Raw genomic sequence first — 72089 nt, 5'->3', positions numbered from 1 at the left:
TGTCAAGAATTTGCCTACCAGGGATGAAAGTAGATTGATTTTTGCAAATGCAGCAGTGCAAGACACCTTTGAGCCTATTAGCTAAGATTTTAGCAATGATGTTGTACATGGTATTACAGAGACTTATGGGTCTAAACTGCTTCAGGCATGTAGGATTTAACACTTTGGGGATAAGAGTGATTAGAGTAAGATTAACACTTTTTAACAGGTGACCAATGTGAAAAAATGTTTGGATAGCATTTACCACTTCTTTTTTTATGGTAGTCCAGAATTTTAGCAAGAATAAAGGTGACATACCATCAGCCCCAGGAGCTTTGTCTGGGTTTATAGAGAAAATTACAGATTTAATTTCTTCTTCCAAGACTAGTTTTAATAGATTTTCATTCAGATCATCAGTGACAGAGTGGGGTATACCATCCAGTACCTCAGTTAAGTCCCCTACTTCATTACATTTCAGGAGGTTCCTATAGTAATCAGCAATTTCATTGCTCAACTCCTTCTCACTCTCAGTCCAAGTACCATCGTCTCGCTGAAGTTTGTTCAGTCTATTTCTCCTTCTCCTACCTTGTACAGAGGCATGGAAATATTTTGTATTTTTTGTCTCCCTCCTTAAGCCATTGTATCCTTGATTTCTGATGCCAGTGTAGTTCTTCCTCTTTGTATGCATCCTTTAACTAAATTTTTAGGGATGCTATGCGTCCCTTTCTGGTGCCCCCATGTGATTGCCGCAGTTCACTCAATTGATTTTTAATGTGCTCAATCTTCTGCCTTGAGTTTTTTTGGAATTGGTTCTTCCATTTTAGGAGAGCTATACGGCAATTCTTAATCTTTCTATGCACTTGAAACATCCTAGATCCATTCGTTTCTTGCTGCCAAGCAACCCTGATCACCTCCCCGATGTCATCTCTTTTTAGCCACCTCTTGTCAAAATAAAATCTCTTATTCCTCCTACTAGAGTTCCTCGTTGTGTCAATCATCAGAATGATGTGGTCAGAAGCATAAGAATCTATGTGCCTGCAACTTACATTCTCATAAACCTGTGCCCAAGAAAAGCTACAAAGTCCCCTATCTAGTCTTTGCTTGACCTCACCCGCATCCTCCCAATTGTTACACCAAGTCCAAGGATGTCCAGTGAAGCCAATATCCATCAATTGATTCCCATTGATGAATTGTTTAAAATCCTGAAAACTTCTTTCCTCTCTACATGTACCTCTCCATTTTTCTTCATTGGATACAATATCATTAAAGTCTCCAGCTACCACCATCTTTCCCTCCACAGACTTTTCCTTTTTTCTATGACCTTCCACTGTTGTTTCCTAACCTGATGGTCACAACTCGCATAAATTCCTACAAACTACCAATCAAAATTAGCGTCCATATCCTCCACATGCGCCTCTATGGTGAAGGCAGTCATCAGTTGCTGCACAATTTTCATTTCTTCCTTCCATAGAAGAGCCAAACCTCCTGCCTTGTTCATGGCTTCAACAACCACCATCTCATCAAATCTTAAAATGTTCTTCACTTTTTCCATGTATGTTGTCCTATTTTTGGTCTCACTTAAAAACACCATGCTTGGAGAGAAGAGGTTATTTACCTCTCTAAGCTGGGGAATTGTAAGGAATTGTCAAGGGGCTCCCCACCCTTGACAATTCCACACCTGAACCCTCATTTGCACTCTGGGGTCCAATTAGGCATGGACCCTTCTCCCTCAGAGCCATTCTTCTCAGAACCTCCAGCAACTTCAATCTTATACTTTTTCAAGTCATGCACATTAGCCCCAGCGTTCTCCGTAACCTCATCCATTTCATTACTTTTTCTTTTCCCTTGGTTTTTCAGATCCCCCAAGTTGATGCATATTTCCTTAAGAGCCTGTCTTCTTTTACTTGGTGACCTCAAAGGCCTTTGAATCGTTTTGTTCTGTTTTTTCACTACCTCTTGCTTCCTACCTGTACTATTCTCATCAACCTGCATTAGTATAGCCTCCGTGTTTCCCTCCTCAGGACCTGGCTGCAAGACCTGCTGGCCTCCCTTCTCCCCCTGAATATGTTCAAGCTCGTTACCCATAATCATCATATTTCCTCTATCCTGTTCCTTTCCAGCATTCGCATCGGCATGTATATCTGCTTCCCTTCCAGAGGATGGTTTTGAAGCTCCAGATTCCACAATACCCACCAAGTTTGGAGAGAGTACTATATTTGTAGATGGTTTAGGCAAAGCCTCTGTCGGAGTGGTGGTTTGGTCCACCTGTTGTGTTACTACTATTGGTGTCTCATCCAACCCTCTGGAAACATCACTGCCCGCAGTCTCCCCCTCTCCTTCTCTACCCAATCCCCATTCTGGTAACTCCAGTGACGTCTTTGGGGGTTAAAAATTAGTCCTGTTTGTTTTTTCTGGGGAGACATCTTCCCATTTGCATTCCCTGCCCTCATCCAATTTCCATATTGGTTATCCTTTTTCCCTTCAATCCCACTCAAAGACGTTCCACATGATCTCTCGTTGTGTCCTATTCTTCCATAGCTATAGCAAAAATCCGGACATCTCTCATACTTAAAGTGAACCCATTTCACTCCTCCTGCCACCTTAATTGTTGTTCCTCACAGAAGAGGTTGTTCAATATCCACCAGAATAGCTATCTTCAGGTGCCTTCCTTCTTTTCCTCCTATTTGTGGTATAATGACATCCCTCACCTGATTAAAAACGGATCTTATCTTTTTGCCAACATCCTTTGAAATCCAGTGAACTGGGAGGTTCTAGACTTGCACCCAGAGTGGAGCAAGTTTAAAGGCTTTTTCATCATCCTCTATTCCTCCATACCACCTGTTGACCACCATTAATTGATTATCCAAAATCCAAGGACCTCCCTTAGCTATTCTATCCCTATCACTTTTCTTAGGCAGAATGAATTGGAATAGATTCGGCCCGAGCTCCGCCACAGTCAAATCCTTTAGGTACCCCTAAGCTGCGGAAACAAAATTCTTAACTCCCGTATAGTTAGCTACCTTCTCACCCACAATCTTCCCTATCAAGCGGCTTTGGCATTCCTTTAAACCGAGGATAACTCCTCTCTCCCCACATCTGTTATCTGCAACTCCTTGCTCGATAATGTGAAGCTTTGCAAAATCTCAGCAATATCCTCAGCCATGGAACTTAACCCGATGTAATGCAGGTATACCTCTCACCCCCACACCAAAGATCTCAAAGAAAACCGAAAAAACCACAAAGAAAAACCAAAAAAATATGTTTTTCTCTAGGTAAATGGCAAACTGGTAGGCAACAAAAAAAAAAGAAAAAAGAAAAAAAACAGAGCACAATGCACCTACTTCTAATGCACCTATACTACCAGACAAGGTAAGATGAGAAAATGGCAGTTAGCTTACTTGTCTGCTGTGGTAGCCACACCGATTGTACTGCTTTTTCATGCTTTGATCTGGTTCCATGAAAGATATTTCCCGGATCAAGATCTAAAGTGTTGTTTCCTCAGAACTAGTTCACCTCCTCTAATCATAAGAACTCCTTCGGTAAACGGTGACTCTTCAGCTCCTACTTACTAATAATAGAATCCGGCAATGTTTCTCATTCAATGCTAGTTTTACTGCTTGAAGATTGGCTAAAAGTTAAAAAGGTTGCACCTTTTTGGGCATTTAAGAGCTATCACAAAGGGAAGAGATGCTCTCTTTTTAGAGAGAGAAATGGCCCCTACAAGAGAGAGGATTGATAGAAACAATTTATTGTTACCAGTTCTGGAAGCATAGAGTTGCTCAAGTTTATTCCACAGTGTTTTGGCATTTGTCTCATTGGCAATATGATTGAGAACATTATCTTCCACCCATTGGCTGATTTAACCACAAACCTATTGATGCTCAAAATCCCATTCTTCATCAAATTTGGATTCCGGCTTTTCCGTAGCAAACACAGGTAGGTGCATACTTTTCACAAATAAAAGATCTTTCATTTTACCTTTCCATTTGTGATATTTCAACCCATTCAACGATATCATCTTGATTGTATTAACCTCCATAAGACTAACAAATTAGAGCAAGCTCTGATACCACTATGTTGGGAGGTACCGGGTTTCTAATGACCACAACATGCAGTGAAAACCTCCCCAATTTGTTAGAATAGATTAGGAGCATTAAGCAAGACAAAGATCAGCAACTAACAGAAGATAAATTAAAAGACAAACACAAAAAAAAAAATAACCACACGAAAACACAAGAATTTTTATGTGGAAAATCTCTCCAATATGAAGAGGAAAAACCACGAGCTTCTTGAGCCCACCACAAATTACTCCATTATCACCAATTAAAAGTAGAGTACAACTCTCAACAAGTACACAATTGAGATATGGCCTTAAACAATCAACAAAGTCACCAAATTCCAAATAAAGAGCAAAAGCTACGAAAAACTTCACCAGAAACAGCAGCAGTCCGAAATTTATAACTAAATATTGAACCGTTCAAATCCAATCTTCACTAGATGTCCTCTACTGATGAGCAACCCTAGGGGAAGACCCTCCTAGAACCTCCCAACCTTGTAATTATCAGAGTTGGATCTTTTCTCCCAACAGAAATTGAACTCGATTGTTCTCATGAACTCAAGACCTCTGACACACAAACGTAATCAGCAACCTTAAGCAAATAACGATGGATGAAGCGACACCACGATTAGGGAACAAGCTAATCGATAAAGTCTAATTTGAATCCTAAGCTATGAACTCAAGAATTCAAGAGTAAGTTCGATTAAGAACTTGAAGGAAAATTCTTCATGATTTCTGGTTGTGATAATCTGTCCTTTCGCTCATACAATAGGTGCCTTTTATAGGCTAAAACTAGGGTAAATCCGGCCCACATAAACCTGGAATAGGAATTCAGTCCGCATAAAGAGCCAGCTCTTTAAGGCTTCCCGATAAGGCCCAAAAAGTAATAAAATACTCAACGACTAACAACTACTAAACTAGGCAGTCTTAAGACAACTACTAACTAAGCTAACAAGCATGAGATCATTCTTTCACTTCAAACGTACAAGTGAACAAGGTAACTTCATGGTCCATCAAATTTTCAAACTTAGCTTGCTCCTTGATTGTATGGTGAATGATCAAGGCTTGTAAAGCTTCCTTCACCCTCTTGGATCTTGATCTTCTCATCCGGCCGCCAATGTGGACCAAAAGATCCTTGACCTAAGGTTGAAGTTATTGCACACCCGCATCCGCATCAGTCTCTCTTTCCTCGAAAAGATTAGTCCTCGAATCTTGAAAGTCTCCTCTTGAAAGTGAGTTGTCCACAAATCGACGGTGCGCTTAAAGGACAGTAATGTTGGAAATAGATGAGTGACTATGAGCCATGTTGCATGTCGTTTGGTTAGCTTCGGGAAGCTCTCAAACAAGGACATGCACCAAGGTAGGAAAGAGCTTGTGTAAGGCGTGTGAAAATCCTAAATGGCAATCCAAAACTCTCTAATTAGCCTTTGGTCATGGATCTTCACATTGACATCTTGATTGGGCAAAGGTGTAAAATCTAGCACTAGTTGACATTGATTTGAATCATCTTGTATGGATAAAATGGGAGCAACTTGTTGCATGGATGAGGCATTAAACAACTTGTGGAGGACAGCTTTGGCATCTTGCGTGACACACATTTTCTCATCTTCCAACATATAAGGTAGCAAACAATTGAATTCCACTTCATGAGGGTTACTTAAACTAGCACAAGTTAAAGTTGACAAATTGAGCACTTGGCCACCAGCTTTTGGCTGTGTGAAGAAGCATGAAAGATCACTACCTTTAGTTGGAATAAGCACGAAATCAGGTTGTAAATCTTTAATCAAAACTGGAAAATTTTGGACAGCTTTACAACCTACAAAAACAAAATAACCTTCAACTTGAAACAAATATGAAATTGGGTAAAGAAGTAATGGTACATCATCAACTAAATGGTAAGAAGGTATGGAACAAGTTTTAAGAGTGAAAACTCCCTTTGCCACTTCAGTATTCCTTCCAGCAATTGAATCAACTTGAGAAGGCATTGCTAGCCTTTTACACTTTCCTTCAAAATCTGCATAAGAAATACAAGTGTTGGGATGGAAATTATACTCAAAAGAAGGTAAAGATGATGAATGAACCATAGGTAGCAAATGAGAGTCAAAATTTGGAATTCTCCCTTCATGGTGGGTTTGACTTGATTCCCCTTTGGTATGGACAGATTTGAATTGAAATTGTTCCATGAGATGATTCCAAATAGAATCGATTCCTAAAAAACAAACTCCATGGAAGCTAGTGAATTGTACAAGTGACTTTGGAATGGAGCATGGCATGACTAACTTCACTTGACTTTGCTTAATCTGCACAAATGAAGAAACACTAAATAAAGCAAAGGTAAGTTCGTTAGAAAAATAATAAACCTGCACATTTTTGCTCAAAATCGGCTTACTTTCTCTTTTCTCTTCCTTTTTACCACTCATCTCATCAGATTTTTCCATCTCTTTATCTAACTTAACGCCCTCGATTGTTTTCTCATTATCAACCTCCTCAACAAATGGTTCAATAGGATGAGAAACTCCTTTGTTGGGAATAGGGTCAGCTACCTCCTTCTTAGAAAACTCGCTTTGATAGCATCCATTTGACTCCATTTGTTTTTGGTGTAGAAGACGTTGATATGTCTCCCAAAATGACTCCGCATGAGGTGGTTCAACTCTAAGTTTAGTCTTAGAAAATGTTGAATGAACCTTCTTATCACCTCTTGCATAAACCGGCTTTAAAGAGAGAGATTGCATGGAACCCCTCCTTTTGAGAGATTCATTCTCTCACTTGGGTATATGTTTGTGTTCCCTTGCTTTTCTTTGGCTTTTCTGTGACCGAAATGAGGTGTTGGAATGATATCCCTCATCATCCGCATCATGATCAGCATTCTGAACACTTGAAACCCTATTGTGTGTATCTCCGGTACCTCGCATCTCAATGGCAGCCAACCTGTCGGATAATTGTGAAATCACAAATTCATGTCTCTCCACTTGTTTTCGAAGAGCTTGGAGTACCAATTTGAGTGACACGTCGGTCTCAGACTGCTCGGGTATGTTCTTCTCTTGAGACATATTGTCAAACCTGCAAAACAAGTGTATCCTAGTCTACCTTGCAAAGCACTCGTGTATCACTCATGGAAAAAAATACACTCACTCTCATTTTTCCTTCTCGTAGTTCTTAAAACAACTCAACTCTCAAAAATTCCAAAATTAATTACCCTATAAGCAAGTAACAAGACACAAAGCAGAATTTTGCAAATCTTAGAAAAACTCTACCCGAAGCTGAAACTTTTTTTTTTGAGCTGTTGTTTTGCTGAGTTTCCGGTCAGTACTTTGGAGGGTAAATGGTGCTTTTGGGGTGCTCAAATAATGTAAGAACCAGTCCTCAAATTTCAGTCAAATCGGCTCGCAAAAACTAGCTCAACCGATTTTAGAAATTCAAGAATTCAAAGGCGATTTGGCTAAGGTGTTTGTGGCAGTTTAGGTTTGGTTTTGGAAACTGATTTGGGTGTGTTTAGGGCTGGTTAGGTCGTTTGGGGTCGTTGAAATTCAATTAAGATTGGGAACTCAAGAATTGGAAACCAATCAAGATTTGGCGACTCAAGTTTTGGGAAACCAATCAAGATTTGGAAACTAATCAAGAATTGGAAACCAATCAAGAATTGGAAACCAATCAAGAATTGGAAACTCAAGATTTGGGATACTTGATTTCCTTTGTGTGAGAGCCGATTCCTTCTCTTCTTCATTTTTTTTTTCGTTCTCTTTTTTTTTTTTTTGCTTCAGTTCTTCAAGGAACACAAATTCAGGTCACACCAACAAGTTCAATAAAACGGATGAAAGGTTATGCAAATTCCAAGAAGACCCTAGTTCTTGATTTATTGTTCAAGAACATTCAAAACAAGACTTCGTGGTCCAAGAACTTCAAGAATTTGTTCAAGAAGCTCAAGAACTTTTCCAAATTACGTTGTGGTGTTTAGGGTTTCCAAGAACAACAGCCAATACTCAAGAAATAGGCAAAACAAAATTTCAGCAATACTCAAAAGAAAATTCCAGCAATACTCTAGCAACTTGGACACTAAAACAATATAAGGTAAGTGACTTTTTTTTTTTTTTTTGTCTTCAAACCCTAACAACCCAAACACAAGTATAACAAACCCAAGAACTTGGACAAAAAACACAAAAGACAACACCCAAATAGATTTTTTTTTTTTTGGCTCGGGTGAACAGTAACATGAACAGTACGCTACAGTACGATGAATAGTATTTCGATACAAGTAACGATGAACAGTAATCGCTACAGTATTTTTATTTTTTTTGACTGAAGACACAAACTAACAAGATATGAACAACTTCAATTAAAAGAGAATTAACCTGATGCTCTGATTACCAACTGATGAGCAACCCTAGGGGAAGACCCTCCTAGAACCTCCCAACCTTGTAATTATCAGAGTTGGATCTTTTCTCCCAACAGAAATTGAACTCAATTGTTCTCATGAACTCAAGACCTCTGACACACAAACGTAATCAGCAACCTTAAGCAAATAAGGATGGATGAAGCGACACCACGATTAGGGAACAAGCTAATCGATAAAGTCTGATTTGAATCCTAAGCTATGAACTCAAGAATTCAAGAGTAAGTTCGATTAAGAACTTGAAGAAAAATTCCTCACGATTTCTGGTTGTAATAATCTGTCCTTTCGCTCATACAATAGGTGCCTTTTATAGGCTAAAACTAGGGCAAATCCGACCCACATAAACCTGGAATAGGAATTCGGTCCGCATAAAGAGCCAACTCTTTAAGGCTTCCCGATAAGGCCCAATAAGTAATAAAATACTCAACGACTAACAACTACTAAACTAGGCAGTCTTAAGACAACTACTAACTAAGCTAACAAGCATGAGATCATTCTTTCACTTCAAACGTACAAGTGAACAAGGTAACTTCATGGTCCATCAAATCTTCAAATTTAGCTTGCTCCTTGATTGTATGGTGAATGATCAAGGCTCGTAAAGCTTCCTTCACCCTCTTGGATCTTGATCTTCTCATCCGGCCGCCAATGTGGACCAAAAGATCCTTGACCTAAGGTTGAAGTTATTGCACACCCGCATCCGCATCATCTACCTTCAATTAAAATTTCAGGCCGATCAGACGTCATTTGCTATGTCAATCGGGTGATTTACCGCAACTGCTCAAACCAGAAACTTGCTGAAATTTTTCTCCAGAATTTTTCTGCATTTTCCCCACTTTTCTCCTTCTAGAATAAACCTAATTTGACCTATAAATAGGTAGGGCAACTCCTTAATGGGCCTTCATAGGCCTAGATATTTACCCATTAATTTTTGGACTTTTCCACATAAGTTGGGAGCCCAAAAACCCAACAATAGGTTCACTAAATATAGCCATTTTGCTTTGTCTTGCCATTTCTTTGCCACTATAGTACCTAAGATTTTCCTAGACTAAGTGGTCATGCTTCATGGGTTGCCCACTGCCTATTGTGTCTGATAGACTTAAAATCTTCACTAGTCTTTTCTGTCAAGAGTTATTTGCTGTTATAAGAGCTGATTAGCAACTTAGCATTACCTATCATCCCCCAAACAAATGGCGAAACTGAGAAATTGAACCAAGTTTTGGAACTGTACTTGAAGTGCATGGTGCATGAGAGGCCTAAGAGATGGTGTCTTTAGCTGGGTGGTAGTATAACACTTCATACCACAGTGCTATCAAAATGAGTCCATGTGAAGCCCTATATGGGATTAAACCATCACAATTGGCTTTAGGACATTATTTGCAGACTAATGTCACAGCTGTGGAAACTTATGCGCAGGAAAGGAAGATCATGGATAAGTTGCTTAAATAATCAATAACTCAAGCTCAAGCACAGATGAAGCATTATGCTGATAAGAGAAGTCAGTAAGAGTTGAATGGAGGTGATTGGGATTACCTTCGTTTGTAGCCATGTAGGCAATCTTCTTTGGGTCCCTAGAGGAACTTAAAATAGTCTGTAAGGTACTATGGACCATTCCAGGTAGTGCAAAAGGTTGGGAAGACGGCGTACTATTTGCAATTTTTGACAAAGTCCAAGATACACCCTTTTCCATGTGTCCCTGCTAAAGAAGAAGATAGAAAAACATGTTGTGCCTATTACATGGTTACCAAAATTAGGAGATGAAGAGCATGGTTCAAAGTCGCGGTCGCGGTTACGGTCGTGGCCCGGACCGTTCCTCATCGATCTCGGCATATCGGTCGCGGTCTCGACGAGACACAAATTTTTGAAATATTAATAATCTAAAAATAAACAAAAATAATTAAAAATAATTAGTAAAAAAAATAAAAATTCGAGTTGACTCAGGATGACTCAGAGTGATTCGGTGTGACTCTACCATTTCAACCCTTCACAGTGACGTCTCGACGAGTCAAGTATCTCGGAATCGTATCGTCCCGGTATCGTATCGGGAGGATCCAAGACGGTGACAACTCGGCTGAGTTGTCTCGGACTCGGCCGAGTCTTTGAACCATGAAAAGGAAGTTTAGAGAGAATCCGAGAAGGTGATGGAGACAAGAATGGTTAAAAGGGGGAATGCAGGAATAGTTCAATGGTTGCTTAAATGGAGAGGTTTGGAGAAAGAAAGTGCAATTTGGGAGGATACATATAGAATCATTAACAAATTTCCAGATTTCAAGCCTTGTGGACAAGGTTTCACTTGAAGAGGGGGCAATGTCATGAAAGCAGACTTAGCAGAAATTTCTGTAGAAATTAAGTGCGACTTGAATGGTTATTAATTTGTCAGAATTAGTGGGATGACGCTGTTCCAAGCTATGCAAGTCAAGCCTTCATTTTCGTTTGTCAAGAACACGTGTTATATTTTCACTAGATCATTTGGCCAATTAGTTATTCCATTTTCTTATAAGTAGGCTAGTTCACATTTTCTTCATCATCAGAGAAGACATTTTTGCTTGCTGTAAATTGTGCCTAGATTGCTGGGAATTTTCTCCTTTGTAATTACCTTCTTTTCTTTCATCTTCAGTCTATAACTATCAACTCTATTCTCAGCTACTGAATATACTTGGGATTCCATTGAATTTGGGCTCTTATTTGTTTAATTCATTTGTTGCTTTAAATTTAATTGTTGGATTATAGCTACTCTTGTTACATTTTCACTCCTCCTTTAGGGCTCTCTGCTAGGAGATTGTTATGTTGTGCTCTATTTTTCCATTTTCCCCTTCTGTAAATATGTGAATATATGCAGATTTGCATAAGATCAAACTAGAAATCGCAAACATAGCTATCTTGTGATTAATCTTTATGTGAACATATTTTCATTTATATGTCCTTACCTTGATCTACTTCTAGGATAGCTTTATGATCATATTTTCTATTATTATTATGTATATATGCATTTTCATGTTTTTCCCTTAATAATAAAAAATAAAAGGATGCTTAATATATGTTTTCTTAAATCTTTAGTTTTGATCCATAATAGAAACAACTCAAGAAAAAATTTCCATGTACATTGAGTTTAGTTTTTCATTACTCTGGATTACTAAACTAATACATGTTTTGTGACGCCCCCACTTCTCCCTAAGGCGAACAAAAGAGTATCTGCGGGACGCCTGCCCAACTCTCGCCAAGACTCAAGACCAATCTTGTTCAAGCTTAATACAATATTATCTATCGTAACAAGGGCAAGTAAGAAAGATAAGTCGCTTCCATAAGTAACATTAAAATTTACGCCACAAGTTCCACAATATAACAATCATCCAATTCTTACATTTGATCCCAAAAGATATCTCAATCCCCAAAGTACAAAATAGCCAAGCAGTCTAGTAAATTACATTTGGACCCTAATACAAAAGTACTTCAAAAGGGGTTCCATCAAGCTCCACATCCTCCATCCCTGTTAAGGAAAACAAATCTACGGGGTGAGCAAAACGCTCGTGAGGCCAAGAACACATATGCAAGCACATAGTCCAAGCAACAAGCCCAAATAACAAGTCAAATGATACAGTGCGAGCAATTAACAATTCAAGTGAGATGTAAAACGAAAATAATTCAAGGATATGGTAGCTCTCAGGAGCTAAGTTCCACTTGCTTGCCAATCTCATAAGTATATCTTCTCGTAATGACTCTCCGTCATCCGGGTCGATATTTCCAATCCGTAGATCTTCACTTACTTCTCATGTCCGTCCACCGTACAACCCTCACCGGGCCTGAACGACATTTATAAGGCGATACTCCACGAGTATGCCAAGCAAGATCTCTCGATAGATCAAGCTTATCATGTAATTCTCATGGCTCACCGAGGTTCCCGACCAAACCCATGCCGACTCGAGTTCCAAGGTCAGCCTATGAGTTTGAGCGTCCCCCATGTACATTTGAGTGTCGAGAAGGTTCACTCCAACGACGTATGCAGTCATAGCATACTATTTCATATCATTCAAGCATTTGATACATTCAAGCATTTGAACTTTCGAGCATTTGACTTATTAAAACATTTCAAACATGAGTAATTCATTTCAAATGAGAACGAGTGCGATAAAGTACACACTCGACTCCATTTTCAAAATCTCAAGTCATCGATAGTAAACAAGCATGTATAAAGTTCACAGGAGTTCAAGTAGTCACACACTTGACACTCACCAAGTAAACAAGAAGAATGTCACTCGAGGTTCAAGCGTTCACCATGGGATCCTCTTGAAGGTCCTCGCGCGAGGCTGAGTAATTAAAAGTGATCATTACTTATAAACCCCAGTTACTATGGGAGATCGCACACTTGAATGATTCTAGAAAGTATCTCAAAAATGCCTAAATTTCCCTTGAAAATTCGAGGTTCAACGAGGGCTTTAAGACTCAAGTATAATCCAATTTTTTTATCCTTAAAATCATTGGACGAAAACTAGTAGGTATGAAATGATGTGAATAAATTTTCAAGCGAACGATCGAAGTCGAAATAAACAGTGCCACGTTACAATCCGGTCAGAAACTGGCCGGATTCAAGGCAGTGAGGATCCAAATTTTTTTTTCAAAATTCAACACCAATCCGGTCAACTATCTGGCCAAGAACTGGCCAGATTCACAGCCGGATTCTGGTGAACAGTTTTCCCGCGCGGATTCATTTCAAAATGCCCAAAATTCATGAATTTTAGGGTATTTTTTGAAAAATCATAACTCGCTCTTTGAAAGTCCAAAATTGGAAAACTTGGTACCGTTTGCAAATACCTTCCGAGTACTAAATGTTCCTAGAAGACACTTTTCCATGATTCCAAACAGAAGGTATTCAAAATTTAGCTCAAAATTACTGTTTTGGGCACTTGAGACAGATTTAAGTTGGATTTTGGCCAACTTTGAAAATTCGGCAAAATTCACTTGATTTGAACTAACCTCTGAAATTTGGAACTCCATTAGAGTTGTAATCCAAGTTTAATACAAAATAAACGGAACAAGAATCAGAGTGTTGAGCACCAAGATATGATAGCTCAAAGTTGGTGAAAATCGAAACTGTTAAGCAAAATTTCCAGATTTAAACTTCAAACTTTGGGACTTTGGTTAGGTGTCGAAACGGACTCGAAACGGCACTAAATTTGGTATGAATACACTAACATATAAGGGCCATTCCTATGCCAAATTTAGATTTAGTAGGCAAATAATCATGGGAAGTCAGCTAACAAAATCAATGAAGTTGTAAGAAGTTCCAAGGCAAATCTGCCTTGGACTTCCGTTTTTCCGTTTTCAAGCATTTGGCCAAGGAAATTTTCTCAAACATGGTTCATTGGTATATAAAATGTCTAATAAACATCCAAGATGTGTTTGGTAGGTGATTAACACCAATAATTTCAAAACAACAAGTCCCACAATGATCTAAGCATTTACTAGCCAAAAGAGGGATTTAGTTCACCGAGTCAGTTTCAAACTTTGGCCACAACTCACTCAATTCAACTTGGAATTGAGCGTGGTTGATGGCGTTGGAAATCAATTTCATTAATATACAATTTCTAAGAAGAAATCATTTTCGAAATCCATCCACAACTAGCTCACATTTGAGCATCAAGTTGTAGTTCCTGTTCTGTCTTCCAGTGAACAACGAAACAGGACAGCGATTTTCAAACGAATGGTGTGGCTCACTCAAGTGGAACCAGATCATGTATTTTATATCAATGGAAATATGGGAATGTCTAGTTTCCAGTGCCACAAACGGCACTCGATTTCAACATCGGAGCAAGGAGTTATGGCCGAAACAAGATGACTGCCTGGGCAGTTACGGGAACCATTTTCCAGTTTTCTAAGCTTTCGAAATCAACACATTTGGGTGACCAAATCATGTTATTTTTCAATGAAACTTTTCACACACTCAATATAACATGTATACATCATAAACAAGCCATTGGAACCTCAAAATTTTGCATCAAAGTGCATGAACATAGCAGGGGCAAAATGATCACTTTTGGTCATTGCACCATCCTTAAGTTTCTATCAACAACCCAACATTATTTCACTAATTTAAGCACCAAACTAAAATTAATAACATCATCATTCATCAAATCAGTCCATCCATCAAATGTGGGAGTTCATAGAGCCTACACAACCATTTTTCCAACATAAACAAGCTACCCACATGCGTACAAGAGCTTAGATGTGCACTAGAACTTCCATAAATTAAGTTTTCAAGGTTTGATCACCACTTACTTGTTTTGATGTTCAAGACAGAAATTTTCGGTCCTCCTTAGCCCAAGAAAACCGTGGAAAGCAGCCCCCTTTTGTAGCTTAAGATGATCACTAAGTGTTTAGTGAAGTGTAGTTAAATTTGGAGGTGAAATGGTGAAGGATTGGAGCAAGATTTGGTGAAGAAAAATGAAAGACTTTGGTTGTTCTTCAAGCTCAAGATGGCCGGCTGTCTTGGTGAGGAGAGAGAAAGCAAAAATCTGGTGGAGTTAGCTTCTAAAGGAAGCTTGATAGTTGGGTGTTTTGTGCTCGATTCCTCTCGAATTTGTTTCACTAGTGCACTAAACCTCTAATGCACTTGTATTCATACTATTATTATTCACCCTTAATGGTCTAAAGTCCCTCAATTTAATCGCGCGTGTAAAAACGCGTACTTCCGATTTTTACGTGATAAAGCGAAATCTCCAAGAAATTCTTATAACGATAGCTTCACTACTTAATACTTGAATATTTAAGTATAAAATTACCTATTTTAAGACTAATGTACAAGTCTCCAATTTTTCAAGTTTATTGTATTCTTGAATCGATTTTTATTTCCAAACGCGCATTCACTATTCTCACTTAACGAGTTTTCAAAAATTAAATTTTGAAACGAGTCACTTTAAAATTATAGTTGAGTTATAGACCCATGTAATTAGGTCTAAAGAGTTTAGAAAATAATATTCGGAGTAAATGGCCAAGTAAATAATTAAATAAGCTAGAAATAGGAATTTTAAATAAGTAAATTTTTGCGAGTTCTCACATCCTCTCCTCCTTAAGAAAATTTTGTCCTCGAAATTTACCTTGATTGGTGAACAGGTCTAGATACTTTTCTCGAATTGTTTCTTCGACCTCCTAGGTGGCTTCCTCTTTTCCATGATTCCTCCAGAGAACTTTTACCAACGGTATCTGCTTATTTCTCAATTCCTTTACCTTCCTATCCAAAAGTTTTACCGATTTTTCCTCGTAGGTCAAGGTCTCGTCAATTTCAACACTTTTCGGCTACAAAACGTGAGAAGGGTCTGGATGGTACTTCTTAAGCATAGACACGTGGAACACATTATGAATCCGAGACAGACTTGGTGGTAACTCCAACTTATATGCTACTTTTCCCACACGTTGGATAACCTTAAAAGGCCCTACAAACCTTGGTTGTAGTTTCTTCCCCTTTCCAAACATTAAACTTGCTTTCAAATGAGTAATCTTGAGAAATACGAGATCTCCAACTGCAAACTCTAGATCCTTTCTCCGATTATCTGCATAGCTCTTTTGACGACTCTGTGCAGTTTGAATCCTCTGGCGTACCAACTTTACTTTCTCATTAGCTTCCTCAATCCAAGGCACTGTAGTCGGGTCTAAGATCTTTCGCTCACCTACTTTATCCCAACAAATCGGAGACCTACACTTTCGACCGTAAAGCGCTTCATACGGGGCCATTTGAATAGAAGAGTGGAAACTATTATTATAGGCAAATTCCACCAACGTCAAAAACTTATTCCAACTTTCCCCAAAATCCAAAACACAAGTCCTCAACATATCCTCAAGGGTTTGAATTGTCCTTTCAGACTGTCCATCGGTCTGAGGATGGTATGTAGTACTGAAGTTCAACTTAGTCCCCAACACTTCCTGCATCTTCTGCCAAAATCTCGAAACAAATCTTGGATCCCTATCGGATACTATACTTACAGGTATCCCATGTAACCTGATAATCTCATCCAGGTACAGCTTGGTTAATTTCTCCAATGGGTATTTCATACTGATCGGTAGAAAATGAGCCGATTTGGTCAGTCTATCCACTATCACCCAAATGGCATCGTGGTCTCTTTGTGTCTTTGGTAATCCTGATACAAAATCCATAGTGATATTCTCCCATTTCCACTCAGGTATCTCCAAAGGTTGCAAAAATCCTGATGGTCTCTGATGTTCAGCTTTAACTTGTTGACAAACCAAACAGGTCTGGACAAATTGGGCAATTTTCTTCTTCATACTCTCCCACCAATATAGACTCTTCAAGTGTTGGTACATTTTATTCCCTCCAGGGTGTACCGTAAACTTTGATCGGTGTGCCTCTTGTAAAATCTCCTTCTTAAACTCCTTATCTTTTGGCACAACTATCCGATTCCGAAACTTCAAAATACCATTCGTCCCGAGGCTAAAATTCGTCTTTTCTCCCTTTTTAACTTTTTCCGACCATCTTTGCACTTCAGGGTCCTTTTCCTGAGATTTCTTGATACGTTTCAACAAAGTGGAATTTACTTCAATATTTTCAAGAATTATTTTCTCGGCTCCAATCGAGAATTCCAATGACTAACTTCTTCTAACAGGTGTAATTCCTTAATCATCAATCCGGTCACTTGTACTTGACGACTCAAAACATCGGCCACTACATTGGCTTTCCCTGGATGGCACTTTATTGTGCAATCATAATCTTCCAAAAATTTCATCCATCTACGTTGCCTCAAATTTAGTTCTTTTTGAGAAAATAAATATTTAAGACTTTTGTGGTAAGTAAAAACCTCAAATATCACTCCATACAGGTAATGTCTCCATTTCTTCAAAGCAAATACCGCAGCCGCTAATTCTAAGTCATGAGTCTGGTAATTTTACTCATGCGGTTTCAATTTCCTAGATGTATATGCTATCACTTTGTCATTTTGTATCAAAACACATCCTAATCCTTCCTTAGAAGCATCCGTGTGTACCACAAAACTATCCTTCCCATTTGGTAGAGCTAACACAGGTGCTTTTGTCAAACGTCTTTTCAATTCCTGGAAACTCTCCTCACATTTGGAACTCCAAATAAATTTCTCACTTTTCTTGGTCAACTCAGTCATAGGTCCAGTAATCCTAGAAAAATCCTGAATAAACCTCCGGTAATACCCTGCTAGTCCAATGAAACTTCGAACCTCAGTAGGATTTTCCGGTCGTTTCCACTTTGCGACAGCTTCAACTTTAGTCGGATCCACCTTAATCCCATCTTTAGAAATTATGTGCCCCAAGAATGTCACTTCTTTCAACCAAAATTCACACTTGCTAAACTTAGCATACAATTTATGTTCCCTCATGGTTTGCAAAACAATCCTCAAGTGCTTTTCGTGATCTTTCACATTCTTAGAGTACACCAATATATCATCAATAAAGAGCACTACAAATTGATCTAGATAAGGGTTAAAATCCTATGCATTAAATCCATGAAAGCAGCAGGTGCATTAGTCAATTCAAACGGTATTATTGCAAACTCAAAGTGCCCGTACCTCGAGTTAAAAGCAGTTTTGGGTATATCTTTTTCCAAAATCCTCAATTGATAATAACCCTGCCTCAAATCCAACTTGAAAAATACTACCGCCCCTTGCAATTGATCAAACAATTCATCAATATGGGGCAACGGGTATTTATTCTTGATAGTAACATCATTTAAGCCTCAGTAATCTATACATAGTCTCAAATCCCATCCTTTTTTTTAACGAACAAAATCGGGGCTCCCCATGAAGAATCACTTTCCTTTATAAAGTCCCATTCCAACAAGTCCTGTAGTTGTAATTTCAATTCTTTCAACTCGGCTGGAGCCATCCGATAAAGCGTCCTAGAGATAGGTGCTACTCCCGGAACCACATCAATCTTAAAGGCTATATCCCTTTCCAGGGGTAAAAACTTTAACTCTTCAGGAAAAACATCCAGATAATCTTTTACTACAGGCATGTCCTCCAATCTCACCTTATCACTAGGGGTGTTAATTAGAAAAGCCAAGTAGCCCTGAGCTCTCTTACTTAGCATTTTCCTAGTTCGGATTCCTGAGATAAGTGCAGATGAGGCTAACCTACCCTTTCAAAGTTGCCTCTCCCGGAATGCATAACTCTACTATCTTTGTCTTACAATTCAATTGGGCATTGTAGCGGGTTAACCAGTCTATCTTTAGAATCACATCATATCCCTTAATCGCTAAACCTATCAAGTCAGCCAGTAATTTCCGCTCTCCAACCCAGATCTCACAATTTCTATACACCAGGTTAGCTTAGACTTTGATCCCCAGTAGGCGTTTTAACCTCCAAGTTATAAGGTAACTTAGTTGGCTTAAAATCTATTCCACTCATGAAATTAGGGTTCACAAAAAAATGAGTCGCACTCGGATCAATTAAAATCCTAACTAAACGGTGGAAGACAGGAATCGTACCTTCGACCACCTCTGTAGCATCCGGTATCTGTTGGTGGTCCAGTGCATAAACCCTAGTTGGTACGTTAGGTCGGCTTCCTCCCGCATTGGTCTGCTTAGAGGTTGACTTCTCAGGCCTTTGAGTGTTACCTCCCATCTTCATTTTGTCTGAACAGTTTGCGAGTTGGTGATCCGTACTACCACACGCCAAACACCTCCTAGATTTCCTCCAACAATCATTCTCGGAGTGGTTGGATTTTCCGCAATAATCACAAGTGACTTGAGGGGTCACTGCCGAACCACTAAAAGGTACTCCCTTAGCTCGAACCGGTCCACTATGACCTCTTCTGGATAAAGCTCCCCCAGCAGTTCCAGCAGTCCTTATTCCTCCCATACCTCTTCCAATTTTTGAAGGCTGTGAACTCTTACTAGTCTGTCCAGAGGTACGACTAGAAAAGTTCCTCTTCCTATTCTGAAAGTCCTTAACTTGCATTCTCGCATTTTCAACCCTTTGTGCTTTTTCCAGGGACTCAGTAAAAGTAGAGATTTGAGTTGCAGCCAATCCTTCCTAAATTTCCACATTAAGTCCCTGTCTGAATCGTCTGATTCTCCTTCGTTCATTAATTACCAGTTCAGGGGCATACTTAGAAAGTTTAGTGAATTTCCCCTCGTACTCAGCTACACTAAGGGTTTCTTGTTTCAATTTGATAAACTCATCCTCCCTCTTTTCTTGAATCAAGGACAGAAGAAATTTTTCATTAAACGCCCTCGTGAAATTCTCCCAAGTCCAAGGGGTCTGAGCTCTCTCCCATTTTCCTCTTATCATGTCCCACCAAGTACGAGCCAGTCCCTCAAATTGGAAAGCAGCAAAATTCACTCGCCTATCCTCAGTATAGTCTAGAGTGGCGAATATGTTAGTCATCCTCTCCAGCCAGTTCTCCGCTACTTCAAGGTCGGATTCACCAAGGAACTTAGGCGGGTTAAACTTCAAGAACCTCTCTAAGGCTCTATCATCGCCCCTATCCTGTCCCCCAGTTTGATTAAGCGGTCCAGGACCTGGCCTACCAGCTAAGCGTTCTAGGATGTCAGTCATCCTATTAATGGCAGTAGCCACTTGATTTTTCTCTACATTTTTCTGTCCCTGGGTCGGTCCAGTTGCCGATCCTTGGTCATCACCATGAGGTTGGGTCTGTCTAGTCCCTCGTCCACGGTTTCGACCACCTCTTAGTCCTTCCATTATCCTAGGCGCACCTAGTGCAAGAAATGAATCAATTATGCGAAAAAATATTTAAAACAAGAACCAATCACGAAAACATTGAAATTAACAATAATTTACATTCATTAACATGTCAAGTTCATACAATTAGCAAGTCATAGGAAAAATCACAAAATATAGCACACATGTGCCATGATAGTACTTTTAGTCACAGAAGACTAAAGTAAAACAAGTGCCTCAAAAGTAGGCCACACAGTCATGCAAAATACAATGGCCTCAGCACTCGCATCACTCCCCAACTAATCCTAACTGTACTAGTCAAAAGGTCAAAAGGTCAAGTAGTCAATCACTAGGGCCTAGTCCACAGTAGGACTACCGGGCGGAATCTCCTCCTCAGGATCCTCCTCCGGATCCTCCTCCTCCTCAGAGCTCTGGACTATATCTATTGCCTCATCCACTAGCCTAGTAGCATCAGTCAAGATCCTGGGAGCCCGATCAAGGACCTCCCCCCTCAAGCTAGTAGGTCGAGCCCTAGTACTCTGGAGCTCCTCACGAACAACGACAGATGTAGCCACCTCGCCCTCAATAACCTCCTCGAGCTCAGCGACCCTCTCACCCTGAGTACCTACCATCTGTCTAAACTCATCCACCTCGGCCTGCAAGTCTAAGTTGGCATTAACCAACTGACGACGCTCGTCGTCCAAAGCTAGCACTAGGTAGTTCGGGTAGGCAAATGTCGCCCTACACGAACACCGAGAATACCTATCATAGGGTGAGTAGCGCACTCGAGCTCCTCCACTAAGAGTTCGGTAGTAAATAGGCCTAAGACACTCTACGTGACCATTAGTATGGCCATTCCTATTAGCTGTCGGGGCTCCATTTTCATTTTCCATCCCTGCAAAATAATCACACTTTTCGGGTTAGAAATTTAATCACTAACTCGCTCGGATGTCGCTTATGCATGCCTAACCTAATCACTAGTTTGCCCCAAGTACCACTTAAGGTATAACTTAGTTATCCGGTCTCAGGTCTTAAGGGTAGAGTATCTAGTATGTCTCCCATATAGATCTCTAACCTAGTGCTCTGATACCAACTGTGACGCCTCCACTTCTCCCTAAGGCGAACCAAAAGACATCCGCGAGACGCCTGCCCAACTCTCGCCAGGACTCAAGACCAATCTTGTTCAAGCTTAATACAATATTATCTATCGCAACAAGGCAAGTAAGAAAGATAAGTAGCTTCCATAAGTAACATTAAAATTTGCGCCACAAGTTCCACAATATAACAATCATCCAATTCTTACATTTGATCCCAAAAGATATCTCAATCCCCAAAGTACAAAATAGCCAAGCAGTCTAGTCAATTACATTTGGACCCTAATACAAAAGTACTTCAAAGGGGGTTCCATCAAGTTCCACATCCTCCATCCCTGTTAAGGAAAACAAATCTACGGGGTGAGCAAAACGCTCGTGAGACCAAGAACACGCATGCAAGCACATAGTCCAAGTAACAAGCCTAAATAACAAGTCAAATGATACAGTGCGAGTAATTAACAATTCAAGTGAGATGTAAAACAGAAACAATTCAAGGATATAGTAGCTCTCAGGAGCTAAGTTCCACTTGCTTGCTAATCTCATGAGTATATCTTCCCGCAATGACTCTCCATCATCCGGGTCGATATTTCCAATTCGTAGATCTCCACTTACTTCTCATGTCCGTCCACCGTGCAACCCTCACCGGGGCCGAACGACATTTATAAGGCGATACTCCACGAGTATGCCAAGCAAGATCTCTCGATAGATCAAGCTTATCATGTAATTCTCATGGCTCACCGAGGTTCCCGACCAAACCCATGCCGGCTCGAGTTCCAAGGTCGGCCTATGAGTTTGGGCGTCCTCCAAGTACATTTGAGTGTCGAGGAGGTTCACTCCAACGACGTATGCAGTCATAGCACACTATTTCATATAATTCAAGCATTTGATACATTCAAGCATTTGACTTATTAAAACATTTCAAGCATGAGTGATTCATTTCAAATGAGAATGAGTGCGATAAAGTACACACTCAACTCCATTTTCAAAATCTCAAGTCATCGATAGTAAACAAGCATGTATAAAGTTCACAGGAGTTCAAGTAGTCACACACTTGACACTCATCAAGTAAACAAGAGGAATGTCACTTGAGGTTCAATCGTTCACCGTGGGATCCTCTTGAAGGTCCTCGCACGAGCCCGAATAATTAATAGTGAATCATTACTTATAAACCCCAGTTACTATGGGAGGTCGCACACTCGAATGATTCTAGAAAGTATCTCAAAAATGCCTAAATTTCCCTTGAAAATTCGAGGTTCAACGAGGGCTTTAAGACTCAAGTATAATCCAATTTTTTCATCCTTAAAATCATTGGATGAAAACTAGTAGGTATGAAATCAGGTGAATAAATTTTCAAACGAACGATCGAAGTCGAAATGAACAGTGCCACGTCACAATCCGGCCAGAAACTGGCCGGATTCAAAGCAGTGAGGATCCAATTTTTTTTTTTCAAAATTCAACACCAATCTGGCCAACTATCCGGCCAAGAACTGGCCGGATTCACGGCCGGATTCTGGTGAACAATTTTCCCGCACGGATTCATTTCAAAATGGCCAAAATTCATGAATTTTAGGGTATTTTTTGAAAAATCATAACTCGCTCTCTGAAAGTCCAAAATTGGAAAACTTGATACTATTTGAAACTACTTTTCGAGTACTAAAAGTTCCTAAAAGACACTTTTCAATGATTCCATACAGAAGGTATTCAAAATTTAGCTAAAAGTTACTGTTTTCGGCACTTGAGACAGATTTAAGTTGGATTTTGGCCAAATTTAAAAATTTGGCAAAATTCACTTGATTTGAACTAACCTCTAAAATTTGGAACTCCATTATAGTTGCAATCCAAGTTTAAGACAAAACAAACGGAACAAGAATCGGAGTGTTGAGCACCAAGATATGATAGCTCAAAGTTGGTGAAAACTGAAACTGTTGAGCAAAATTTCCAGATTTAAACTTCAAACTTTGGGACTTTGGTTAGGTGTCGAAACGGACTCGGAACGGCACCGAATTTGGTATGAATACACTACCATATAAGGGTCATTCCTCTGCCAAATTTTATAGGTAAATAATCACGGGAATTCAGCTAAGAAAATCAATGAAGTTGTAAGAAGTTCCAAGGCAAATCTGCCTTGGACTTCCGTTTTTCCGTTTTCAAGCATTTGGCCAAGGATATTTTCTCAAACATGGTTCATTGGTATAGACAATGTCTAATAAACATCCAAGCTGTGTTTGGTAGGTGATTAACACCAAGAATTTCAAAACAACAAGTCCCACAATGATCTAAGCATTTACTAGCCAAAAGAGGGTTTTAGTTCACCAAGTTACTTTCAAACTTTGGCCTCAACTCACTCAATTCAACTTGGAATTGAGCGTGGTTGGTGGCGTTGGAAATCTATTTCATTAATCTACAATTTCTCAGAAGAAACCATTTTCAAAATCCATCCACAACTAACTCACATTTGAGCATCAAGTTGTAGTTCCTGTTCTGTCTTCCAGTGAACAATGAAACAGGACAGTGATTTTCAAACGAATGGTGTGGCTCACTCAAGTGGAACTAGATCGTGCATTTTATATCAATGGAAATATGGGAATGTCTAGTTTCCAGTGCCACAAACGGCACTCGATTTCAACATCGGAGCAAGGAGTTATGGCCGAAACAAGATGACTGCCTGGGCAGTTACAGGAACCATTTTCCAGTTTTCTAAGCTTTCGAAATCAACACATTTGGGTGACCAAATCATGTTATTTTTCAATGAAACTTTTCACACACTAATATAACATGTATACATCATAAACAAGCCATTGGAACCTCAAAATTGTGCATCAAAGTGCATGAACATAGCAGGGGCAAAATGATCACTTTTGGTCATTGCACCATCCTTAAGTTTCTATCAACAACCCAACATTATTTCACTAATTTAAGCACCAAACTAACATTAATAACATCATCATTCACCAAATCAGTCCATCCATCAAATGTGGGAGTTCATAGAGCCCACACAACCATTTTTCCAACATAAACAAGCTACCCACATGCGTGCAAGAGCTTAGATGTGCACTAGAACTTCCATAAATTAAGTTTCCAAGGTTTGATCACCACTTAGTTGTTTTGATGTTCAAGACAGAAATTTTCGGTCCTCCTTAACCCAAGAAAACCGTGGAAAGCAGCCCCCTTTTGTAGCTTAAGATGATCACTAAGTGTTTAGTGAAGTGTAGTTAAATTTGGAGGTGAAATGTTGAAGGATTGGAGCAAGATTTGGTGAAGAAAAATGAAAGACTTTGGTTGTTCTTCAAGCTCAAGATGGCCGGCTGTCTTGGTGAGGAGAGAGAGAGCAAAAATCTGGTGGAGTTAGCTTCTAAAGGAAGCTTGATGGTTGGGTGTTTTGTGCACAAAAGTCAACCACAAATAGTGCGCGTACGCGCGCGTTTTGTGCTTGATTCCTCTCGAGTTTGTTTCACTAGTGCACTAAACCTCTAATGCACTTCTATTCATACCATTATTATTCACTCTTAATGGTCTAAAGTCCCTCAATTTAATCGCGTGCGTAAAAACGCTTACTTCCGATTTTTGCGCGATAAAGCGAAATCTCCATGAAATTCTTATAACGATAGCTTCACTATTTAATACTTGAATACTTAAGTATAAAATTACCTATTTTAAGACTAATGTACAAGTCTCCAATTTTTCAAACTTATTGTATTCTCGCATCGATTTTTATTTCCAAACGCGCATTCACTATTCTCACTTAACGAGCTTCCAAAAATTAAATTTTGAAACGAGTCACTTTAAAAATATAGTTGAGTTATAGACCCATGTAATTAGGTCTAAAGAGCTTAGAAAATAATATTCAAAATAAAAGGCCAAGTAAATAATTAAATAAGCTAGAAATAGGAAATTTAAATAAGTAAATTTTTGCGAGTCCTCACATGTTTAGTATATTACATGTGATCATGAGAATTTTAAGCTTTTAAACTTTTTAGGTTTATGTTTTCCTACTTTTCCTCAACTTTATCCTAGCTGCTTTGTTGTACTCCTAGGTCTAATCTATCTATTTGATTCGTGTTTGCTACTCTTATTAGTGACACAAGGATATATATACATTTCTCTTTATTCATTACTTTTTTTAGACAACTGACTATTTAACCTTGCCTTTAGAGTTCATTTGCATGTGGACATCCTTCTTTTTGTTATTTGTTAAGATTGCTTATATATTATTTATTAATGAGACAGTTAATTATTTGACCTTTTGCTCAGAATTCTTGTGCATGCGAAATTGTTGCTTTTCCATTATTTGTCAAGTTTGCTTATATATTAGCGATATCTGCCAAATTTGTCTATTCTGGATTTTTAGTATGAAGAAAAAAAGAAAACAAATGCTGCACTTGATTTGATGGATGATTTTTTCCATATATCTTCCAATGACAAAGTCTTTTCTAGACAAAAAAAAATATGCTCTTATACATCAAGAGGATGTATAATGAATGGTGAGAATTTTCATTGTCTCTAGAAAATTATGCTGAGGCAATATATGTTGAGACAGCGATCGAAATTCGTGTTCTGTCGAACGATAGTGGTCTCAATAGCACTTTTGATGAACATGCAAATCATGAAATACTCTTTAGAGGAAAAAAAGATGCCATTATACATCAGCCAACTCTATACAATTTAGACCAAAATGCTTGATTTTTCAACAACATTGTCCTATTATAATGAATGTCGACAAAACAAAAAGGCTAACTGAAATGAGTGTTCTATCGAGTGATACTCATCTTAGTGGCCTTCATATTAATAGACTAGAATAATAATTTTAGTTTCAGCAGTAATTGCATTTCTGCAAGTATGCTTAACGCATCTGTTCCCCATGTGTATCCATTTGTTAATGCCTCTTTTCCTCAGCTGCTTGATAAAGATTTTATTCGTATGTCACATCCAGATCATGATCAGCATATGCTTATAATAGGAAAAGATCCTTTGATGTTCATAATATCAGGGTATCTGACTATAATCTTACTTCATATTAGACTGTGAAGCCTCTCGCATTTTGTAATAAAAATTCAAGTCCTTCTTATTATGATTGTGCAAATTAGGTAGAGAAGAAAAAATATAGGAGACAGGTTTATTTCAAATGCAAATCTAAGAAATTGCATAAGCAATCAAAATGTTTGGAAAAAAAATAGACCAATTGGTGACTTAAGATGCATAAAAAATTCCATAGCTAATATTCATTCTTCTGAAGGGAGTGGAATATAGTCACTTACTCATTCATGCAGTATATTATAAACGCAAAAAAAAAATGTTATTTCATCTATTCATGGATTTTAAAAAACCTTATCTTATACATGTGTGTGTGCATATATATATCTATATAAATATGCATGTTTGTGTGCGAGCGGGAGTGGAGTATAGTCACTTACTCATTCATGCAGTATATTATAAACGCAAAAAAAAAAAAGTTATTTCATCTATTCATTGATTTTTAAAAAACCTTATCTTATACATGTGTGTGTATACATACATATATATATACATATATATATATATATGCATGTTTGTGTGCACGCGCATGCGCACACACACACATACATATTCTATATGTAGATATATATATATGTATCTATGTATGTATGTATATGTGACGACCCCACCTCCCCCTAGGGAGTACCCCAGGGCAGACCGCCTGTCCAACACTCGCCAGGACTCACTCACTCATTTCGATGAAAATAAGTTACAACTTCAAGAGTAAATGAAATAACAGTTCCCAAACTTGGAACGTACAATTACATTCATTCCCATCTCAAACATTCATATGATTCCAAATATAACAAAAGATTTGAGTTCTAGATACATTCAACCCTAAACAAGCACTAGCGCGAGCACAATCGTAAAAATAAAAGAAACTAGACTTTGCTAGCCTGTACCAGTCTCACGCCCTCGCTCATATCCCTTGTAAGAAAAACAAATGTAATGGAATAAAGAGATGAGTTAAAGCTCCGTGAGGTTCCAAAACTTCATGTAGACCCAAATAGCAAGTTGATCATGATTTAAAATCACAAGTATCAAAATAACGAGCATATGAAATCAAGAAAATGAGCCAAGCAATGAATATTTAACATGTCGAGTAAAAGGATACAGCCGCTATTTCAAAATAGCTCCACCATAGCTTGATCAAGTAGTAGTTGACTCTCCGTCGACTTTCAAGTAAAGTAACCAATCCAGTAGTGCCCTGCTTTACGCAAACCCGTCCACCCTTCAACCCCCTTACCGGGCCCGAGCATCACGAGAAACACGCGTGGTAATACTCGAGTATACCGATTAGTCGAGGAGGTATCGCTCCACTCGACAAAACAAGAGACTCAGGGTTCGTTATCTAATCGACCAGGCCCTTTGCCGACTCGACTCGATTAACTAGTTTCGGGGTTTCTGCAATTCCAGAGTGCTCATGCATAGACAAGTATATCAAGTCATGTGCACTCAAGGCACAACAAGAAGTCATGTCTGGGACAAGTGCGATAAAGTATACCCTTGTCCGTTCAAACAAGTCAAATATTGTCTAAGCATATTGATAAAACATGTAAAAGCAAGTATCAAGTACAAACATGCACTTGGAAACACTCACCAAAGGTCTAGTGCTTTTCAAGGTCACGCCCAGGTGCAACTCCTTGGATGAAATCCAAATTTGCGATAAAATATTATATAAGAGTTTAAAATCAACTAGGGTTCGAAACACAGGAATTTCACTTCAAGAAAATCAAGTACATGAAACTCGTTTAAGTAGTATTCAAGTTACTTATCAAACTCTAGAAAATTCATGCTTGCTCGTTTAGTTTTAATCAAGAAGTGATTTAGACTTTGGAAGTCGCATTTGGTATCAAAGACCGACAAAATTGTATTTTGAAAGGGTCGCGACTTTCACTTTTCAAGGGTACGAGTTCCGGCAAAAATTTCAGCTTATATACCTTGACTAAAGGAAACTCGACTATCATAGACGATCCAAGTCCAATTCGACCTCAAATCTCCGCTCAAGCCGCGAGTACATGAGCCTAACTCTCGAGTGAAAATTTGGACGGCATGCCCTTTGTATTTAGCTATTTTCCAACCATATATGGCTTCATTTTTTCCTTCAAATCAGCCCAACTTCAACATATAAACAAGCTTAACAAAATACCTCTTCAACTAAACTCAATATCATCCAAATACAAGTCAATTCTAACAATGCAACCATCAAAATCAAAGCTGGAAACCAATTTTAAAGAAGAATGTCTAAGTGGCAGATTTGTCATCCTTCAGTATTTTGGTCATAACTGCAGCTAGGTATATCGAATCGAGGTAAATTTTATGGTGTTTCGAAATTAAGACATAGACCTACATTTCCTATGAAGACATCGACAGCTAGTTCTCGCATTTTCACGGTTAAAAATTGAAATCTCAGAGAAAACAGAAAGTTGTCGGTTAAACAGGGCATTTGGGCACAGGGATATTTTAGTAATTTCAAAAGCTACAGTGATCCGATTGAGCTAAAATTGTGAGGACCCGAATTTTATTTTCTTACTTTTATATTATTTTAATGGCTTAATTAATTATTTATGCACCTGTTTACTCCGAATAATTTATTTTATTCATTTTAAAACCCATTGTATGCAAAAATTTCTTTTTATATTTTTTTAAAACGTCCCGTTACCAAATTTAAATTTCGGAAGCTCGTTTAGTAAGAAATAGCGAATATACGTTTTTCGAGGCAGTATTCGATCTGAGAGTGCTATGATCTTGGAGATTTGAGAACTCATGCGTTATTTTTAAAATAGTTATTTTTATAATTATTTACCCTAGTATTAGTTAAATATATTAGCGTTACAAGAATTTTTCGTAAATTTTGCCTTATCGCGCACGAATCGAAAGTTCGCGTATATCGAGCCGGAGCGGTTAATTGGAGATTTAAGAAATTTATTCTAGACTACTAAGAGTGAATAATTATAATGTTAAAGGAAGTACATTAGAGGTTTAGTACACAATTGAAACAAACCCGAGAGAAAACGGATACGAAACGCGCGCGCACGACGCTATTAAGAGTTGACTTTTGAAGGAATCTTAACCACAAAATCTCAAGCTTCTCAAGGAAGCATCACACAACATCAAAAACCCTTTTCTCCTCACCTCAAGTGCCGGCTGAAGCTCTCCAAGGAAGAAGAAGAAAACTCTTCACCATTTCACTCCAAATCACGTTAAACTTTGCATCCAACCTCAAAATTTCTTGAAGATCCACTTAATCTAGAAGAAAGGCATCATCTCACGGTTTTTTTGGGGCTTTATAGGTGCGAAAATTTCTGGTTTCTCTCAAGGATTAGGAGGTAATCATCCAATCTTTTAACCGCGGCTTTAGTGGGTTTAATCTTGGCTATGAAGCTTGTAGCTTCATTATTGATGTTGTTACTTGAATTGGATTGGTTGAAGTGGGCTCTATGAAATCCCACCTTGGTTGTATGGGCTGATTTGATGATAATAAGTGTTGTTTGTGTTAATTATGTGTTAAACAAGATGATGTTAGTTAGAAAGGTGAAAGGAAAACCGAAGGAAATTGCATAGGAAGACCAGCCGAGATCTGTCCTGCTTTTACCGGGCCTTTGGTTCAAATTTTTGTTGTTCAAATCACTTTGAAACTGATGTAGATATGTTGTATATGATGTGTGGAAAGTTTCTACCAAAAAATTATTTGAATTGGTTGGATAAAAATTGAATTTTGGCAAGAACAAATCTGGAAATTCATGTAATAGTGGTCCTCTGGCAGTGTTCTTTGAACGAACACATCTCTATGTCCGGACGTCGGAATTGAGTGCCGTCAGTGGCATTCAAAACTATACATCCGTAATTTTCTAATAGTGTATATGCACCTTCTAATTTGAACTGAGTCATCTGTAGTGATTGATCAAAGTCGGCTGCCCTGTTCTGTTGGCCTATTCGAGAGAAAGGTAGAAGCTGCAATTTGTGGCTCTATTTTCTCTCATTTGCAAATTGAATTTCAAAATGATGTGTTCAGATGAAATGTAGCCTTATGATTCTAGTTTCCAACATTGACCATTCTCAATTTTGAATTGTATTGAGTGAGATATAGTCCAATTTTCAAACTGCGACAAAACTGGAAAACCCTCTTTTTGGCTAGCCGACTGAGTTGGTTGCTTGTGGGAGATTTTATTTTGAAATTTTGATGTCAACCAACTATCAATTGCTTATGAAATATTTCTTGGACCTTGGTTTCACAAATGGACCAAAATGGGATTGATTTCATGGTACAAAGCGTTTAAAAAGGGAAGGAAAGCAAGAAGGCAGATTTGTCTTGGAAATTTCTTGAACTTCGGTAGTTTTGTTAACTACCTTCCCGTACGACTTTTCAAATGAAATTTGATAAGAGGATTAGCCCTCATATGGAAGTTGAATTGTACTAATTTTGGTGTCATTCTAAGACTGTTTCATTATACAAATGGTGTGCCAAAGTTGTTCTTCAAATCTGGAAAATGAACCAACAGTCTTCATTTTTGGGCCGATTTTGAGCTGCTATAATTTGGCACTCATGTCACGACCCCACCTCCCCCTAAGGTGAACCAGAGGCTAAGAGACAGGGATAAATTTCATCAGAAGGCCTCAACAACCAATTCGGAAGCAATTCCAGCCAAAACAACCAATTACAGGCGCAATTCTTACATTCGGGTAAAAAGAGAACAGCAATAGTAATTTCGACGTTTCTCTTTCTACACTACTCCAATTGACCTGAAATTTTGTAGGCACCTCTAAAATGTCATTCCCTACAACTTTCATGTTTTAAGCCAAGGCCAATTCGGCCTCTATCTATGAGCTATAAATTCGGGCAGAATGCACAATCACAAACCCTAACTTTCCAAAATTTCTTCCAAAACAGAAATTGTTTGCAATTATCCACTTTTTCCACCTTCTAGAATCATTATATACCATTTCCAATCATCATAGATAGCCACACAATCATTCTCATATTAAAACAGAAAAATCCCCAAAAATTATAAAACTTCACCAATTCAACCAAAATCAAGATGTAATCCATAAACTTGCATCTCATACCACCACTAATCATGATTTAAGCATCAATTAAGGAAGGAGAGTGGTTCTTCACAACTCACCTTAGCAATACAAGAGATAGAGCAACTAGTCACCTTAGCTTTCCAAACAACTCCACAAAACACCTCAAGACCACTTAGCAAAGAGATTTTGTGGAATGATTTGGAGTTTGATAGCCTGCTTCATGATATTTCCGCTAGAATGCGTTCTGTGAATCTGTTTTTGTGATTCTGGTATAGTATCTTGCATTTTTGACCTGGTTACACTCGAAACTGGGTTGAGTGACCTTCTGCAATATTGTATCCCTATCTCTTAGCTTCGAAACGGTGTATCTTGCACCTTCATCCGACCATCGTAGTACCTTTGGTGCCATTACCGCAAAATGACGTCAAAACTGTTTTTCTGGTTTTGAGCTTAACTTTCATTTCCAGACTTTTCCCTAGCTTGACTTGTACTGGTACTACTTGGAGTTTGCTGAATTGCTATTGGATGAACTTGTTGTTGTGTGTGTACCTTTGGGTTGGAATGAGGAAATAATGAAGCCTTGATGGCTGGAAAAGTAAAGAAAGATAAGAGGAAGTGCTGTCCGAATTTTGAAAGGACTTGTTTGCATTGAGTTTGTGAACTAAGACTTGGATTTGAGCAAGGCAATGACATATGATAGATGGTTCCTGAGCCATGGAGGTGAGTGACCCTAAACTATTTCCAAAGTACTTGTGAAATGTTTCTTGCATTATGTACTCGATTGCATCTCATGCGTGCTTGCATGTGAATTCATGACATGATTTGGCTTCAATGAGTTCTGGGAAAGTCTTGTGCTGGACACCAACGTCTCCACCATTCTCGTGAGTTCGTGACATGATGGAGCAAATGGCTCCGGAGCTCAAAAAGGGGCTCCCTCCTAATGTTAATGTTAATGTTAAATGATCTATTTGAGCGTTGGGTGTTCAAGTGCTGTGATTTCACCGGCTCACGAGAGCACTAAACGTACATTTGATCTCTGAATCATGACATCATCGAAATGATCGAAATGCAACATTGTGAAATATATTTGTTTAATGATTTTACTGGTTACTCGCTGAGCTTCTAGCTCACCCCAAAACTATTTTTATTCCCCTCCACAGGGCTCGTGGCGAAGGAAGGCTTGTTGTGATTTTATTGTTGTGGAATTTCTCTTGTATAATAATTGGGATCATGGATCAGAGTGGCGCAGTGGAAGCGTGGACGCTTCGCTTTTGATATGTAATTCTTGAGGAATTTGATGTAATATATGAGATTTATATTGTAATTCATTTGAGGATTGTAGTGAACGACTGAGTCCCGGCGAGAGCTGGGCAGGCGGTCCGCCGAACCCTCTGGTTCGCCCTAGGGGGAGGTGGGGCCGTCACAACTCAAAACTCTGAATTTAGTTCCACTTGTTGTGTTTAAAAACTTAGAACTCTTATCATAGTATGAATTTCAGAGGCTAGTTCACTTTCTGTGAATTTTGCCGAATTTCCAAAGTTTACCGAAAAACATGATCGAAACTGTCTTGTGTGCTTATATCAGCCACTTTGAGCTGAAATTTGAATGTCTTCCATTTAGAATCTTGGAAAAGTGTCTTCTGGAAACTTTTAGTACTTTGAACCAAGATTCCAACGCTATAAAGTTTTCCAATTTTGGACCTATTGAGTACAAGATATGATTTTTCAAAGTTGACACTTAAAACTGAATTTTTCCAACTTGTTGGGAAATAAGATTTAGAAACTCTTCACTACCCTTCGATATTGATTGACCGTTTAAACTTGATTTCATGAAGAAAATCAGTTTTTTCTTGTGTTATTAAACCCCATTTTTGAGTCTCGATTTACGAGTAATTAAGGATCTTTTTCATGACATATTTTTAGTATTGTACAAGTGTACAATCTTTCTTATTAATAAGGGGTTATAAGTGATAGTATGTGATAGTCAAGTATTATTTGTTCAGGCGCTCAAGGGGACCTTCAAGAGGATCTCGAAGCGGAGGTCTAAGAATTATTTGAGCACTTACTCCCTATTTTGATTGGTGAGTGTCAAGTGCATGAATTGTTGATAAATGCTTTAATTGTTAATTTAGTATTATGAAATTGTTGAGACGAGTGTGTACTTTACCGCACTCGCTCTTTCTTAAGTGATGCTACAATTGAATTGTGCTATATGAATTGATATTCGAATTGTGTGAAGTGAATTGCTATGTGAATTGATATTCTCTTTCTTTTAATTATGCGATACTTGTTACTAAAATACATATGATCGGTAATTGTTCATAAACATGTCTAACTCGTAAGTCCTGAGCGGATGCATGTACCACACCAATTTGGGTAGGAGGTGCCTCTCATACCGTTTCAGTGCTATAATCGGTCTCCTGAGCGATAGCATGTACCACACTGATTTGGGGGTGGGAGGTACCTTTCATGTCGACTCAAAACCCTAAACAAATAATCGGTTCTCTGAGCGATAGCATGTACCACACCAATTCGGGTAGGAGGTACCTCTCATGTCGACTCAGAACCCTAAACCATTCTCAGTCGATTGGAGCGATGTCTCATCGACCACTGAGCGATAGTATGTACCACACCGATTCGGGTGGGAGGTACCTCTCATGTCGACTCAGAACCATAAACAAAGTATAAGTCGATTGGAGCGATGTCTCATCGACCACTGAGCGATAGTACGTACCATACCGATTCGGGTAGGAGATACCTCTCATGTCGACCCAAAACCATAAATGTATAATCGATTCCCTGAACGATAGTGTGTACCACACCGATTCAGGTGGGAGGTACCTCTTATGTCGACTCAGAACCATAAATGGAGTAAGTGAAGTTCTACGGATTTAATTACCTACCCGGGTGATGGAATGTCATCACGAGGAGGTATTGGATTGAACTTTGGCAAAACAAATGGAAATTAGCTCTTGAGAGCCCCTGTATCCTCATTGACTGTGTTTAATTGAAAATTTGAATTGCTTGAATATTACAGTTTTAATTCTTGCTTAAATGCTATCACCACCTGAACTATGCGTTTTGCATGTTTTCTTGGCCTCACGAGCATCCGCTCACCCCCATTAGTTTTGTTTTCCTTAACAGGGTCGGATTGCAAGTTGGGGAGAAAAGCCGACTTGATCACTTTTGGTTAGAATCATGGGATCTAATTGGCTAGTCGAATGATAATGACTGTATATTTTGGGAATGTTGATGTATTTTTGAGAACTTGTGATATAAGACTTGAAAGTTTATTTAAGAAAATGACTTTTCTCTACTTGGACTTGTATTATCGGGTATTATCTTTAAGTTTGGATTTGAATTGTACCGAGTCCTGGCGAGAGTTAGGCAGGCATCCCGCTGATACCCCTTTGGTTCGCCTTAGGGAGAAGTGGGGGCGTCACAGAAATGTTCTGGGTAGAAAGCTAACTCAATTTCCTACAACTTTCATGTTTTGAAAAAGAATTGATTTGGCCTTTATCATGGACGCATATGCAGGTTAGTTTGGGTCCAAAAACAAGGCAGAATCACTACAAATGCTAGAATTCTTCTTGCTAAGCTGAAATTCGATGTTTCAATGCTTAGAAGTAACATTCATGCTTTTAATCACTACCCCAAGTCCATAACCAAACTCATCAACATCATATACTAGATAAACAACATTAATCAAAACTGAAAATTGCAAACCCTAGCTGAAAATTCGACCTTACCATAAAAAAACTAGAAAATCAACCATAACAAGCCAAGATTAAGAACTTCTATACCAACTTTAGCAAGATTAAACAATAGAAAAGCAAGTTCAAGCCTTATACCTTCGAAAAGCTTCTTGCAAGTGAGAAACAAACCACTATCTTCCCAAAATTTCAACACACCAAGCCTTCCAAGTACCAAGAGGTAAGTTTAATCGGTTTGGTTTTGTTGATTTCACTCAAACAAGCTTGATTCCACTCAAACAAGCTTGATTCAAGGTTGAAGTTGCAAGTTTTCTCTCTTGTTTTTTTCTCTCCTAAAGCTCGGCCAACCAAGGGAAAAATGAAGAAGAAATGAAGCCAGTTTGAAGATAAGAAGGAAGGTAATTTGTTTGGTCAAAGTTGGTTGGATTTCCGCCAAGTGTCGCTTCAAGGTTAAATCTCAAAATTTTTCTTTTTTCCTCTTTTCTTTTGGTCAAGATTTTTGGCCAGCTAAAGGATATTTTAGGGTTGATATTTTTGAAATAAAAGTAAGGAGATTAAGGTAATAAAGTAGTGTTCAAGTGGTGTATTCAATCGGTAGCAAACGATGCACGTCGGTTGGAACCGTTTTTCCTTAACTCGCGCGTACTAGGGTTTTAACTTATGATTCACTAACTTATTATTGACACTTTTAATCACACATTTTCTCTTATCTAAAACTCACTCTTAACCACCAAATTTAGTACACACACCTCACCAATTAATCACACTACCAAAATATGCAGAAATCCTAGTTTACCCTAACTATAAAAGTAAACGTAAAACTCTCGATTCTATTATATATTGCAACTATTGAGAGAGTAAATTAGTAGTAAACATATTATAAAGTAATTTATTCAAAACAAAAGAGAATTTTAAGAAAATATAAGCAAATTTTCAACTCGTCACAGTATGTGTGTGCACACATATGTGTATATTTAAAACTTTTATATTCTCTATGAAAGAAATTCTAATTTTGTCTACATGTGTGTAACAAATAATTGTTGTTCTTTGTGACAGCCCCACCTCCCCCTAAGGCGATCCAAAGGGTTCGGCGAACCGTCTGCCCAACTCTCGCCGGGACTCAGTCGTTCACTCGAGCAAATCAGAAATAAAACCTCAAGAAAGAGCAAAACAATGATCCAAAACTTAAAACAAAATTATATACATTGTTATCTCAGAAGGAAGTACATCCGTCGAATATACAAAGGTTCTCAATTCACCATACAACCAGCCCGGGCCAAGCACTAGGGCGAGAACCATTACAAAACCAAAGAACTAGACCAAGCTAGTCTATACAGAGCTCTCGTCCTTGCTCGCCTTCCCCTGTTAAGGAAAACAAAACTAAAGGGATGAGCTAAAAGCTCAGTGAGGTTCCGAACACATAAGCAGCAATCCATCCAAAACATTAAATATAGAATTTCAATAATTCAAGTAACATTTACAATGGAAAGCGATAATAACACATACATTAAAAGGATACAGGCTCACAAGGAGCCATTTGTTCATTCGTTCGTTCTCCTGACATTCCCCTTATTCCTCCATTCACTTGAAAATGCATTTTTGTAAGTAAAACCCTCGTTTGTTCGTTCATTTCATTCACCCTCTTCCCAGAAATTGGCCGGGCTCCACCAGACTTCAAGGTAATACTCGAGTATACCAAACGTTCACCCAGGTCACCATATCGCTCGATCGAGTCCGCTTCTGGCTCGAGTCGATCGGAAACAAGGGGCAGTGGCCAGTTCAGCCAAAAGGCTTACATTCATGCACAAGTAACATTTCAATCGTTCAATTATTGAAAATTTCACAATCATTTGGGTTGAGTGCGATAAAGTACACACTCGCCTAGAAAACTCGTTTGGCCAATCATTGAAAGCACTTAACACATTATCAATCAATAATAACAAGCCAATAAGTCAAGGAAATATAACAAACAAGGAACAATCACCTAGTTATGCAAAATATTGTGCAAAATATCCTTCTGGATATTACCCTTAGTCACCAATGAAACCTAAGATTGAACAAGAGAACATATTACAGTTTATCGAGCAAAACATTTAAGGGAAAACGAAGAAACCCGACTAATTAGGAGTAAAACGTGTAAAGATAACTTTCAAGTAAAAAGAGGGTTGTTTGGACCCAAGGATGAAAATAACTAGGGTTTCAAAATCAATCGCAAAACCAAGCTCAAAAGGCTTATAGAATTCCAACGGAAAACATTTGACCAACGACAAATCAAAAGACAAATAGAAAGGCTAAGAAAATATTCTTTCGAAATCGTAAAGAATCGTTTGTATGACTAAAAGTCACTATATATTCAAGTAGAGGTTATATAACAAGGGTTTTGATGAAAATCATATGGAAAAGGAGGACTCTTAAAACCGTACTTGAAAGTAGTTCACTTGTGGCCGATAAAACCCTAACTCATACTTCTATATTTTGGTACGGAGTAAGTAAACATTTGGTGTTTCAAATCGAAGAGGTATCATGTTTTGGAATGGTAAAACGGTCATAGTATTTGCCAAACGAAAATATACGAATTCAAATAGAAACTTAGCCCTCGAGCGAAAATTTGGACAGCACGCCCTTTGTATTTACCTAATTTTCCAGCCATTTTGGCTTCATTATTTTTCTCATTCAGGCTCAAGTTTATACACAACACAAATGCATTTCAATAGCCGTTCCATAGGCTCAAGACAATACAAGGACATAAATCAACTAATAACAAATGCGGAAATGAAGTTTACAAAAGACAGATTTGACGGGTTTTTGCGGAAAGAACACATCTGAGGCTACGCTTATCGGATTGGTGTGTAACTTATACCATTTCAAATCTGAGACGAAGGCCTACAACTTTCATGAAGATCACTTGGTCAAATTTCCAGTGTAACCTGGTCAAATTCTCAATTTACAGAGCCAACTTCCAACTATACGGCTAATTAACCGCACTGCACTAGAATGGTCATATCTCAGGTTACCAAGGTCCGTTTAAGGTGTTCTTGTAGGTGTTGAAAAGCTAAGACAGAGTATAAAACTTTCATGTTTTGGCAAATGGCTAAATCAGCACAGATCCTAGTGAATAAACATGATAAACTGGATGAACTGACTAAAACGGAACACTGGAAACATCCTAAAATAGTGAGGGTATTTTGTTCTTTTCATAGGATACGTTGCTCCGATTGAGTTGAAATTTTGTAGGAACCTATAAAATACCATTCTCTACAACTTTCCAGTTTTATGCCAAGCCTAATTCGGCCTCTAACCACACAAACTGAAACCAGACAGAACAGGGTGAAATATTTCCAGAAATCTGGAATTTTTTGGTTTCAATGATAACTTTCTTCATTTCTTGCTTCACTTGCTACCAAAACCCCCTATATAATCTTGGATACAACATATACTAACCATACATCAAGTATAGGCAGCAATCCATCAAACCCTAATTCATGCAACTAAAAGGAAAATCACCCAAAGCATGATAACAACCTTCATTCACCACAAATTTGAGGTGCTAAGCTAATTTAAACAAGATCAAGAGTAAGAAATGGGGAAATCATCATCTTTACCTTGCTTAAGTGTCTTCCAAGAGCAACCCTAGTTCTTCCTTTCAAAATTTCACCAATACTCCACTAGCTAAACACCCAAGGATGACTTTAATCGGTTTGTTTTCTTTGTTTCCTCACTTGGTGACTAGATTCAAGAAGAAATGGAGCAACTTTCCCTTGGTGTCTTTCTCTCCCTCTCTCTCGGCCTTGCAGCAGAAAAATGAAGAAAAAAGATGGCTCCAAGGTGATAAGAAGATAGAAAAATTATTTGGTCAATAGCCCTTAGGTGGCCAACAAGTGGCTTCACCACCACCACTCATTTTTCTTTTCTTTTTCCTTGCATTTGGTCCACATTTTCGGTCAAGGCTAGCTGGCCATGAGGGGGATATTTTGCTCAAATATTAATGAGCTTGTATGGTAAGAAAGTGGTGGTCAAGTGGTGTGTTCAATCGGTAGTGCACGGTTCACGTCGGTTCGCACCGTTTTTCCTTAAATCACACGTACTAGGGTTTTTACTTCCTATTCACTAACTTTTTATCATTTCTTCGAATCACATATTATTTCTCACCCAAAAGTCACTCTTAAACACCAAATTTGATCCTCGCTCCGTACCGGATAATTACACGATGGATACACGAAAAACCCTATTTCACTTCGAATTGAAATCGGAAAGGAAAACCCTAATTTTCTATGATCATTGGCACTTTTTCTACGGTGATTAAGTAGCAATATGGTATAGAATAATAATTTTCAAATAAAAGGAAATTTTCAAGAAATATGTAAGGAATTTGCAAGTCCTCACATTCTTGCTTTGCTATATTAAGACATTATTCATGTGACTAATTTCTACATTAAGAGATGATTTATTATTTACTACTTAATACTTATATATGCTTCAATTAAACATCTACCTTTGTTTCAATTGGACATTATTTATATTATATTTTAAGAAATCTACTTTATGATACATTTTCCCTTCATTTGACAAAAGGCTTCTTCCTTTTGTTTTCAATATAGACTTGTAATGTTTATAAATTCCTACATTTCAAATAATCTGAAATTCATGTAAACTTAATACAGATATCATGTCTTTGAAGTTGCGGATATCATGCCTTTAAAATACCAGATAAATAATCACTTTCTTTTTATGACAATTTTGGACTTTACAAATTATTTTAATGATGAGACAACAGCATCATATCGTCTCTTCAATATAACAGACCACAGACTTGAATTTTTTTAAGAAGTTGAAAGTGAAATGTCAGTGTTAATTTTCTCTTTTTAGTTCATGAACACATTGAAAAATATGACATGTCCTATGCCAAATAATGAATCAACTTTTGGTTTCTGGGGAGTGGGAGGGGGAATGCAAGCTTTATACTAAAAGAAAGCTCGGAAAAATTGTAATCATACAAAGTAGTTTTGACCCAATGACCATAGAGTTTCTTTTTTTTTGAAAAAAAAGAAGAGCATATACTTTCAAAATTACTTATGAAGAAAGAAAAGTGAGGAAACGTTTTAACATAGAGAACAATGGCTAAAGTAGCATCTTTTAAGTATAAGCTTCACGGAAGGGGAAAAAAAAAGCGTCTAGTTGCTCACTGAACTCCTAATGGATTTTTTTAAAACTCTATTTCTGCAATTGACATCTCATTGATCAAGATTTTTTTTTTTTTTTTTTTTTGCAAATTCCTGTTATTAATTGTAGCTGAATAATCTAATATAGATTAGGAAAGTCCTAGTTGTCAATAACAAAAATTGTGTTTCAACATTATAGAAACAAACCATTAAAGCTTTTATCACATCAAAAAAATGATATATTTAATTTTTTGTCAAAAAAATGTTTTTCCTTTTCTTGTTTATGGTGATGTATTTTATTGCAACTTATAGGGCCTCTAAGTTATTTTCTTTAAAGAAAATGAACTCTTAATTGAAACAGAATTGTGCCAATAAACTCTTAATTGAAACGAAATTTTGCCTTGCTCTAAAAGAAAAACACCACTTTGATTGATATAAATGATTTTCCTTTTTTTGGGTCAAAAATTGCTTTTTCCTTTTTTTTTTTTTGATAGTGATGCATTAACTAAAAAACTTATTGGGTTGCTTAATATAATTTGTTGAAAAAAATAAGCCTTTAATTTAAAATAGGAATTTGCATTTTTTTTTGAAACATGAGTGAGAAAACTCGAGTTCAACACCTTTCACTTACAATCTCTCTCCTAAATCACTCCAAGCAATTTGCAGTTTCTTAAAGGGATAATTTCAGAAATCTCTCTTGAGGCTTCTGACTATTTCACTAGCCTCCTTCCAGGTTTCAAAAATTATATTAACCTTCCTTGAGGTTACTTATCCTGTAACATTTAAACCCAACCAATAATTAAAAAATGATATTAAAGGAGAGAAGATAATATGATTCTATCATTGCCCCTCTTCTACTATATTATTTAATTAATTCAATACCGACACATTAAAGAAAAACACTAAAATTTACTGTTTATCATAAGGGATCAAATCACATATAGCATAAAAAAATAGTATATCATTATATATTTCTCAATTAATATAATATTCAAATTACTCTTTTCAGTTATCTAACCATTATCAAATACGATCAATAACAAATAATAAAAAATTTGCAACCAAAATATTACAAAGAACAAACTTTAACATCATAAATATTCTTTTCAACATATTAAGGTTAGTTGTCGAGATTTTTAGGTATTAAAGTTCGATCTTTGTAATATTTAGGTTACAGATTTTTTTAATTACTTGTTGCTGATCTTGTGTGACAATGGATTTGTAATTGAAAAGAGCAATTTAAATCTTACATTAAGTGAAATATATAAAATGATATATTATTTTTGATGCCATATGTGATTTAATTCCTGATGATAAATAATAAATGCTAGTATTATCTTTAATATTTGGAATGGTATTAGATTAATTACACAATTTTATAGATGAGGGGCAATGATTGAATCATATTATTTCTCTCTCCTAATATCACTTTGTAATTGTTGGTTTAATTTAAATATTACAGATAATAAACTTCAAGCGAGGTTAATGTAATTTTCAAAACTTGGAGGGAGGACAGTGAAATAGTTAGAAACTTCAGGGGAGGTTTCTGAAATTATCCCTTTTTAAAATTTTTCATTTTTCACGCACGAAAATTATAAGGGATTGAAATTCTTTTTCCGAGCCAGCAACTCAACTCCGTCCCTCTCCCTCTCCCTCTCCCTCTCCCTCTCCAACTCCGACAGCATATAGAAGGCAAAGGCGTGAAACTATCTATTGATATTCATCAGAACTTTTCCAATTGAGCTCCAAATTGCATCTCAAACACCCCATTATTCCCAGCAAACCAGCAAGAAAAAAGAAAAACAATTGAAACTTGATCCAAGAATTGGATTCCCAATGGACCAAAATCAGAAACCCACGAGCCTTCTCGACACACTTGGGGAAGAAATCATCAGAATACTAACACCAGTCTCAATCTGCATGTTTTTGGTGGTCATTTTGGTCTCAATATTGAATAATAGCTCAGATTCCTCGGGCCCCTCAATCACAACCATAGCCTCCATAGCCTACAGTGAGGACAGCTCAGATTCCATTTGGGACAAATTGAAAGGTGCCCTTTTGAACTCACTGGTGTTTGTTGCAGTTGTCACGGTGGTTACCTTTTTATTGGTGCTGCTATTCTATCTTAGATGCACTAAATTCCTGAAATACTATATGGGTTTCTCTGCTTTCCTTGTTTTGGGGTTCATTGGTGGTGAAATTGCTGTTTTTGTTATTAAAGACTTGAGCTTTCCTATTGATGCTGTGACATTTATGGTGGTTCTGTTCAATTTTACCGTGGTTGGTGTATTGGCTACTTTTATGGAGAATTTTGCTATCTTTATAAAACAAGGGTACTTGGTTGTTGTTGGGATGTTGGTTGCTTATTGGTTTACTCCTACTTGGGTACTTTTGGTTGCCATGGCATTGTATGACCTTGCTGCTGTACTCTTGCCTGGTGGTCCTTTGAGGCTTTTGGTGGAGCTTGCCATATCAAGGGATGAGGATATCCCTGCTTTGGTCTATGAGGCACGGCCAGTTACTGATCATGATTCAGTTCCATCCAATGGAGAGGTGCAGAGAAGGGTATGGAGGGAAAGAAGGCATATTGAATCTGATTTCATTGATAACGTAGAGGCAAGTTCTGAGTCAAATCCAGTTGGGAGTAATACTTCCAATGCAAGTCGTGTTAGTGGGATGTCATTGTCCTTGGAAACAAATGAGAGGGAGAGAAACTTGGTTGCTGCTGAAGAGGGTAGAGTTGCAACACTGGATTCAGAGCTCTCTGCTCCACTTATCCAACATAGGATTGATGTCCAGTTGAATTTGCAGGAAGGGCCAAGTGACAGTTCTGCACTCGAGGGGATCGGCCTGGGCTCCTCAGGGGCAATCAAGCTTGGGCTTGGGGATTTTATATTCTACAGTGTATTAGTTGGTAGGGCTGCAATGTATGATTTCATGACAGTTTATGCGTGCTACCTGGCTATTATAGCTGGTCTAGGTATTACTCTGATGCTTCTTGCATTTTATCAGAAAGCTCTGCCAGCGCTTCCAGTATCTGTATTGCTGGGTGTGTTATTTTATCTATTGACCAGGCTTTTACTTGAAAATTTTGTTGTACAATGTTCTATAAACCTTCTGATGTTTTAGAAATCTTCCAGATGAAGTCTGCTTTTTCCATGCTGCAAGGCTTATCAGTGTAATTGCCATTGTTCCTTCTTTTTTTTGGGCTTTTGTTCTTCTATGCTATGCTATATCTGTAGCTTCTTAGTCAGTCTTAGAATTCTGTTCATACCCCGATCTCAGCTAATTTTTACTAGGCATAAAACTCTTACATGACATACAGGTTTCTGGCTGTGGAGACAGTTGGATTGCACAACAACTAAACAGTTTCAGGCAATTAGTAAATAAAATAGTAAGAGATAAAATTATTTTGGCTTCCAGTTCATGTGAAGATAGATGGCATCAATATTCAAATGGGGTATAGGAATAATCAGGATGTGCAAATTGTTAGCACATTGAAAAGCATTAAAGCATAAGCAACTTAAGAAGGTGCTACTGGAAATTCAGAACTTGTCTGTGGGTCAGAGAACGATGTAGGTTGTTGGAGAACTGATAACAGCATATTGACGACATATTTGGTAAATGGAATGTGGTTTTTCATACATTCAATTAATAGCAAATATATTTGTGCCATTCATACTTTTTGTCTATTTGTACTTTGTGATTGAATTGCTTTAGTAGCAGAGAAACATTAGGTATTGAACGTAACCCGAGGAGTTTGCTGGCATCACCCTAACCTTTTATTTGAAATTGCCCCTAACTTTTTCAGTTGAAAGTTGAAATCAATGAAAGTCTACTTCATATATCTAGTATTTTGTATAGTTTAGACTCTGCAATGTGAATCAATACCTTGGACATGCCATAAGAATGAGTGTTTGATAACATCATATTTATTAATCCTTATGTGATGGTCTAGGTGTTCTTGAATACTTAATATATAACAAAGAAAAGCAAACTTATTGGTACAGCTTCCCAGTTTGGCTTATTAGTAAAATCTTGTCTGCTCTTATTAAGTAGTCCAGTTTGAGGCTCTGTTGAAACATGGATTCTAACTTCAGGTATATTATCAACAGCACTTGACATTCTTTTGTGGATTTTCCTTTAACGTGTACCCTTCCCCTCTTGTTTGTTGTGATGCAATATTAAGTGCAGCTAATTGGCATGGATAAACTCATCAGCGTCTTGAGATTTCTCTAGGATAGAAATGGAAGAAATTGATGAACAAATTCTAGATTTTTAAGCAGATATGTATTAACATTGAACTTTGGTTTTTAAATTGAAATTTTTTGTTACTAACTGTTGTGATCCTTCCGTCCATTCTATTCATTTTTTCTTTAACGCAAGGATTCTGATTTGTAAACCAATCACATTATAATGATCAAGACGATGTTTTGGCCATTATTGAAGTTTGTTTGTCCCCTTTTGGAAGGTTTGAATCTGCTTCCTGTTATCCAGTCACCTTTGAAGCCAAGCGCTTCCATGAGCTATTTATCAGAGTATAGCGTAACCAAAAAGGGTAGATAAGTACTTCATGAAGTACTTATGCTCAAACAAGTTTGTTCTCTCACTTTATATCTGCTAGTTCTATATAAATATTTGGAATTTCTTTTTCTGACCTGTCATACTAGAGTTTCTTGAATTAGTGTGAATCTTATCATAAGGTAGGTGTTTTTACAGAACGAAACTTATAAAACAAAAAAAAAAGAGAAAAAGACAGAGAAGGATGCATCTACTAGTGGACCTTTAGATGCTTTCTGCAAATAGCCATTTAGATTCCAAAAGGACTGAGAATGGCAGAATTTCTTTTATAGTGACATGGAAAGGAGCTGTGCCTAAGAATGAAGCTGGCAGGGCAGTATGGACTAATCCTTCCTTGAAGGTTAAACAAGTCAAGGTTGAGTTTAGATGGTTTAATAGTTAATCCAGTAGGTGAGCTTTGTCTAACAAAAGGCATTCAATGTTGCTTAACAGGTTAGAATTATGAATATCATGGAAGGCTGCCAAATCTGAGACCAGCTAATAAAGAGGAAATAAATATTCTTTGATACATTTACCATTGAATATGAAATTGTTAATAATTTGTTCTTAGGCTAGAGAAGCAATTAAATAGATAATCTTATTGCAAAGAAAATTAGATTGTGCAAAACATAGTCACACTTGTGCATATGCTACGAGCCTTATTTTGGTTGCATCAAGAAGCTAGAATCCAGGATCAAGAACATGGAGAAAAATGCCTTTGTACCCAAGCATTCTGATTACTGGAAGTCTTGGAGTTTTACAATCTCTTGAATGCTCCTAAACTAATAGAAACTCTTCATGCTTTGCTACATTTATGCATTAGAAGCTATTATCATTTTCATTTTTTTTTCTCTCTTTTCTCTTTTATGTGGATGAGAAGTGTTTATGTGTGTCTGTAACTGCTCTAGCAGAAACTATACTCACCAATAGGATCCTTCCAAATTCAATCATGCTTTCTAGTCTATTTAATCTCCTGCACAAGCAAAAGAATGAGACTGTCTGCAGCTATTTCGAAGAGTTTCATGACATGTTACAAGAGGATAATCTGGAATCATCTTCAGTACTTCGAAGATTGTGAAATTCAATTGACTGCATTGGTTCAAGGCACAATTCTTCCTTAATGTGTTTGATCAATAAGGTTCTGCGTTGGACAGCATATAATGTCTATTTATGATTAAAAAGATGCTTGTCATGTTATTTGTAACTTGTGTATGGTATCTTTCCCTGGTTGAATTTCAGAGCAGTCTCTCTCGCACAATAGTGGGGGAAAAGAGACTTCTTGTTAACAAGATTTACAACAAAGGTTAGATATTACAGAAGAAGAATAGTAATTCCCCCAGAAACTTCTAGCTCCATGTCCTCCTGCTCTTTGGAAGGAACGTTAATCACACAAAGACAGATTCTAGGAACTGATTGAAAAATAGGAAAATCTAGTTGATGCTAGATTCCAGCTTAGTTGATGCCAGGTTGCAGCTTAAATAGTCCAGCTTAATTGATGCCAGATTCCACTGTTCCATATGTTTTAATGGTCTAGTACTGTTTCATTGGCATTTGAATGCACAGTGGAATTGATTATTGGATTCTTGGGTCCCTTGAGGTGCCTCTGTTTCTTCAGGTTTTCATAAACAATCATGTTTCCTTGTATATGCGTGTAAATCATTGTCTGATCAAGTTGAAGAATAGGATTAATCTACCATGAGAGGAGCATTTAAAGCTTTTCAATACTCAGATCTTTCTTATTCAGCTCTATTAAAAGAAAAAGATTGCCAATGAATGCCACCACTGTAACATCATAAAAAGATGGTTGAGGCGTTTCTGCACATCCATTTTAGTTAACATTAGCACGTCTAGATGTAGGCGCATACATACATTTGATTATGCACTTTTACTTGTTTTAGAATTCTAAGATTATGATATTTTCATGTGAAATTTTGTTTTGCATTGACCAATAATTGGTCAAGTCTTATGCTCCAAATAAGCAGGATTCAACTAAATATTGATTCAACGTAAGATGACATTGAATGAAGAAACCAGCTATTGGCTTTGCAAGCTGCAGTACATTGGATATTACCGCTCTGATTTGTCTAGACGTAGTGGTCCCTTTGCAGGACCATAGTTAGTGGACCTCTAGTTGTCTTATGATTTGTTGTGTAGTTCTCATATTTACTTTTCTGCAGTCATTGAATGCTCTAGTCATCAGAAGATCTCTACCTTTCGTTCAAGGCATGAATCAACGTCTTCGTAGGACCAAGTCATTTGAAAGAGTCTCTACTTGTGACATAGGATGGGTTGGAGAGGAAACGTCTGTACAATATTGATGCTTTTGAGCTTTTAGTGGAGCAGAAAGGTTTGCTTGCTGCTGAAATATGTAGTTCTCGTATTAAAGTAGGTACTGTTAAGAGTCATAAGCAGCCGAATTAAACTTCTGCATTTCGGCCGATTTATGATTTCTTGCAAAAGTTTCAGAATATTTCCAGATTCTGCAGACTTGGAAAAACTGGCATGCATCACAACGCACCTTTTTTCATACTTGTTTGCAGTAATTTGAAAGGGCAATTTGACATCAAAAGATTAATGTTAGACATATCGAAATTGAGCATATTTTTTTAATTTTATACTAATGAATTGATTGTCTGATTCAACATTGAACAGGCAGTTCAGTTAAATATTGCACGATAATGGGTAAAGAATATAAGTACTTAGAGAGATACAGCACATTTGATCTCGTGTTCCAAACTTCAGACAAGGATTGTAAAGTTGATTGATCTGGCAAACAATTTTTCTATTATGACATTGCACTTACAAAACAATTGGGAAAAAGGCACAAGAAGACTACTGGTGTCTTAAATGAGACCAAGTTCACCTCCTCTTTGCATGGTTCAGAGACTTGGGAGATCCCTCGAAAAGATCCCAAATATAATTCCCCAAGTCATCTTCAGTATACTTGATGTATTTGTCACTAATACAACACTTTGCTAACCTAGAAGCAAATGGCCTGTATGCATGGATAACTTTCTGTGAAGTTGAGATTCTCAACTCTTCTCGTAGTTGAGCATCTGGGATCTTCCATGCTGTCTGGCTTTTGTATACTTCCTCAAAAGCTGTATTAAATTTCCTGCATTTGTCTTTGAGCATCGCCTTCCCTTTGCTGCCATCATCTTTTAGCTGAGAAAGTATAGAACTCCATGTGATTCTTTCATAGCAAGTCTCGTGCTGCCTGAATTTCCAAACATGTCTTCTGATCCATTCATCACCAAAGTACCACCTTAATTGTGAATTCTCAATCTTTTGGACCATGTAATGAATGTTATTCATCATAAAGATGTGCTTCAAAGATTCATCTCCATAAAGATCAGATTTGGTGTCCAGATTGGCTTCCAAAACTGAAGTAACAGACTTTAGGCTATGTGCCATGGGACTTGTATTATTCAAATTGATTATCTGGGAGACCTCTGCTTGAGAAAATTGATCTGTATTCTCCAGATTTTGTTCTTCTAGGAGTGAATTGAGGGTATCGCCATATTCTACCAGTAACATGATATAGTTCATCACATACCTCGTCAGATGGGTAATACTTCCACTAGTAAACGGTATTGTTGAAGTGTTTGAGGCAACATGGTTTCCAAATTCAAGGAAGATTTCCTTTGCAGAATTGCCTAATCTCTTCAGAAGCTCATGAAACTCAATCTCAACTAAAGAACCAGCCTCTTCTGCAAACAAATCACCTAAATCTGGGAGAAATTTTGACAGAGTTTCATACATATCTAGCAAACAAAAAAGTCTTTCTGGACGAGGGGGGCAAATTAGGACAGCCTGTCCAAAGTTCAAAAGGCACGATACAGAAGCCTTTGAAGTTTCAATATAGCAAGACGAACTAGTGCTTCCAAATTCCCCCAGGATTTTGTCAAAGAGCCGTTTCTGACTTGCAAGATAGAAGCCAACAATTCTTCTGGTTGCACGGCACCAAATTCTGATTCTGTAGGTCAAGCGCTTCCAGTCCATCTTAAGAACATCATCGATGCTGAGTTGTTTTACATGGAGATTGATCAAGTAATCATCCAATGCCTGCTTCCAAAAGCTAATGAAAGATTGGCAAAATTCCTTATCATAATTAGAAGCAAACATCAATTCTGCAATACATTTGATCAGAGGAATTGCACGTGGATGGACCAAATCCACTACATACTGCTCACAATCAGGGCCTCTTCTCCCCCTCTGAGATAGGATCTCAAACGATTCATCCTCGTTTGGTACTGTCGATTCTTCCTCCAAAGAAGCCACCTGGCAAGACTCGAGTAAAACAAATTCATGCTCAAGGGGTTGCATATTCTTGGAAAGGATGTGAACCAGTTCTTCCTGGAGCCTTGCCATTGCCTTGTGCAGAATATTCTCAGCTTCATCCAGTAGCTGCTTTACTTTCCTAGTTTGGTTTGAGGGCATGTTCTGCAAAATTTCTGCCAACCTTCGAACTTCGTCAACTGCTTTTAAATATCCATAATCCTCGCCAGGACCTAAATCCCAAATCTTCAAGCTTCTTGACTGGAAACTCATGATCTTTCTCTGGGCAAACTTGAGCTTATTTTCCATCTCCCTGGTCCTGTCAGCCTCATTCTCCTGAACTGCAGTCATCTTGGACAATTGAACATCAAGATCGGTTAGAATTCTTTTCATGTCATTGTTCAAGGTCTTACTAGCCCCAAGTGCCTTCACAATATGATAGGCAGCAGCAATCAGATGCTGTTCACTTTCAGCGGCTGCTGTTTCGGATTCACAGTACTCCATAGCCAAGCGATCAGAGTAATATTCTGGACAGCTCTATCGACTAGAAATTACGAAAGAAGCAGGAAAAAAAGGGTCCAACCAAAAAAAAAAACTCCAGGCTTCTTCCTTTTAGAAGTTTTCATGTTCATTGGCATGAGATTCACTGAAGTCTATCACGATTCAAGGTTCATACACAAGACAATTCAGTTTATGCTGATCATAGATGTCACAGGAACTTGTGAACTATGATGAAACACAGAAAGAGAAAGAACTGGAGAAAAAATGAGAAGCCTGGACAAAGACTAATATTGCTGATAAGTTGGAAGCAAATGTCTTGTTTGTTTCTTGGAATTTGTAGACTAACAAGCTAACAAGCTAAGGCGTGGAAATATCTAAGTAAGCAATTCAGAAATTGCAAAAGATCTTGGAGTACAAGAGATTAGCAACCAATTACGCGTTATTTTGGGAAACCAAAAAAAAAAGTGTTCAACCAGAAAGGGATGGTGGGCTGTGGCCTCAACAAAGTCTTCCTATGGTTCCTTTTCAAATATGATTGAGACATTTAAGACATTACGAGGTTAAAAAATGAAATTCAAATGCTAATAGTAAAAGTTAACAACAGAAGTCGGGAAATGAATGCTTTTCTATGCAACTTCTTCTGCCTGCCACAGAAATAACAAAATATATATATATATATATATATATAGGATGTAGTCGTAGAATTGAGGGATCAACATCAAAAGCTTTTCTGGGCAATTTCTGCTGCCTGCCACACAAATAATAAATAGGATGTACGTGTAGGGTATAACTCACGATATCATCATCTGCTTATGACAGCCTTATTTTAGGGATGGCAATCGGGTCGAGTTCAAGTTGAGATTCGGATATAACAGAAAATTCCTTGACTCGAACTTGATCCATCAACCCGAAACGGGTCAGGATACTTGACACGAATCCGAAAATGTCGGGTTGGCAGGTTGACCCGAAATGACCCGATACTTAATTTTAATTTTTTAATTTATCACTGTAATTTCTAATAAAATCAATTTCTGGCAAAATTAACTATATAATCAAGTAATAAAAATTTAAATAAATAATTTCAAACCAAATCTAAATTAAATTAAACACCGTAAAAGTGTTTTATCCCAAATCAAATATAAAATAAATTAAAACAACATAAAAGTAAAAATATAATATAATATATTATTTGTTCAAATATAATAATTTCAACTTCACACAAGTTAAATAAATTCATTTAGGATTAAGTAATTAATGCCTTTGAAAAAAAGAATAACTTAGTTTAGTTAAATAAAATAATTTTTATGTTTATTAAATTATTTTTAATTCGTAAACGGGTCATATCGGGTCATATCAGGTCACCCACGGGTTGACCCAAAATCGATATGTTTTCTTTTCTGGTTCATCGGGTTCGACCCGATTCTGACCCGAACCCTCAAAACCTCAACTCAAACCCATTAATTTCGTGTTAAATTCGTGTCGTATTTTCGGGTCGTATCGAAAATTGCCACCCCTACCTTAATTAGACCTGAGCAATAAACTAAATTGGTATCTTAGAATGGTAGTTGGAATTTTACCTTTACTGTTGTTTGTTTGCGTTGAACAAATAATTATATAGTATATTAACCAGTTTAAGGTACATGTGATTAAAAAAATAGTTCCTACTTGAACTCACAAATTCATACATATCTCTCTCTCTCTCTCTAAAGGTTGAAGTCTTTCTTTAATAGCAAATAGAAAAAAAAAAATCAAAACCAATGCCAATGCCGTGACAAAAATTTAAAAAATGGGGTTTTTTTGGGGTGGGGTTGGCCCCGCGGGGGGGGGGGGAGGACTTGGTAATGTACTTGTATAGGATTTAAAATGGATTATTCATGTGTCTCCGCATTCTATCTCTATACCCAATTAGTATCAACAATTCCACAATCGGTGAATTATTCTTTTTTGTGTCTAACGATATGCATTTTATATTAGTACAACTTAACATCGAGAATACTTTGATTAAGAGTATGCATGTCTATTCATATCTTCTGAAAGTGTAGTCCATCTCTAGCAGTCCATTTCTCTGTGTGTAGTCTAGAGAGATGCACTGATAACTCAGAGTGCTAGACATTATTAATCTAATGCAGCTATTTGCGTTGTTAATCGGGTTTTATGAGTCGATTTTTGATAAGTTCAAACTCAACTCAAAAGTTATTAGGCTTTTGGGCTTAATTCGGGCTCAATCCAAACCCACAATTAATTTATAATTATATAAAATTGTATATAACATTATTATACTATTTTACAATCATATATAAATTATAAAACACATAATTATGAAATAATTTACATAATTATATGTTAAAAATATATATTTATACAGCTAATTGTATGGGTTGGACTTTAATTAGGTCGAGCTTAATGAAATTCGAGTTCGGCTTACAATCCAATTGAGTCAGATATTCATGTCTAAAGTCAACCCAACTCAATATTATACAAATCCTTGGCTCTAATTTTTAGGGCCGGCCTTGGGCTAGCCTGGCCCATTGATAATCCTAGCTAATTATCAACCTCCTTTTTTTTATTATAATGATAGGGAAATAAAAAGTTCATTAAATTTGTCTAACGCGTGTCGAATGGAAAAAATTTGTCATGATAATTGTTGGAAACAATTCATGGTTGAAATCTATGTACACCCATTATAATAATCTTGTATCATGTGATTAAAAGGAGTCGATAGTAGTGGAACCCCTACAGGCAAAAGATAATTCAAGAACACCACAACTAATAATCCACATATAGTGGGATGAAGAGTAATATTTAGTTGGATAAAACTCACATTTTGTAACACTCGACCTAGAACCTCTAATAATAATTTATTATTTTAGTGTCTATATTTATCAAGTCGTTTTTGCTATTACTATTTTAGTATTTTTTTTAATCATTTGTTTTCTTGTTTCTACACAAAATACCCTCATGACAAACTTATGACTTCAGTAACTACCCATGTCGTAAAATAACTTCCACAATGTTCCACAAATACTTTTTTTGTATTCTCATCTTTATGCTTAAAATCTTTATTCAGTAAAATAAATCAATAGAGTGTGTCTTAAGCACTAGTGTCAATTTACCTTTTAAGGCCCATTTGGCGTTGCAGTAACTTATTGAAAAGCACTTTTCTAATAGAGTTTTTAATAAAAGTGCTTCTTATGTGTTTAAATGCTTTTAAGTATATTGTTTGGAAACATAATTCAATAAGTAATTATTGTATTAGATAATGTGTAATTTAAAATTTTTAAAAATGTATTTATCTCTTTATTTAGTTGATAATATAGGATAAAATGATTAAATTTAATGTTTTATTTTTTAATTCACAAAAGTTACTCTAAAAGCACCAAATTTGAGTTTTTACTGAAACTGCTTTTAACACCAAAAACTTCACTCTTAATTTTATGAAATGATATTCACCAAACGCCTTAAAAGTATTTTTAATACCTAAAGTACTTTTTTATAAAAAAACACTGCAACCCAAACGAGACCTTAGTGTCTGTCTAGTAATGTATAGATTACTAGAATCATTGCTGAGAACCTTTTAAAAAAAAAAAAAAAAAAAAAAACATTTCTGAGAACCCTAATCAACCATCTCTGTTACCTAGCTAACCCGTTAGACACAATACTTATATTTTATCTCTTCACGCCTTTTTGACTCTGACTTTAAAAGAACCTTGACACGTGCCTGTTATTTAATTTTGAGTCTCTTTCTTGTGTTTTCCTGTTTCTTGGAAATAACTATTATGAATTCTAGCATTCTATGCAGGGATGGCAACGGGACCGGCATCCCCCGTCCCCGCCCCATCCCCCCTCCCCCGCTCCCCCCGCCTCGCTTCTCTTGCGGGAATAATAAAAATTTGTTATATAATTTTATTATTGTTAAATTTTAGTAAATAATCAAGTACTAAAATATCAACATATTATCAAATTATTATTCATTGTAATTTTACAATTAAAACTTATAAAAACAATCAAAATAAAAATTATTTGAATACAATCCAATATGATGAAATAAATATAATTAAAGTAGTCAAGTTTTCACTTTTGTCACAAATACAATCACTAATTCATTATTATGCTTGTCCTTTTTTTAAGAAGAAAATGTTATTGTATTAAGTATAATTAGAGATTTAGTATAAATGTATTAGTAAATTTAGTATAACCAATTAATAATTTGTATTAGTACACATATATAATTATTAGTATAATTAATAATATCAATAATATTATATATACTAATAGACATTATATAATACATATAACTAATAATATCATTATCATAAGTTTGTAACTAATTAAATTATATATTATATATATAATTATATACATATATATTTTATATATTTATTTTTTTAAAGCGGGTGGCGGGGCGGGGGTACACTCCCCCGCCCCCTCCCCATTAGCCCCCGCGGGGCGGGTGACTGCCATCCCTAATTCTATGTAGTCAAAACTTCTGAATGTCGTGCTGAAAAGTATAAGAATATTAGAATATTTATTTACAATAAAAAAAAAATTCTTTACAGTCTCTATTGTTTACAAAAATGATTTTTCCGTTTTACAAAAGTTATTGACTCGCTGCAGAATAAAAACTGTTGGACGAAAAAGAAAAGGAAAGAAGGAACTATGAAATGTCTAATGTCTTGAAATCAATTTTATCAGATGCAGTTTCATGATTATTTAATGTCTCCCTAGTTCTCTCCTCAAAAAGGAATAAAAAAAAAGACGTTAAACTTTCATATAGGCTTCATAAAAGTGTTCTTTTTATTTTTTTTTTCAAAGAGAAAAGCTGTTTTTCATTAGTGCTCGTGTAAATTATGTGATTACACTCAATATTAATCTAATTGGGTTTTTAAAAGGCCAAATCAAATTTTATTTAAGGTTTATTGGATTTTTGAATATGGTATTACTGATTTTACATGTCCAAACACATGCCTTAAAAACATGTATCTGTAGTTAAGCACTGGCTTATTTATCTAAAATAAATTTTATTTCTTGTGTAGGGCAATATCAGATGTTCTGAACTTGCCTTTTTTGTGTAACGTTGTTATCAAGAAATTAGATTACTATACCTAAATTAAGCAGTTAACCAAACCAAATTAACCTTGAGAACACAGTATGGACCAATCACATTTTTAGAAAACAAATGGTGGCTAGAAAAAAAAGAAAAATGCCCTGAAAAAACCCAACAGATGAATTTCTGTCAAAGAAAAAAGAAATAAGAGTTCTTAAGATTATTGTACCTAATTTAATCAGTTAACCAAAAGAACCTTGGGAAAACTGCATGTATGGACTAATCAATTTATTAGGAAACAAAAGTGGCTGGCAAAAAGAAAAATGCCCCAAAAAAAAGCCAACATTTGAATATTTGTCAAAGCAAAGTGTACCAACCTCTTTTGTTTTTTTTTAAAAAAAAAACTGTACCAACCCATTAAAGCATGGATTGGTCATTTTGCGGCGGCGGACTTACTAGGAAATGGTCTTAGCATGTACCCAAAGAAGTACGGCAATGTACCCAAATCACACAAGCCAATGCAAGACTAGTGAATAACTTGTCCGCTTTGACTCAATGGTCGCCAAAAATCCCAGTCAGAATTGTTGGTCAAGGGTTCGAACATTGTAAAAAAAATTCAAATGAGTTGTCAAATCACTCTTTTGATCTAATTAAATCTGTATATTTACTAGTCTCTTATATAGACATTTTAGGCTCTCCATCCTTGAGAATAGATTAGATTATAGGAATATTACTGTTATGGAAAAAAAATGCAAGACTAGTGAATGGTGGTACCAATTTTCTCTATCCATAATTTCCAATTACACATTCTTAGATCAAACCTAGGAGTAGATGTAACATAACATTGAAATAGTTTTGAAATTAATTCTTTAAACAGCATTTATTCATTAATTGGGGATGTCAATTTCTTGATTGGGGACATTAAATTAGGGCATTTATTAACATTCTGATAATCTTTGGTTTTGAGAACAATTGAAAAGTCTTCAAAAGGACTGGTGACAGTTGATTGAATTTTTTTTTTTTTTTGGTTGATTGAGAAGTTGAAATAATGTGAGTATATTTTGTAATTGTTGATATTATGTTTTATGGGCCCGACTATGAACCTATTTTCTTTCAGTAAAGTGAATAAAAATCATGAATCTCTAGAAATGTTAGGTAAGCCAGATGCCTTTCGTCAATAAGAAGATATATTTTCTTTCACTTTTCGAACTTTCTGTCCATTATGCATTGTGTTTGGAGAATAACTGATGATATGTTAATTGCTACAGCAAGTTTTTTTTTTTTAATCTCAAGACCATTGACAATAGTTTTAAAAATAGGAACTTAGCAAAAAAGCCTTCAAAACCCTATGCTTATTTCATGTGGTTATTTTTCAACTTCCTTTAATATGATTATCATTTTCTAATAGTTATTAATTGAAAAGTCGTTTTCAGCAGACTTGCAAATAAATTTCAATATTCTAGAGAAACCTTGCATTGTAAAGCTTTAGGCTAACAATTGCCTACGGATGAGACTAGACTTAGACTAATTAACTTGAAGTGAAATAACGTTTCCATGCATCATATGTCAAGTGGCACGTGAAAAATTAGCGAGTAGGCCAGGTCCAGCACTCAGCTGATTGAACAAAAGTTGACCATTAAAACTGATTGATTAAGGTGGTTTCACCAAACATGAACATACCCGGCTATAGTTGTAGAGGAAATGAAGATCATTTGGGAAAAAAATTATCTATTGCAACGTTTTTGGTGATGTAATAATAATCTATGTGACATGTAAAGTGGTTGGAAATTTGAAAAGCTAATACACAATGGGTTAAGCCAACCTCCTAATCTTTTTTTTTTTTAAATAATTCCTTTTCAACGGGCATGGTTGTCTACGAGATTATTAATGATAAATTTATTTTTTTGTTTAATTGCAAGAAAAATCGTCCTACTCGAGCATGCTTTCAAAAGGAACTCAATTAGATTTAGGAGTCAAATTCTATCTCCAACCCTTCTTTTATATTATTTTTCTCTTTTAAAAAGAAAATTAATAATAGCTCTCCACTTATCTTTTTGATAATTCAAATCTATAATCTGTTACACGCGAAACTTCTTACTATCTCTAATTTATAGCAATCCACTTATTAATACCTTTTTGTCCTCTCTAGTTTTGACTATGTGGATTTTGGTTTCGAACTCTCTAACTTTTTAGCCAGTGAGGAGAGTTTTTAAAACCTGTGCCATGACCAAGTAAACTAGACCACTTAATAATTAACAAATAGATTAGCGGGATCAACAGTATTAGATGAGTAATTTTTTACTCCTTAGTCCTTAATCAGTTCAAACTTCAAAATAAACCATCTTTAACGCAATGGACCGGAAGAGGGACACGAAAGTAAACAAAATAGAGCAAGGCAGCAAGCATTCTTTGAAAATCTAGCTCAAAAAAAAAAAAGATCTTTGAAATTCTAAACACATATGGAGCTTTCTGTCCTTTTATGCGCATGGCACTGGACTACTAGTCTTTCTTCTAGAGGGGTTTTACTTGTTGAATTGATTTCTTAATATGTCCTTCTCATATGGGATATTCAAGTTGCTTTTATGGTGGAAAGTCGGATCAACTTTGCACCGAACATAGGACGATTGCAAAGATGACAACTCAGCATAGGCATCTTTCTCTATTTTGTTTGGAGGTGAAAGGTAACTGGCAATGGTTGTTTGGATTGCGATTTTCCGTCAGAAAAATTACGTCGTTTTCCGTGATCACATTTCCCTATTACATTTTTCCCTCACATACATCAAATAGCTACAGTAATTTTTCCATGAAAAATCATGGAAAATGCAATCCAAACATATATTACCTGAAATGGCGGACAGTAAATATCAATATAAATTGGCTGGATCATTAAATAAATTAGTGAAACTATAGATGCTAATTTTTTGAAGCTTAATATTATGAGAGAATGAAAAATGGATCAATAATTGATAAACTATAAGCACAAAATAAAAATAAATAAGTAAAAGCACAAAAGTCAAAAATCACTCAAATTCGTACTAATGCTGCCTTAAGTTATCCTATATATGTACAAGTAAATAATTTTATGGCCATTGAAAAATGCATTTTTTTTATGAAAATTGGTTTATAACTTTGAAATTTATTTTGCAAAGAATTTTTATGATATGGTGATTTTTTTTATGGTAGTTACTTATTTGCTAATTACTAACATTAATCGAAATTTTACAAATGAAGTGCTTAAAAAAAAGAAGGGCGCTTAAAAAAAGGACGCGAGTAATTGGCAAATAATTGATTAAAAAAATTACTCAAGAAACCATAACTTTTATATATGTGAGGATAAATTAGATACTCTTAATAGTAGAGTACTAAAAGAATTTAAAAAATGAAAAATGTGTATTAACAACACTTAGCATGCTCCCAAATATTGGATGGATGGTATAAAAAAGATTAATCTAAATTAAATTGATAGTGTATACACTAGCTACCCAGATGCATGCTCTATGTGCAAAACTTAAAATCAAAATTTAATTTCGAATTATTTGTCACATTTGTCGGCCGCTAGTATATACACTATAAATGAAGGAAAAGATTAATCTATACAAAGAAAAAACCTATTTTATAAAATGTGACAAGTTAAAATGTGAGCAAAAAAACTCATCTTTATAATGTGAATTTATACTACAAAAATAATGATTCATATTGCTTCTCCTCTGTGTCATTATAGAATTCTTCTTTGTCTAGCAGACGAACATTTTATTGGTTTTTATATTATGTTTAAAATGAGAATTTTTCTATAGAAAGAAGCAATTATTTGATTCCCGCTATTGTAAGAAGCGATATTTGATTCCATGAGTTTAAAGTGTATCAGTATTATCCTGATTTGGAGCTTTCTAGACATCTAATGACTTTTAGACATCTTTACACCCCATATTATCCGTCTACAACACCTATTGGTCATTTTCTCTTTTTTTTTTTTTTGTTTCAAGACAGTAATTTGGACTACAATTTCCTTCTTGCCGTTCCTCACTGTTATGTTGGACATCTCTTTGCTGCCAACTACTTTTATATTTCTTTTTGCTGCGGTCCATATATCTGCTGGAGATTTCCCAAAAAATATCTCCAACTATTGGCCCATTTTGCAATGATCAAATTTCGAGGAGGGGGCTTCTTTTTTAATCTTAAGAGTTAAGAGTTTCTACTAGCACGTCATTAGCTACCTGCTTTGATCCGCCCAGGACAAATCTTTTGATGCCTTCCTCTCTGCGGCCCAAGACAAATCTTTTGTATTTCCTCAAAACTCCTTCAAAGTAGATGAATTAGTTATGCTTTGCACAATGACTTGAATCATTTTTGCCCATTCGCTATCTCACATTTGGTAAGCTAAAAGTTTTACAGCTACTACTAACCTATCCAAGCTATAAAAGAAAACTTATCAATCTCACTATGAAAAACTTTTTCAATCGGATAAGAAAAAAAAAAGTCCCCTGTAATAAATCTAATATACAGAAAAGCTCTCCGTGGTTTAAAAACGTATAACACAATATCTCATGTTTTGAATTAAATTGTAAAGATAACGGAATATGTTAAACTTAACGGAAATGACTTATTGGAACTTAAAAAAAAAATTTATACCTAATTTTTTAACAAATACATCCGTTCTACCCTTTAACCCTCAATTTTCTCTCTTTAGAAAATAAAACAAATGATTTTGCTGAACTGTCTTTTGTTTAATTATATCAGGGCATTTTTGTTATTTTGTCCATTTCCGTTAAGTTTAACGGATTCCGTCATCTTTATAATTTAGTTCAAAACATGGGTCTCATATTGAACGTTTTGAAACTACAGGAACTTTTTTGTTTTTTACCATTTTCAATCTCAACTATTTCAAAATGACTTGTTTCTCACTTGGTACAATCACTAGTCACTTGCTCATGACTATTATTATAGGTTTAATCCGAGTAACTATTTATACAAAGCAAAAAGTAGCTTTACAGCTTCTAACTACTTTTGAAATTAATGATAGACTAACTAGCTATTACTGCATTTGAATGATCGTGGTGTGTCCTAATTTGCTTCCTTTCTGCTTCAGGGTATCTAGGGTAGAACCATCTTGTAGGGGTTTAGAACACTTGAAATAGTTTTTCTTATGCCTAATCATTTGTCATCATACTTGACATATGATGGTTTACTGACTCGTATCTTCCCATCTTCTGTCCACAAATAGTGTATTAATGGTCCTTTATGGATACACTTCGGACAGTTAAAGATTTTGTTGAAGTGTCAGATCATGCACCCCAGTAGTTAAAAAATGTGGCTTTTGTAAAACTTCTCATTAATAGATAGGACGTTCGAGAAGTTCTATCATCTTTCCTCCATGTGTCTGAACAGCCCTTTGGCCTGAAACTTCTTGTTCTTAATCTTCAAGCATAGCAAGTTCAACAATCTCATCATGAACAAAGCATCCTTTTCAAAAAGTCTTTCTTATCATGGAATACTTAATCAAAGGATGAGTTCATTCTTTATTGGTTTTGTCATCATCAAAACAAAGTAGATCAACAATCTCTCCCTTTTTATGATGATGACAAACCAATGACCAATGACCAATGAAGAAGAGAAGGATTAAAAAGTAAACAAAGAATCACACTTTCCCCCATTTTGGCATTATCAAAACAATAAAGCTCCACCTAAATAAGTGCTATATTAAGAAAATAAGGAACAATTTATCATAGAATAGCTAGATATCAAACACACTCCAGCAATCCAAGCATAGTTTGATAAACATCATCAAAAGAGTCAAATAAAAACATAGTTTGATAAATATCGTCCAACAACAAAAAAGGCAAAGAGAAACTTGGAATGAGATCCTAAATGACACTGTGAGCCAGATCCTAAGAGTGCTAGAAGACCTAAGAGATCCTAAGGATCTTAGACGAAAGTCCTAGACAAAAGCCCACTGGATTTGCTTGACATCAGAGGTTTTCTTTCTCTTTCTCGATTTCTTCTTCTTGGATCTAGATGGCTCATTCATGGCTTCGATATCATCCAATACTTGCTGAATGACGGCAACAGGAAAAACATCTTGCTTCGTTTCAATGATCTCAGATGCTTCTTTTGGCTAAGAAGGCTGCAGTGAACTCTTCTATCCTATTTCGTAATTAGTTTGAATTCCTTCTTGGATTTCAGTCACAAAAGTTTCTTGTGGTGATTCAGTTTCCTGATGAGCTATGCCATGTGTTCTCTGCTTAAATCTAACTTCTATCCTTTTAACAACTCCACCATTTTGATTTCGTTCCTTATCTTCTTCAGTGTAGGTCATACCCAGCAGTAGTCCTTGTTCCAGACACATTTAGTTCAAGGTGATCTTTCAAAGTTTGAGGTCCATGGAATGCATTTGTTTTTCAACATTCTAAAGATTGAAATAAATGTCTTGAAGGATGGTTATCAGGGATGCTGGAAGTTCAGAAAAGGTTTGCACGGATGAAGGATCAATTGAGGATGGGGGCAGTTTACCAGCTGCAAGAGAGCATAATTCTTGGCCTTTTCAACCAAATCGTTTTCTCTACTAAATCACTGATCTTTGTAAAACTTAAGACCCTTTTCCTCAAAATTTTCTTGATAGACAAAAGCAGAAAAGGATCTTACACCAGTGATAGGAACTTATAAGTACTTGAAAATTTTTGGTAAAAATTTTTCAAAATGGAAACTTCTTCTAGTAAATAGAGTAGAACAAATACCCAAAATCCAATTTTATTCCTTTGTAAATAGAGAAGAACAAGTAAAGTTGCATTCTTCGGGTGTAGTTCTATGAGCATGAGTAGGAAAAAGTATACTAATAATTAGTGAGTATAGAATCTGTAACTTAGGAGTTAGAGAAGTAGTTTTGGTATCAGTAACCTTTTGAAAACTAGTTTTGAATAGTTTTCTAACTTTGTGGACATCAAATCCATGATTTGCCTTTGGCCACAATCAAAAGCAAAGAAATAGGAAAATTCAGCAAGATTTTAAACAATACATTCAAAAATTTTGTTGATCAAGGTAAGATTGAACCTAATATTAATAGAATTGACTTCAGACAATACAAAATCATCTTCAACTTTCCTAATATTTGCAGTAAACTAAATAGCATTCTCATGGTATATAGGGCCATCAAGATAAATTAAGTAACCCTAGTTTTGTTTTTCAAAACATTGTTCAATCAATTGCAAGTTTAGTTCATCCAGTTCTCCATTTTTGCAGGGTCTTTGAGGGATAATAGTTTTGGTTAGGAAAATTGAATACTTTAGTTTTGCCTCTTTATCAATGAATCTAGGTTGTTCAAAGTTTGGTTGAGAAATTCTCGTTGATTCCCTCAGATTTTCTGATACTTCTCTCCCCCATCAAGCTTCAATCGATTCCATAAGTGCTTAACCCTTATCATCCAATTTTTTAGGAAGGTCCAGTCCTCTTCTGGATCCTGATCTGGATGCACACCAGTTAAACCTCCTTCAATCCTAACCATTTTTTCTTAGAGACTTTGTGGACTCTGAATGAATATGGTTTAGAGTTTGAAGAGGAATTGAGAAGGGACAATTATTAAGTCGAATTGGAGAAGAGAGATTAAAGAAGAAATTTTTAGGAAGAGGAAGAATTATCGTGCAAAAAATTTGAATTCTAACCTCTAACTGCTTCAATAAGAAGGATTCAGAAATTGACCATCCGAAGCTGTGACGACCCCACCTCCCCCTAGGGCGTACCCTAGGGTTTAAAGGACCGGCTTCCCAGCTCTCGCCAGGACTCGTTCACACACCTCAAGAAAATAACTTACAACCATTGAAAGGAAATGAAATAACAAATCCCAAACTTAGAATATACATTAATGCTTAAATTCAGCTCCAGGGCTCATACATACCCTAACATATCAGAATATTTTAAATCCAGGTACATTCAACCCTAGTCGAGTACTAGCGCGAGTACAATCGCAAAAATTCAAAAACTAGACTATGCTAGCCTGTACCAGCTTCACGCCCTCACTCGTACCCCCTGTAAGGAAAACAAAAACTAATAGAGTGAGCTAAGGCTCAGTGAGGTTCCAAAACTTCATGCAGACCCAAGTAACAAGTTGGTCATTGTGTAAAACTCGAAATGTCAAAGTAGCGAGCATAAGAGTTCATAAAAGTGAGTAATAATACTTCAAGTAGCAAATCTCAAAACGAGCGAGTGTAAAGTTTTTAAAAGAAACAATAACACTATAAATAACAATCATTTCAAAGTATAAGAATACAGAAGGCCCTCAAGAGCCAAATTCCTGTTGCATTACTTAATCTGAACCCGTTGACACTCCGTCAACGTTTGAAGAAGCAAACCATAACCGTAGATCTCCACTTTACACCAATTTCTATCCACCAATCAACCCCCTTACCGGGCCCGAACTTCAAGATAAACACTGGTGGTACTATTCGAACATACCAATTAGTCGAGAAGATAACACTTCACTCGACAAAACTAGAGACCCATGGTTCGTTAGCTAATCGACCAAATCCTTGCCGGCTCGACTCGATTAACTAGCCAGTGAAGTTTTGTAACGCCCCAAAAGAATGAGTGTGAGAATCCGAAAATTTTTATATATTTTCGAGACATTATTTTGTTTCCTTGTCTATAATTTTATGTCTTTCTCCAATATATTAATTTCCTATACATTTTTATAAGGGAATATAGTTTTCAAATCATTTCCTTGATACAAGTTAGTCCACGTTAAGTTTGAAGTGTATTATGGACGTGGGACCCGCTAGTGCGGTAAATGCGATATATTTTTGAAAACTTGTTGGAGTTTTGTATTAAGTGATATTATTTTATAAGGTGTTAAGAGATAATTAGAGGTTAGCTAGATTAATGAGTATGGAGAGACAAGAGGATAAGGTTAAACATATAAGGTGCCACATGTCGCGTTTCTATTCGAGGGTGGACTTTTGACCAAGATATTTTTACCTTCTTAAAGCTAATTTTGACTAAAATATTTCTTCATTCTTAGCCCCTTTGGCCGAGCTTGTGAGAACCCTGAAAATGGATATATAAGCTAGTGCATATTTCATTTGCATTTCTTTTATTCCTTAATAATTTCTAGCATTACTTTTACTTGTTCGCAATTAAGAACGCAAAAAATAGGTTTACATGAAAAATAATATAATTTTTCTAATTTATGAAAATTTCTTGGTCTTATTAGACTAAATTAATATCTTTAGGGTTAGATTAATTTTTTTCGCCTTAATATAAAATGTAGGAATACTTAATTCCTTTATACTAAATTAATGGTACTTGAGTCGATAGACTTACTATCTTAAAATAAATTGTTTAAATTTCTATGATTAATTCTAAATAGTTGCTAATGTTAAATGTTAATAAGAATTTCCGCGTTAAGATAAAAACCAATGAATTTTAGATAAATATGATACTAATATACTAAACATACTTGAGGCGTGAAAATTTGATAAATATATCCTTATCTTTCTTTGTTTTCAAATAAGTGTGTAAAAATAATTTTATGTGCAAATTGACACCCTTGGATTAAATTATTATCCCACTTGATTTTATATTACTAAATCAATGAATTTCGAGTTAGACTAACTCTAATTCTTGAGAAATAATAATTGGAAATTCTAATAACTAATTTAATCGCTAAATAATATAAGAATTACTAGGAACCTTAATATTCAAGTTTAATCGATAATTATTCGATAAAAATGGGTTAGGTATATTAGGATATATTTAGGCGGTTGAAAAACGCTTGGGGACAATTTTTAGAATTAAGTTGGAATTGAGAAATTAAGTTGAAGATTAAGGAACAAAGTGAAAAGACTAAAATACCCTTACCATTCCATGCAAACCAAACAAGACTCCTGACCGCAAGTCCAATCACATTTGTTATTACCAATTCGATACGCAACCAATGTTATACGCAATCGATCCTTACACGAAAACCTCTGTCTCTTAAACCACGGCACCACCATACGTCCTCTCTATCTCACGGCTAAAACCACAATACCATTCCCTCTATTTCATGTTTCATTTCACAAACACAAACCGCAATTCCAATTTTTCTCTGCACAAGTAAACCACAAACCGCTTCTTTTCTTGATACCGAGACACCACCTTCACCAAATCTCATTTCCTTCTCTGCACAACTCCACCGAAACTACTGCAATTCCTCTCCACCAACTCCAACCAACCGACCTCAAAGCCACCAGCTACAACAAATTTCAGCCGCAACTTAGGAGCCAGGAACCACCGACTGCACTTGAAGCCGAGAGCTAGGGAAGAAATTTCTGGAATTTTTCGTGTGAAAGATTAGCTGCTATCTGAGGTAAATTCTGGTCTAATTAGGTTGATTATTAGTTGAGCAAGCTGCATCTGAGCTTGCATGTTTAGATTATACAATCGGATGCTGAAATCAAACCATTAGGAAAATTTCTGTTTTGACAAAATGTTGCTACCGAGAATTTGAGGAGATAATGCAACTCCATTTGTGTTTTTCTGTGGCATCTGAACACCTAAGTGCCTTTAGCTAAGTGAAGACTTGAAGATTTAGACCATGCATGTTGAATTGTGCATTCGGATGATGTGTTAAAGCAGGGAAAATTTCTGGTTTGGTTAAGAAAATTTCTGCCGAGGAACTGGCTTGAATTTGTAGTTTTATTTCTGGCTTCCGGCGACAATCTGAGTTTGTTTAAGTGTTTAACTAGTCAAAAACAAGAAGTTTAAGTCATCTAGTGAGATGCATGTGATATTAGGCAACCGGATGAGTGTATTAGAAAAAGAAAAAAATTGATGTGTCTAGATTGAGTCTGCCGAGAGCTTAGCTTAAATTTTTGCAGCCTGATTTGGTTTAATGTTGTTGTTTAAACTTATAACCATGGTTAGATGGTTAATAACAAGTTAATTAGGCTCTGCATGCAGCTAATTAGTTAGTTTAAACCAGAAAAATAAAAAAAATAAAAAATGCAATCTGCCATGCATGTTCATCCGAACCAAGCAGGAGAATTTTTAGAAAATTTTGATGTTAATGGTTGTTGTTTGAACTCGATTTCTGAACTGAAAATGTTTATTTCCTAGCTAAGTAATTGCATGAGGGAGTTGAGAGTTTAAAAGCATGTTTTAACCCAGAAAATAAAATGAAAACAGAACACCTCTTCATGCATGTCATCCGTGGCTGATGGGCGAAATTTCTGGATTTTTTCTAGATGATTTTAGTTGCTGAATGAATCTGGTTTTGAAGTGGAAATTTTTAATAGCTAGCTAAGTGTTTAAATGCTGAATTTGAGTACCTAACACCCTGTTTAAACCAAGGGAAAAATTTGATCTAAAGTATATTAGTTGCTAAAATTTTTTTTTTATGTGATAGTAAAAGGTTGAGTTGGGATCTTAACTTGATTTTAAATTTTTCCCTGAATCTTGATGGATGGAAATGTCTGGAATTTGTTGTCTTGGAGTTCTATAAGAAATGTATGGATGGTTTGAATAAAAATATTTTGGTGTTAAAAGAGAAAAAGGAGTTTTTCACAAGTGAAAAATGACATTTCAGATTTTCGGATGTCCCTGACCAGTTTCAGTAAAATGCTTATATCTTGGTGTAGAAAAATCCGTTTAAGGTGCCGTCAGTGGCATTTGAAACTAGAAACATAGGCCTTTGTTCTGTAGAAATTTCGTATTTTTCCTCCATGGGTACTGCTGTCTGTGAATCCTCAAAGTAGACTGTTTGGTATGAATGCCCTGTTTTCTTTGTGAAACTAAATTTTGATTTGGATTGAACTTGTAGCTTACTTGTGGTTTAAATTCTTGATTAAATTGTGGTTGGAAGTGATTGATGATGTCAAGGACTAATGATTGATGAAGCCCTTGGCCATTGGAATGATTTTATAAGTATTACTGGATGATGGAATTAATTGCTGGAATGTCTTGGAGGCCTTACTTTTATTTTTATTTGTTCATGATGAGCTTGCTGAAACCAAGTGCTAATGATTGATGAACCCTTGGTCATTCATTTTATTTTTATCAGAAATGCATTTGTTGAAATCTAGGGCTAATGATTGACGAAGCCCTAGTAATTTGCTATTTGATTTTTGCCATATTTTGATCCATAATATGATCTTGAAACGGGATCGGAGCTGTGGAAATTGTATCGACCATGCGAACTCGAGTAACTGTGATCAAATTAATAAAAAAAAATATTTTCCAGCTAGTATTAGATTATAAACTCAATATCTAGTGTTTCGCCTAAAACTTTCCAAACCGATAATTTCCTTTAGCTCAAACTAGCCTTGATAGCTATAGTAAATAAATCCTATAGCTTTTGAAAACCCTAAGTCTTATTCCTTTTCTTTTCATTAAGTATTGTTCTTAGCTAGTTAACTATAGGAAAAGTTCCAAAATACGAGTTTTACTAATTTTAGTGAAAAGCCTGGGAAACTTGCTCGGCAAGAAACCCTATTTTAGGAAAAATAGTTTTTAGGGATAATTTTTACAAAGGCCGTAACTTTATAGAAATGTTCAAAGTAACTTCCTAACGTGGATATTAAGAGGTTTGTCGACTTATTTCAAGAAAATAATACTAGTTACCTTTTTTTAAGGATAAGTATCTTAAGGAAAACTATAATAAACATTTCTTCTACTTTTGTCAAGTTTTAATCTAAGGGACTCTTGATTCTTCTAAGGAAAAGTAGACTAGTAGTATATTAAATATACCTCGATGTCTATAAGCTTAAAAAATTGAGTAGAAACTTTTGTTTCAAAATTTGATTTTTAGGATATTGCGAGGACGCGGAATTCGATTCCCAACTTGATATCTGAACTCCACTCTTGGTGAGTGTCCCCGCCTGTTCTATGCTTACCTGTTTAAAGTACTTTCTTGACTCGATATGTGATAATTTGCAAAACTGGTTTTTGATCCATCGAAGTGAGCTGTGTGTACTTTATCGCACTAGCCGTTCGAGTGGTGACTTGTGCAAAAACATTTTTCTCCTGAATCCTTGATTCTAAATGTAGTTGCGTCGTTGGGTGAATCCCTCGACTTCTGAATCCAACTACCATGAGTCTAAACGTAGTTACGTCGTTGGGTGAATCCCTCGACGCATGAATCTAACTACAATAATGTCGTTGGGTGAATCCCTCGACCAATCATCTACGGGTATATCTCGAGTATACTGCGTCCTTAGTCGGCGAGCGGGCCCGGGACAGGGGTATAAACGGTGACGGGTTAGGATCAAAATAAGACGCTCTACATGGATTATAAGTAGTGAGAGTTGACGGAGGGTCAACTACGATAAATGGTGATTAAGCGAGGAAAATGGCTCCTGAGAGCCCATGTATCCTACCTTGTGCTGTTATCCGCTTTCCTAACTGTTTAAATTTGCTATGTCTTTAACCGCTGTTTGTTATTACGTGATTGCATGTTTTGGGGCACCACTGAGCTTTAGCTCACCCCACGTTTATTGTTTTCCTTAACAGGTTCTGGAAACTGAAAGCTGGATATTTACTTATGTTTTCCTTTTGGATTGTATTTGAATACTCTGACTTATTTTTTGGGCTGTAATGCGTTATTTGGGGATAATGTACTTTTCTTTTTGATTGCCACTTGAAGCTGGAAAATGTGTAAACCCTAATTCGATTGCTTGGCTTGTAAGTTTGTATTATGGATTTATGTGTTTATCTATCCGATTTGGTACGACTTTATACTTTGGTACGTAGCACGTGGGACGTTTAAGAGCCTCGACTGGCGAATTTATCACTGCTATCTCTGAAGTTAATGTGGATTTAAGGAAGATCTTATTCGAGAAAATTTGTTTTGTAATAGATTAGGTTTTTATTCGAATGGATTTGGGTTAGTATGCTTGTGTGAGTCCTAGCGAGAGCTGGGCAGACGGCCCGCCAACCCTTTGGTTCGCCTTAGGGGGAAGTGGGGTCGCCACAGAGCTTCTAGGGAGAGAAAAGAAAAAAAAAACCTCCAACTTTCTTCATCCAATCTTGCTTAATCTCACAATCCAACCGTTAAAACCTTGATTTGCTCCATAAAAACCCTTCTCTTAGTAGTATTGAAGTAGTTGGTGGAGTTGTTTTGAGAGAAAAAACCTAAGCTACTATCTTTCTTGAGTTGTAAAGGTAAGTTGCTAAGAAATTTCCCTTTTTTTCTTAATAAAGATAGATTAGTGATTTCTAGTGGCTTAACATGTTAATTTGTGGACGACTTCATGGGTTTAAGTAGTGTTTGTTAAATTTCTGATTTAATCGAGATTTTTCTGATTTTATATGATGATCATGGTTTAATCATGGTATGATGGCTTGTAATGGTGTAAACTGAAGCTTGTATATGTTAGTTACGATTGTTTGCGGAAAATTTCAATTTTGTGCGGAAATTCCAGGTTTAGGGTTTAAATTTGCCCTGTTCTGACCGGATTTATTCGAGCATGTTAGAGGCCGAATCAGGCTTAGGTTAAAACATGAAAGTTGTAGCAAATGGTGTTAACTAGGTGCCTGCAAAAATTTCAGTTTGATCCGAGTACTGTAGCATGCAAAATGACAGAAATACCCCTGATTGCCCATGAACCCTGTTTAGCGCCCAGATTTCTGTTTTCTTGGAAATTTCCATTTTTGACCCTGAAAATGCATGATTTGGCTTTGGAGGTTTTCATGAGAAATGTAGGTACATGTCTTGGCTTCGAAACGCCATAAGATTCGTTTCAATCCGATAAGTGTAGCTTCAGTTGTGGTTGTTGTGCCAAAAGGTGTATTTGATAGTTTATGATGTGTATGGGGTTGATTTGAGATGAATTGGTGTTGCTTGTAGGATGGAAAACTAAGGAAATTAAGGGGATATGCTGTCCGATCTTTGAAAGCATTTGATTGCTTTGAGTTTGAGTTGAAGGGCTTGGACTTGAGCAAGCCAACGATATATGATGGATGGTTCCTGAGCCGTGGTTGGTGAGTGACCCCTCAACTATTTCCAAAGTTACTTTTGAATTATTTCTTGCATCACTTACCCGATTGCATAACTAATTCTTGCATTGGTCGCTCAATTTGCATATCATTTGTGTATGTGTGTATGCCATGACATAACTTGACTCCGATGAGTTCTTGGGAAATCTTGTGATTAGAACCAACATCTCCACTACTGTGTAGTTGGAGCAATTGGCTCCCTTGTACTGTTTGACTTTTCTGGATCCGTTGGAGCATTGGAATTCTAAGTACGATGATTTCACTGGTCCACATGAGCATTAAATGTACATTTGATTACTGATTCATGTCATCATCTAAATGCACTATTGGGAAGCTTATTTGTTTTCTGATTTTACTGGTTACTCACTGAGCTTTTAGCTCACTCCCAATTATTTTCTTCTCCCCGCAGGGATTGAGGCAAAGGAAGAACTTGTATTTGGGTCTTTGTGTGACTGGAAGGCGTATATCTTGTATAGTTTAGATTTGGATTTATTCTATGTACTAGTTGGGCTTGTACAAATCTTTGGATTTGAAATGGATGTATGTGTACGTTCCACGCTTAGAATTAGTTTCCGCTTCGCTTATGATATGTAATTCTTGGGAAATTTGATGTAATATTTGAGATTTATATTGTAATTTGTTTGAGGGCTGTAGTGAGTGACTGAGTCCCGGCGAGAGCTGGGCAAGCGGTCCGCCGAACCCTTTGGTTCGCCTTAGGGGGAGGTGAGCTGTCACAATTGGTATCAGAGCTTAGGCTTCCGATCTCTGTAGTGTATCCTAGGCTAAAGTTTAGGATGCCGGACTGTGGGATTTGATTTGATTTGATTTGAAAGTTAAGCGATTGAGGTAATTATTAGTACTGACTATGGAGGATAAGAGACCAAGATTTGATGGTCCAACTCTATGTATGATGATTTTGAACTAAGATAAGAGAGTATCAAAAGAATAAAATGCATTTTCCGCCCATTTACCTCCTAGAGAATTTCTGCTTTGAAATTCTAAAGAAAAACTAGGATGTACTAGTTTATTTTCAAACGATGATTGGAAATAATATATATATATATATATATATATATATATATATGCTTTAAGCTGGTCTAATTTTCCGATTTTGGTAATATGTGAATTATGTGAACTGATGAGCTTGTTGAATTTTGTATATGATGGGCTGATACAAGGTTACAATTTTCTAAATTAGGTTTTTCCCCTTGATTGTATACTGGTGTATTCTCACACTTGAATTGTCTATGCTTTACATGAAAAAAAAAATCTTGAGTTTTCGGAAGAATGGCGAACTGTTGTTGTTATAATGTAAATCTTGAACTTGATAAGATTTTTGTTACTTTCAATACTCTTCTTATGTTTTAAAATTTTTGGTTTTCAAGAAGAGTGAGCCTGTTTTTAGGTGTACGGATTGAGGGAACTTTGAGATATAGAGTAACCGCATTTAAGAGCACGAAGTTAGTGTGAATTGACTTGGTTTCCATTTGACACGTAAGTTAGCAAGTTGTACTTATTTCTTGGATTTGAACTTGGAGCTTGAGACTTTAACTATAAAACTCTAAGACTAGTTATTCTTGGAGATGATGGTGCTCTGGCTGGTGGCTTGCTTATTAAAGATTTTGAACTTCGAATGGATAACCTTTAGTTTCAGCTTGTATTATGGTTTGATTGGATCTCATTTCGTAAAGGCATGTGATCTGATTGAAATTAGTGATATTTGGACCTTTTGGTTTAACTAAGGACTTAGGAAGGTTGGTGCACGCCGTGAGGCCTTTTGTACCCTGCTTGCATATACGTCTACATTTTGTGGCACTTAATTGCCTATATAGAGTAGTTGACATATTGGGCTTGTTTGTGACTTCTTAACTCATGCTATAACTTTTGATATATGTAAAGAATCATGTCTTGATTCTAAATATTTTTGTAACTTGTATATGCATTAAGTTCTTTTATGCTTAATTATTCCTTTTCTTGCGCTTATAGACTTTTATTAAGTATGGCAGTAGGAATGGAAAAAAGGGGTCGTGGCCAAGGGCTTAGACAACCCCGTACTCGTGAGAAAATTGGTGGATAGTCTTATATAATTGAAGGAGACCCTAGTACTGAATATGAATCGAGAGTAAACCAGAAGATTAGATCTACCAGTGTATAATGGATTAACCTAGTTGAGGACATTGACATGATGATTGCTATCTTGGATCTATCTGATAAGATTTTGGCTAGGGTTTTGATACATTATGGTGGTGACCGGATTTGTTGGGAAACTTTTGGGTTTTGCATCCTTCTTCTAGTCTTCTTGTTTGATTAAGGTACACTACCTAATTTGTAATCATTGGGATTTGAAATGCTTGAACTGTTTGAGACCGACTAGACTGAGCTCATTTAAGACTCGAATCTGTTTTGGCTAGTGTACTCTTACGTACACTTAACAGACCTGACTTGACTGAAAATAGGGTATCTCTTTCATGCTTGAGCAAGTAGCTTGGTTCGTTTATGACCTGTAAGTGGATTTGAATTCTGTGACTGCTTGGGAATATGAATTACTGGGCATAAACTAGACAAGTGAGTTTATATTCGTACTCATGTTCCATGAACTTGAAATATTTGGCCCTGCTTTTGAACCTATATATACTTGAACCCTGTTTTTGACTCTGCTTCTGAA

The 72089-nt window shown here is 36.5% G+C and overlaps 2 protein-coding genes across 4 annotated transcripts; one reads left to right on the top strand and one right to left on the bottom strand.

Moving 5' to 3' along the window:
• The first annotated feature begins 41696 nt into the window (after nt 1-41696).
• On the top strand, nt 41697-47170 carry LOC113741411 (presenilin-like protein At2g29900). Of its 3 annotated transcripts, XM_072047758.1 has the most exons (3): nt 41697-43063; nt 44555-44679; nt 46821-47170. In XM_072047758.1, the coding sequence occupies exons 1-2, from the start codon at nt 41920-41922 to the stop codon at nt 44647-44649; spliced, it is 1239 nt and encodes a 412-aa protein (XP_071903859.1). In that variant the 5' UTR covers nt 41697-41919; the 3' UTR covers nt 44650-44679; nt 46821-47170. The 3 variants fall into 3 exon arrangements, with proteins under 3 accessions (XP_071903859.1, XP_071903860.1, XP_027124735.2); XM_072047759.1 differs by lacking the exon at nt 44555-44679; XM_027268934.2 differs by lacking the exons at nt 44555-44679; nt 46821-47170 and having other exon boundaries at nt 41697-43242.
• Nucleotides 47171-47380: 210 nt separating this feature from the next.
• On the bottom strand, nt 47381-49950 carry LOC113741788 (exocyst complex component EXO70E2-like). The gene has a single exon (XM_027269409.2). The coding sequence runs from the start codon at nt 49423-49425 to the stop codon at nt 47503-47505; it is 1923 nt and encodes a 640-aa protein (XP_027125210.1). The 5' UTR covers nt 49426-49950; the 3' UTR covers nt 47381-47502.
• Nucleotides 49951-72089: the final 22139 nt, after the last annotated feature.

This window comes from Coffea arabica, chromosome 4e (assembly GCF_036785885.1).
Source record: "Coffea arabica cultivar ET-39 chromosome 4e, Coffea Arabica ET-39 HiFi, whole genome shotgun sequence".
Classification (NCBI taxonomy): Eukaryota; Viridiplantae; Streptophyta; class Magnoliopsida; order Gentianales; family Rubiaceae; genus Coffea; species Coffea arabica.
The sequence above is the reverse complement of the archived record's forward strand: the minus strand, read 5'-3'. Positions and strand labels throughout refer to the sequence as shown.

What these genes read in the sequence shown, in the direction of transcription:
- LOC113741411 (XM_027268934.2), top strand. Translation starts at nt 41,920, where the DNA reads ATGGACCAAAATCAGAAACCCACGAGCCTTCTCGACACACTTGGGGAA.
- LOC113741788 (XM_027269409.2), bottom strand. Translation starts at nt 49,425, where the DNA reads ATGGAGTACTGTGAATCCGAAACAGCAGCCGCTGAAAGTGAACAGCAT.